This window comes from Schistocerca americana, chromosome 3 (assembly GCF_021461395.2).
Source record: "Schistocerca americana isolate TAMUIC-IGC-003095 chromosome 3, iqSchAmer2.1, whole genome shotgun sequence".
In the NCBI taxonomy this organism is placed as follows: Eukaryota; Metazoa; Arthropoda; class Insecta; order Orthoptera; family Acrididae; genus Schistocerca; species Schistocerca americana.
This window is the reverse complement of record NC_060121.1, coordinates 259,108,800-259,180,888: the sequence shown is the minus strand read 5'-3', so window position 1 is coordinate 259,180,888 and position 72,089 is coordinate 259,108,800. Positions and strand designations below refer to the sequence as shown.

Sequence of the window (72,089 nt, the reverse complement as noted above, 5' to 3'; positions counted from 1 at the left end):
GCGCCAGAAGTGTGGCAGTGAACAGCCGACCGTTGTGTGATTGAGCTCCGAGGCAAACAATTTTGGCGGGAAACGGAAACTCTTGCCAAATGGACAGATGTTCGAAGTTGACAGGTATAGACCAATGTTTGTAATTCACCAAAAACATTAAAAATTAATTCTATAGCTCTCCTCATCACAGCTATCATTATTTTATTCTAGGTATTCAGAATATTCATATCAGAATTATCGAAGAGTAACTGTTAAAGTACATTGCCATGTGAAGTGAAAATAACTTAGTGCTAATTCTGAACAAGGGCCCAGTGGAAGTGCATTCTCAAGTAAAAAGAAATTTAAGAAAACAAGTTGTATATGCCAACAAGAAAAAAAATCTGGATTTTCTCCAGATTTCCTGGTTAAAAATATCGTTTCTTGGGGTGAAAATATACATTTTCCCGGGAGCAAAATATACTCTGTCCCAGATGAAAGTACATTTTTTTCCATGTTAAGTAGCAATATACAATTACATACTGTAATATGTATCAGTTCTTTAAATGGTGAAGATTTTAGGTACCGGCATAGAACTTCCTGGCACTGTAGGAAACGAAACCCAGCAGCAAACAAAGTGTTTTGGAAAGATCTTTGATGCATGGCGACATGTGCACTGCTTTTGTTTGTATTACAAAAGGATAAACACTCTATACAGCACAGTAGTTTCCGAAGCACTGAAATCGAGACTGCACTGCAGGATGCACTTTCGTCAGCGAATTATAGCGCATGTCAAGTGATCTCTCCAGCCAATGACAGCAGATATTCAGGTGTAGGTCACATGATGTAGTCAGTCAGTAGCAACCTCATTGTTAAGAAGTGCAAACACACAAATAGGAAAAGTTAATGATTCAAATTAATATACATACAGCACAGTTAAAAGAAAGACTAAGCTATCATGTATAACACTGCTCGTCAAAATGTTTTGCTGTTTTTTTTTCCAAGGATGTGGTTCAGCAGGAGTGTAAGTGCACAGTTTGAACTGCAGCAGCTGAATGTTTCTGACAAGCACTGAACATTTCATAGGTTACTGGCTGAATGGGTGTTCCATTGAGCACTTCAACTTTTCCTTAGAAACGCCAATTACGAGTGACATTGCTCAAGAACTCGCGTCACACCTCTGTGAAACATAATTATACTTTTTCCATTGTTATTGCATAAACTGTAATCTATGAAAGAACTAAAATAAATATGAAAAACTAAGCCTGAGGCTCGGTCTTTTTTTTAGCGTGTATTACCCTTTAAAACACATAAATCACAAATGCGCCAGTAACATTTTAAATAATTCCATAAATGGCTGGTTTTCTAGGCCCACAATTTTTCTAAGTGGCTCGTCCTCAAAGTGTTAAATTTTGAACAAGAGTCTATGCTCAGTCATTCAGGAAATTCGTCGCACATTCTCACACTTAACATAATTCATCTTGCAAAACAGGAAATTTGCTTCTCCAACCACCATTCACAATATTTTCCTGTGAGCTGTTAGAAATGTAAAAAGTTGTGATATCATGCGCATCGAAAGCAATTTGTTGTTCCAAAGTATTTCACACACTACGTTTACATTGGATACATCTTCCAAAAGACGAAAACCGAATTTCAGAAACAGTTTTTCGCTGTCGAGTTTAAATGTTAAGGTCTGAAGTGGATTTGCTAGCCCAGTTAAACATGGCGCCTGAAAAACAGCTGTTACAGTTTATGACTTAGTCAGCACAATTGCTATTTCTCTCCAACCAGACGAGGTGTAAACAGCTTCAGTCTAGTATTTCTACCTATTCTTCACTGTACAAAACCATTCCGTGCACGTTAGTCAAGAATTGTTAAAAACAAATTAAACCTGACAGCTAAAGCACGTTTCAAAACCGCCTGTGTTTGCACGGGAGCGAAAACCGAGAGCGGAATTGGAAAATCGGTAAAGAGAAACGGATTTCCAGAATTGATTTTGAAGCAGTTATATGTCCATCCAGAAGTGGTAGTGGGAATCAGCTTATGAAATCCAGTTTTGGGAGCTCCATGTAAACAAGGCGGCAGTCTTCGTTACAGGTGAGCCAAATTATTATTTCGAAATATTTGTTAGTATGATTATAGCTATTTTTTTTATACCAGTTACTTTAAAAGTTATAGCTGTTAGTTTTTGTTATGCCAATATTCGCTAGACGGGGGTACAGTTAAATAACTACTTTAAGTAGGTGGAATCCATCAGTTTAGTTTATCAATATAATTAAAACTGCGAGTATTGTGAACTGGCAGGAACATTGTCTAAATTGTCCCATGACCTTAGCTAATTGACTGTCCATTACATTTCACTTGATCTGAAGGATGATCGGTGTTTCATGTGATATGCATAGAACTATAGATTATTGGACACTATTAGAAATTAATTCTCGATTCTGGTACAGAAATCATCTGAAATATTGCCATAGACTATTAAAGCTGAAGTGATAAAGATGTGCTTTTGCAAGTATGAACTTACATGCAAGCTGAAACTTTATTTCTGTTGCTGTTCAATTAGTGCAATAAGTGTAGGGCCATGAAATACAACACAAAAATAAACTTATCTTGATAGTTTCATTTACTCTAGTGTGAGATATTCCATATGAAAACTGACAGCACAGTAATAAAGTTTTATGTTATATTCGAAAAACTGCTTGATTTATGTAAAATTTCTTCAACTACCAACAGGGTCTTAATTTTTTAGTATGAGAATAGCTAATTACATTTCCCGAAACCTTCAGAGTGCTGTGTGTTTCTTAGATTTAGTATTATTTATAACACATCTTTAAAATGGACTAGAAAGTATGAAATTTCTCCTAGTCTCATACAGATTCCTAACACCACAGAGACAGTACTGAAAATTTATTTTTGTGGATTGTTAATAGATTTGACAATATCTATAAAAATAAAAATGTGTGGTACATGTAATAGATATTTGATGCAAGAATAATTGATTTAAGTGAGTAACAATTTTATTGCACAGTAAATGATGTCAGCTGTTGTGTGATTTTTCTCAATAACAGCTACTCTCTATGCTCCTTACTGTCATCTATTGCATGTGACCTATATTTTTCGTTTTAAATTTTGCAAGTATTGTCATATCTCTTAAGAATTCATGAACGAAGATTTTCAGGGCTATCAGTATGAGGTCAATAATCTGTATGGGGCTAGGGGAAATTATTTTATACTTTTTAGTCCATTGGACAAACGTGTCATATTAACAAGTGTTTCATTTAAATAATTATTTTCTGCTTTCTAGTCTTGTGTGTGTGACATTTTTCAGGCGATTTCGAACATTTTGATGACATTATGACAGTGATCTTTGGCAAGTTTCTAATTTATTCAGTTTCTCTTCAACTGAGTCATCCAGTATATTGCTACCTAATACATATATATCATATCACAAAAATACCATGAAGGTGAAAATCAGAGAGGTTTGAGGCCACACAGAGGCTTACCAGCAATCTTTACTGATGTGAAATGTTCACGACTGGAAAATGAAGAGGGGGAATAGAACTGGTATGCAAACTACCCTCTGCTACACACCATACAAGAAAGCGAATTAATACTGCAGTGTCATCCGCATTCAATCCATGTCAAAAGTTTCAATTCTCCAGCTCCTCTGGAAGTTAGTTTAACATGAGTGTGTAATGGACATCATGAACCCATTTACATGGTCTCCCAAAACTCGATTTCGTAAATCGATTTCCCAATATTGCTTCTTGAAAACCACTTCTAGTTGCTGGTTTTCCAATTCCACAACCGATTTTCGCTCCTGTGTAAATGCAACCAGTTTTGAAATGTGCTTGGGCTGTAAGGTTCCAGCTATTTAAAAAAATTTCGACTAATATGAATGGAATGTTTTTTGTACAGTGGAGGATAACTGGAAATATTAGACTGAAGCTGTTTACATCTCCTCTAATTGAAGGGAAATTGTGGTTGTGCAGACTAAATCAGAGACTGTAATAGCTGTTATCCATGCATCATTTTTAATTGGGCTAGCAAATCTGCTTCAGACATTAACATGCAAACACGACAGAGAAAAACTATTTTTGGAATTCGGTTTCTGTCTTTCAGAACACGTGTCACACATAAATGTAGTGACTGAAAAACAAAATACTTTTCCACGACATATAGACAAGTAAGAGAGTTAATATTGGATTGTCATCTGCTTCTCAGTATGTTGAAAGTTTCAAGTTTCTAGCCCATCAGCAACTTAATTTAAAATCAATTTGTACTAAAAATCAGAGATGGAAAAACGAATTACCCTCTGCCACACACAATACAAGAGAAAGAATTAATATTGCATTATCATTCGCTTCAAAACCATGTTGAACTCTTTAGGTCTCTAGCTCACCTGGAAGTTAGTTTAAAATCAACGGGTACTGAACATCAGACAGACAGAAAAGCAAAGTACCCTCCGGCACACGAGAAAAGAAAGTGAATTAATATTGCATTGTCATCTGCATCTACCCTGTGTTGAAAGTTTGAGGCCGAGCCACACTTTATCGACAGTCTCTTCCCTGGACAACACATGACAACGTAACCACACTGATTGGCAGGGCAGCATCTCATGTCCTAAATTCTTCCTACCAATAATTATTTAATGTTCACATTTCTTCCCCCTTTAAAAAAGATTTTGACTGGAACAGCTGGAAATAGTGGTCATACATGTGTGCATTTTGAGTGTATGAACATGTATGCATGCTTTGTTTCCTTCTGAAGAAGATTTTGGCTGAAAACTTACGTGAACATTCTTTTTGTTGCGCCTGCCAGTTGCTCAGCATGTGTGTAGCAACATATCCTTTTCACAGTACTGTTATTGTCTCATGAAGTTTGTTGTAAATAATCCACTCCATTTCAACAGAAACAATGACATACATATTTACAATATCAGAAGGAAAAATTACATTCATTACTCCACACTGAGGTTGTCCAAAGCACAATCAGAGGTACACAATCCTGCAACCAAAATGTTTATCACTTACCTATTGACATAAAATGCATGACAGACAGCAAAGTAATACTTGAAACTAACCTGAAAACATTTCTCTTTGACAATTCCCTCTATTCCACAGAAGATTATCTCCTATTACAGTAATATGTAAATGGTGATGGGTAGGACTTTCTGACAAACAACTGTCTTTAATTAAAAAACGAAAAAACTAATAAATGATCACATTGGGGCATATTTGATTGATGAAGCATGATTGAAAGTAAGGGGGGAAACGCAATGGAAATAAATGAAAGGTGCAGAAAAGCAGGGCAGTTCTTCAAATGCATTAGGGGGCTTATTTGGAGCAAGGAGGTGCCACAGAAATCCAAGGGAATTATATACCGAACCTACTTTGTCCCCATATTGGCATACAGAAGTGAGACATGGGTAATGCACAAAAGTGACAAAAGTAGAATACAAGCTAGTGAAATGAAGTTCCAGAGGAGCAGGTTGAGTGTAACAAGACGAGACAGACTGCGAAATGTGTATGTGAGGGAAAGACTAAAGGAGGAACCAGTACAGGACAGGATAGAAAAATCAAGACTGCAGTGGTATGGACACATGAAGAGAATGGATGAGGGAAGAATTCCAAAGAGGATGTTTGATCTGCAACTGGAGGGGAAGAGGCCCAGGGGAAGACCAAGAGATAGATGGGTGAAGGGAGTGAAGGAATGTGTGACGAGAAGAGGAGAGAACTGGACGAAGGTGGAAGATGGCGAACGGTGGAAAGACAGAACACGATGGAGAGGCTTGTGTTCCCGACAGACCCAACCAGTGGCTGGAAACTGTCCAAGATGATGATGATGATTGGGGCATATTTACAGAAAAATGATGTAAGTATATAATGATTAACTTCACATCATTACGAATTATGGCGAAAACCGTAGTGGAATATGAAACTAACTAAGTAAGTAACTAACTAGTCATATATCAGAAAGCATGGTATAAGCTTTTATACTTTGAAAACCTCAAAATGAATTTCAAAAGTAAAAGCAAGCAGATGATCAAAGTAGGAGTACTTTCCAGTTATGCATGTTTGGCTATTCCTGAAACTGAAACAGTTATTGGAAAGAAGTAATCCAGGAAAAGAAGCAAATAGGAAAGGTAGACCTACATCTTAAGCAGTTAGCCTATCATTACAAAAGAAAATTACTTGCAAATACGTTAAAGCCAAATATCCATTTTATGTGGTCTTAAGCGGTTGACACCATTGGCTTAATCACATTTGTAACATTCCACAATGCTGGAAGAAGAAATTATAACGTTTATTTTGCCTCGTAAATTGTTATTATTGGCCATACACTCAATGATGCATCATAGGTAAGATTTCAAAGTGAAAAGATGGGTAAACTACAGTGATACAAATGCACTGATAATCTGATAAAAGAAGACCTCTACTCTGCATGGAGGTATACCTCTACACAGTTCTATTTCTTTGGCGTTTCAGTAATTTCAAACAAAAGATGTTACACTAACAGGGCCCAATGTTTCATATAACTAGAACAAATACACATTTAGGAACAGAAAAACATTCGAAATTGAATTCCATACACTATGTTATTCATGTAAGCACTATAATTTGTAGTATTCAAAACAGCTGTCACGTGCACACAACAGAAATAATGAACAAGAAGCAATTGCAAACAGTAGTCTACTATTGTTTTGGGCTATTTAATATGGCGGCAGGTCCCACCCACTCTGGCTTCAAAACAACTTAAAACACATCATGTCGAAACATTCTGTAATGCATATCATTCCTCTGTTGTTGATCACGTGAACCCCCAAGTTCATTTCCTCCCAATACATGGCCATGTGCACATCTCCATACTTCTACACCTACATACTGCACACAATCGTGAGGTTGACAGAGGGTAAGTTCCAGTGTACCAATTATTAGGGTTTCTTCCCATTGCATTCACAAATGGATCATGGGAAAAATGATTGTTTAAATGCCTCTGTGCACGCAGTAATTATTTTAATCATATCCTCACAAACCCTATGTGAGCGAAATGTAGGGGATTGTAGTATATTCCTAGAGTCCAAATACTGTTTGAATCAATTTTTGAGTAGCTTTTATCAGTAGATCCTGACCAATAGATGGAATTTCAATATGAAGCAGAGAGGCAACAGCCTCAATTGTATGACATGAATGTACTACATTACTTGTCTTCTACTACATTTATGAAGTGGATTTTTATACATAGTATTACGTAGTATTTTACAATGGAATGGATTGCAATATGGCTGCAACTTGAAGTTAAAGTACTGTGGGTAGAGCCAGGTTGATTAGCAGGTGAAATTTATTTGTATGTTGTCAGACATTTGTAGTGTTTCATAAAGAAATGGACTGAAACTTTCAGACCCTGCAAGTTGTTTGTTTAAATATGTGTTTGTGGCAGGCTTATTTATTGTTATGTAGCTCTCAGGACTGGTCAATATTTATGTGGTTTCAGTGGCTAGCCCCAGTACGAATATGGCACTTGACATATTAAAAGCCAAATACAATATGTATAGAAAACCTATAAATCTTGAATAGAAGGGTACTGAGGGAGATATGACTATTGCACAAAAATTGGCGCTGGACTAACTAATTTTACGCGGGATGTGTGAGCAGCTCGCAACACTGTGTTCCTTTTAGCAATTCTGCGCGCAATTTGACGTAACAAATGAAAAAAAAACTGATGCTTCTACTGTTTAAAATATAAATGCAGATTTCTCTCTCTTGACATTCTTGTATAGTGTGTGAAATTCCTCTTCGGTAGCAAGTAATGTCTTTTCCCGATCTACACCATTTTTTGTGTTGTTTTGCAGTTCTGTCTTGTTTCTCTGACATACAAGCTATCCTTGCAAGCTGTAAACCAATTAAGTCCAATAAATGTCATTTTCGTACAATGTATGTGCACTTCGCGCTTAAAGACAGTTGAAAATCATTTTGTTAAGATCACAATTTTAGCAAAAAAACAATTGAGTTGAGGTCAAGTGACTTGATGTGCCATGACATGGCGGGCAGTGTGAATACACCTTGACGTGACTGTGGCGCGACCGCCAGTGTGAATTGACCTTGTTGCAGTAACTGTTACTTCTCAGTAACCGTTTATTTCTATCAGCTGAGTTATTTTTTGACATAACGTAGTCTTCGTCCTAAAGCCTTTGTCACATTTTGCTATCAGCAGACGCTAATGTGTGCAATGTGTTTTGTTTTAAATGGCGCATTTTACTTGCAACTTAATTTTTATTATGGCGTTATTCTCTGGTTTGTGTTTTTTGCTGCAGTTTTACTCTGCAGTAGTAGGCGAAAATAAATTTTTTTTGTTACCTTAGCCTATCAGTTCGTACCTATCCAAGCAACAAAAATGTAAATGAAAACGAAAACAAAAATTTCCGGGATTCTAAACAGTTTTCCGGAGAAAAAATATTCGTTTTTTTTTTTTTTTTCAGGGCATGTGCGCCTTGAAAAAGCAGGCTGGAATGGCCTTTACACACAGCAACGCATGTGGGTAAGACTGCGACAGCGTAGATTGGCGGACGGTATTGCAATGTGTGGAGACTATTCATATGATGCTGATTCATTAAGCCATACCACAACGTCAATTGCACAGCACCGTTGTCACTCAATTTCTGCTGTTGAAACATTTGCTCAAAAGTATGCGGGAAGCATCAACCCCTTTGTATCCCACACACAACTTTACCTCATCAGATTCCAGTGTATCACAGCAACAGGGTATTTACTTCCACCTTTTGTTGACAATTTCTTTGCTGCAGTCGCCAAATTTTGCAGGCGATAAACTACCACCATACACTCTCACTACTCTGGCCATCGCATGTATCAATAGTAGATTAAAAAATTAGGATCCTACGCACATAAACATAACCTAAAATCTTCTCGTCTTTCTGCACTCAAAATCAGCTTCGCAATTCCTATGGATCTCAAATGTGTGTGTGTTATAAAACTGGTATACAACCGAAAATAATTACCATGTTCTGCATCCTTCTGCCCACTAGGATCTCTATTCAACCCTTGACTGGGTATAACCACAACTCCTTGGTTCCACGAATTCAAAGGGGTCCCAGAAATTTTTTGTGGTCTACAGATGTTTGACAACTTGCAGTGTAGGTACAGTTTTATTGGCATCTTGTACAACCTGTAAGCCTTTGCCCCTAAAAGCACTACTCTACAAAGCTCAACTCACTTGTCATTAATATTAGAATAGTTCACTTGTTGTCACTACAAATGCTCATATAAACTCAAGGTCAGGTGATGAAAGTAGCACTTTACTATGGCTATATACAGATGAATCACTTTTCGATTACAAATAATAAACTAATCAAAAAGAATTCCTCCAATTCATTCCTATATCCTTGAAGTTGAAATTTTAGAAACTAGCTCAGTATTCTCAAAGCAGCAACTGTAGCTACTTACACAATAATTTGAATCATGGTTCACAAGGGACTAATGAATTCAATATCATACATCACACAAGGAACCATTAGCACTTAACACTGGGATTTTGTCCCAAACCCAAGATGTAAGTTATTCAGTGTTTCAAACTTCTCACAGTTAGTTACAAATACAACAGAGTCCAGTGTCATAAAACATTTTCTGCCATTTTCAGTTAAGTCAATGGAGTCAACAGATGAAACAATGGAAAACTATTCTGCACTACTCAAGACCATGCATTCACTGCTTTCTGGTTGTTTTAGCACATTTACTGATCTTCAGTTCAGCAACATGCTACAACAAACTAGTTTGTCGACACAGTAACAAATCACCAGAAAAGGGTGTACATTTATACCAACAGTACCAGCTTCCTGTTAGTTTTTTTTTTTTCTGACTGGAAGCAAAGTAAAGGAGAATATAGCATGTGGCAAACATCCAATGCCCCCAACTTACCATTCGAAAAGTAATAAAAGTAAACAACATAAAAGTCTTGAGAATAATAACACCAATAATAAAAATATGGTAAAAATTAATTAAGTGCTGTACATTTCATCATTTGGCTGAAATTATAAAAAGTTGGCTGTTCAGCCCACACAAGAACCACAATAGTAACTCAACAGATTTCCTCAAGACTGCGGTACTGAATTTCGTTCTGGTCCTTTTCAGTTGCATTAGAGAATATGTAGAACAACTGACTTTACATATACCGCTTCAAGAGTAATATTTGGCCCTATGGCATAAGTGCAATTCACATGGGCAAACGAGCATATCACGGAGCTAATGAAACATTGAAGCTGGAAACATTCTCTCAATGCTGCAGTAGCAGCTAAGGCAGAAAGAGTTCCACATCATGCACAAAATGAGAGAAATTACTGTAATTTATTGGTAAAATGAACTTCCAGTCAAAAAATTAAATTTTCTCATTGTCACTTATTATGCAAGAATTGTAGAGTATTTCATAAGAATTACAAGAAAATGTCTATTGAATTTGGAAGGATAATTCAGCTCCAGTCCTGAAGGTAAGTAGATGGTCAAGACTTGCCAACAAATTTGGTGATATTTCCAAGTCTCAGCTTTTTCAGCAGCAGAAATATATTTTTGTATGGCTCTCAAAATCTGTCTAGCGCTGCTACCCACAACTTGCCACAACTCTGGTCTATCAGACCTGAGGGGAGAAGTCATTCAAAGCACATACACAATACATCAAGTTTTACATCAATTCTACCTAATAATTATATGAATATATAAACACTACATCTAAGTAAAATATCTTGCAATTCATGTAACTGTGTTGTGTGCTTTAATTAAGTGCAACTGTACATTGAAGATATAATTGTGTCATGTAGAATTTTTGGAACTGTCATTCCTATTGTAAGGATATTTTAGCCAGATTTCTAGGATTGGAGAACGTCAATGGCAGCCAGCACATCTGCTTATCCCAGTTGTTTTGCTAAGAAGCGCATTATGTGAGGTTGAGCCAGTGCCCTGCAGAAGGAACCTAAAAAACTGCATTGTACTATTGGGAAAATTCATTGAGTATGAGCTGACAGTAATAAGTAAACACCAATGTGTCTGGTGCCATAGACACGTTGACACAAGGACTGTTGAGGAAACAAATCTGCTGCCATTTTACTGCAGCAGAAGGAAGTCCCTCATTGTAGCAGAAGTGGATAAAATTTTAATCTGACGAACAGGTTTTTGAGGCAATACAATTATCTGCTATAAGTTTCCTCATTTTAGAAAAGACAAACTGAACTGTAATTCACTGAGTGGCTTAATTTATCATTTGGGACAATATAAGTGATTTATAAACATTAGTTCTGATTGAAAATAGACAATCAGTGTGCAACCCCTGTTCATTCAAATAGTTGCTGGTCATCAAAATAAAGAACAATGAAAGAAATATATCAATGAACTGATTAGTCAACTAAATGTAACACACATAACTTTAATATTGACTTATTTTAGTTGATAACACAGGATACAATCTACTTTGTAAAACAGATTTAACATTTTACCACAACAATGAATTCTGTCACATTTTAATTACATTTACAATACAGCAATTGAGATTTAAATCCATTGCATCAAACTGTTCAATCTGAGACTAACTTCAAGAGAAGTCCTTTGAAATGCACCGTGCACCGTGTTTTGCTAACAGCAGCAATAGATTTAAATACGAGTGTCAATAATTGTGCCAAATCATTATTTATGAATTAAAACTGCATAAATAAACCAGTTTATATTAAAAACATAATTGTGATGTGAAGCTTGTGTGTACACAGGTTGTGCTGAATAGTCTTAATTTACTGATGTAGGAAGTGGGGAGAGTTTGGAAAAGTTGCCTAGAACCCTGGTTCATGGGAGATTTACCAGATGGAATGAGAAGGAAAGACTCTCCCTTTCTCATCTCACTCAGTAAGTCTCCCCCGACTCGCTGTTCTGGGAAACTTTTCCGTAAGTCTCCCCATTTCCTAAACCATGCCAATCTTTTTGTTCAACCCTATTCCTTTTCCTTCAACAGTCCTGCCAGAAGAACCACTGGCTCTGGAAGCTAGTGTATTTCCGAATCATTTGTGTCCTCTCCTGCCACCACTTTGTGAGATTTCTTATTTATCCAATTATATGATCTTTATAATACTAACTGATATGTATTAAAATGTGAATCCCAGCAACTATTAAGGTATTTAAATTCAATCTCATTTTGGTTAAAGGAACATGGGAAACATTAAAAATACACTATTGGCTTACCTGAGGTCAAAGAATTTTTTCGATGTTAAGTGACAAACATGTAAACTGCATACTTTTGAAGATTAATTAAACTTTTTGCTTCTGTTACTGCATTATTTGTAATGTATGAAATAACTAAAATAAATATGTAAAACAAACCCTGACGCTTGATCTTCTTCAGCGTGCATTAGCATTTAGGATATATGAAACACAAATGCGCCAGTAAAATTTTAAATAATGGTGTAAAAAGCTGGTCTTCTGGGCCTAAAATTTTTCTAAGTGACAGCCTCAATGCAATGAGAGTCAAAACTATGATTTAAGAAAGTCATTGCACATTCCCACAGTTAGCATAATTCATTATGCATAAAAGGAAAATTACTTTGGAAGTAACACTTCTCAAATCACCATTCACAATATTTTCCCCGGACCTGTTAGAAACGTAAATGGTTGTGACATCACATTCATTTAAAGCAGTTTGTAGTTATTAAGTATTGCAGAGTCAATCTCAAAGCCTTTGACGCATTTTGCTCTCGGCAAACACTTGTGTGTGCACTGTGCCTTGTCGTAAATAGTGCATTTTATTTGCAATTGAAGTTTTATTCTCTCATTTACTTGTTATTGCTGCATTATTATTCTGCAGTACCAAATTAAAGTAAAATTCTTTTGCTAGAATATCAGTTCTTACCAGCCAAAATGACAATTACACTGAAAACAAACAATTAAAACTTCCTGGAATTCAAAGGATTCCCCAGGTTCTTCCCAGATGAAAAAATTCCCATATTCCCCCTAGATTTCCCACAGAATATACACCCTGCATACTGGCAGTCAACAATCTACCGCACAAATTCAATCTAGGTTTGGCTCTCCTCCCTACCTCTTAAGTTACCACACCGTGTATTAAGCTATACAATCTGGTCTTGAGAAATACCAAATAACAGGTAGTTTTAACCCACATGTAGCTTTTAGTAACTATTAACAGTTCATGTACCGTAAAACATTTGTTGAGAACATTCAAGGGATAGCATTTTTTTCACACAACTTTTTTGTGTTCAACTATTACTTCCAAGCACATAAGTTATTCCAACTATTTCAATAGCATGAGCATGATTGGTTTTACAATTTATACAATATGTTCCTTACTACTACTTTTTCTTTTAAGATTTTTAATGTGACACAATAACAATGACAGTTTAAAAGAAATGTGTAGATTCATACATTCTGAGTACCAACAAACCCATCTTTGATCTTCATCTCTGTGGCCATTTCTTTTCTTAAGAGACAGATTCCACATACAGCTATTCTATGATTGTTTTTAACTATGACAAATGCACATACCTGCATATTGCATAAGTAACAGAACACTAATACACCACTGCCGGTCAAATTTAAGATTGTGACTTGCCAGGAGGGACTACCAATTACTCGAACAGGCAACACATTGGCAGCAGTACTGTTAACACCCCTACTGCAACAAGCAGAGTGATGGATGTTTGACTGCCAGGCCTGGCCACAGCATCAGACATGAGGCTCTGCTGTGGCCAATCGTGAGCACATGAAGTTGGGCCTAAGGCTTTGAGGGGGCCACCAGCAGCCTTGTGGTAATAAGTTAGAAATACTATTGCATCCCAAGATCAATTTTCATTTGTATTACACAATCATGTTGCAAAGCTTGTTTGAAGACCATAGGGCAAGCAAATATGGTACACAAACTACTTAATGATTTTCCAAATATCTCTCTCATACTTTGAATGATTGCATAAATTTGCAATTTGTGTATAGCTTTTTTTTCAATAACTGAACTCCCAAAAAATGGTAAATTGCACGTCTTGTTAGTGAAACTCCTGAAAATACACTTTATCAAATAACCACAGTGTGGTTTCTAATGACTTAGCTATGATCTACTCTCGTATGCACTGAAATTCCTAAACCAGTGACAGTGGAGGACTAGACATCTTAACATGATCCAGTTTTGTGTGTGAAGCAGTCACTGTGGTAAGATAGCAAGGTCTCCCTCTACTACTGTGAATTCTCAAAAATAGGATCCAGAAAGCAAATAAAGGAAAACTGGGGAAAGAGACCAGACAGCGACGTCATCAGTCTTATCGGATTAGGGAAGGATGGGGAAGGAAGTCGGCTGTGCCCTTTCAAAGGAACCATCCCGGCATTTGCCTTGAGCGATTTAGGGAAATCACGGAAAACCTAAATCAGGATGGCCGGACGCGGGATTGAACCGTCATCCTCCCGAATGCGAGTCCAGTGTCTAACCACTGCGCCACCTCGCTCCGTAAAACTGTGTAAGTACAACTGGCAAATACTACCCCATCAACGCTACAACCTCCAAGCTTGAAATTCATAACAAGCACTGTAGGATATGCACAAATTTTCATTCTTTCCTGTAACATTAAGTATTGTTTATCTTCTGTAGAATTCCCAAGAACAAAATGAAGATGCAAACTTGGTGATGTCTTTGATTAGCACTGTTTTTATGTTTGGTTACCACCCTCACATACAATACACACTGACCAAAATGACACTATCCCATAAAGTGTTCAACTTCTGCAATTACACAATTTAAATAATGAAGACATCCATAAAAAATGTGACAGACAGGCCTAAATCAATGTCTACAGTAACTATTTCTAGCACCTGGTGAGGCAGTTCTGTTCATTAAATACGATAGTTTATTTTATCAATATAATAGAAGGAAACATTCCACGTGGGAAAAATTATATATAAAAACAAAGATGAGGTGACTTACCGAACAAAAGCGCTGGCAGGTCGATAGACACAAACAAACACAAACATACACACAAAATTCAAGCTTTCGCAACAAACTGTTGCCTCATCAGGAAAGAGGGAAGGAGAGGGGAAGACGAAAGGAAGTGGGTTTTAAAGGAGAGGGTAAGGAGTCATTCCAATCCCGGGAGCGGAAAGACTTACCTTAGGGGGAAAAAAGGACAGGTATACACTCGCACACACGCACATATCCATCCACACATACAGACACAAGCAGACATATTTCAATATGTCTGCTTGTGTCTGTATGTGTGGATGGATATGTGCGTGTGTGCGAGTGTATACCTGTCCTTTTTTCCCCCTAAGGTAAGTCTTTCCGCTCCCGGGATTGGAATGACTCCTTACCCTCTCCTTTAAAACCCACTTCCTTTCTTCCCCTCTCCTTCCCTCTTTCCTGATGAGGCAACAGTTTGTTGCGAAAGCTTGAATTTTGTGTGTATGTTTGTGTTTGTTTGTGTCTATCGACCTGCCAGCGCTTTTGTTCGGTAAGTCACCTCATCTTTGTTTTTATATATAATTTTTCCCACGTGGAATGTTTCCTTCCATTATATTGATATCATTAATTTTAAAAAGTTACTTACATTGCATCAAGAAGAGTAATACAATGGGTCATAATTTGAAATATTTATCTAAAGCACAAATTAGTGAAAACAACTTATTCTGGTTACCTGTGTAGTTTACACTGTTTCGTATTACGAGAGCACACAACATAATAGTTTAGCATTTATGAATTAGCATTAACATCAGTTTCATGCGATACTAACTATTAAATGGGGCTTAATAGTCTCGTATTAAACATTCACATTTATAGACACCATGACGCAAGATATTACTACCATTCACGATATATTTGTGATCCTGCAATTTTATAATATTCATTCTAATTGACAATAGCACCCATGTAACTAGATTCATCTCAATGATATAAAAACATACCAATTTAAAAAATTAATAAAAGGTATGGAATGTAGTAACATCTAAAAATTCAGCAATGTTGCTCTCTTTAAAAACTGTTGGCTTTCCATTAACTGCAAAGACAAAATAACTCTGTTCTTGTAATTTCCACCATCCGTTGATACAATATCTGCAACTATTTTGCTAACAAATTAAAAGAAACACACCAAACTTTCCTTCATTATGCTCACCTACTATTACTCTATAAAAAAAACATACCGCCGCAGCTTTAACATTATGGCTGTGTGAAGGCAAAGTATTCACGAAGTAATACAGAGAAACATGAACGGGAACTATCATAAAAGATAAAGGTTGCTCATGAAACTGCCATCTTAACATGATTCAGAAGTAGCTGAAAAGTATAAAAACACAGAAACTGTAGGCAGATCTTTTTTAATTCCAATACAAAACTTCCATAATGAAAAATGTGCTGTTATTGCAAATAATAATAACATTATTGACTATCAAAACTTAGGAATTTCATTCACTATGCAAAACTGTACATTAAACAATTATGATAAACAATACCAAATAGTAGTAGTAGTGGTGGTGGTGGTGGTGGTGGTGGTGACAAGGAGAGTGTGGTAATGTAGGTGGTTGTGGTGGTGATCATTATCATGGAGATGGATATGATGATGATGATGATGATGATGATGATGATGACTGGAGGATCAGCATAATAGGCAGGTATGTCACGTAGCAGTCCCAAAGAAGCACTGACCAATAGCTATGCGTACTACATTTAAATACCTTTCTTAGTACTACTATGAAATTGGTTGGCAACTTCTTATAAAGTTTTAATGGCCAGTAAAACTAGAAATAAATTTGAAAGCTTAACATCACCATCTAAATAACAATCAATAGTTCAAGATACATCATGACAATCATATAAATTTTGTTTACATTCAGTACTAATTAATAACAATTAAGGAGAAAGATAGATTTCAGAAATTTAAAAATGTATTAGACAACATCTGCTTTTTTCCCACTGGAAACACTGGCAGCTGATGTAATCCAGGCGTTGTCAGTGCTTCGATGAACTGATGTACATACAACTTTGTCAGTCATCAGTGGCCATACCTAAAAAACAAAATCCCTTATTCAAAACTCTGTACTCACACTGTAAAATTGTTTACTATTAATCAACTCAAAAATTAGCATAACATTGGGAAACAAAACCCTAGAAACACAAACTTATCTTTAAATAATCCTGTTCAAGTTATATTTCAACAGGTGGTAACTTCTACAAGTACCATACTGATCATCCAGAATTAATCAACATACTGAGAAGTTTTTAACAACAGTCCAAGAGAAAAGTAGGATCAAGAATCAGGTAACATTGCCTATTCAACAATGGAAAATCCAGGAGACTGCCGTCATGTGTATGTGAGTTGTCATACACAAGTGTGTGTGTGTGTGTGTGTGTGCGCGCGCGCGCGCAAGCCCGTGCGTGCTACCTCCAATGAAGCCCTTGTTGGTTGAAGGATTTTAAGGCTTTTTCTGACAGTCTTTTTGATCTGCTTATCAGTGACAGCTTCTCCACTATACATTGTGTAGCAACTATACTTTCCGTAATACTGTAACACTGCCTATTTTTTAACAAACCATTTTGCAGGGGCTGCATAGAGATACTTCCTGGAAAAGGAGCTATCACAAAGAACTCACATGCTGATAAATGTGGAAATTTGTTCAACTTTTAGCTCCTGTACTTCGTAACTGAGAGGTGGGATGAAATGTAAAATACATCTAACATTCCTTTAAGTGATGGTTTGGTTGTGTTAAACATTGCTGAACGCAGGGGCCCACAAATTGCACGTAATGGTATTTCTATTGTTTAATACAGATAGAAGTTGCATTAACTGAATAAAGTAAATTATATACTAAATCATTCCAAAAACAACTCTCACAGAACACACACACAAAAAAAATGGACAAAGCCATCTTAAAAGTTCATTTTTTGTGCTAGCAGGAGGAATGGTGAAATACATTGAGAAACCAGAGGTGAGATTTCTGAAAATTCAATTCATCATTATTAAAACATTGCATTTTAACTAATAAATGTCTGCATTAAATCTCTGCATGCTCTTCATTGAAGTCATACATAAGTGAAGACCATCCTAGTACTTGCCAAAAGTGAGAGACATGGGAGAACAATACTGATGGAGCACACAGGCAGCTGGCAGTAGTGTGACGACTCTACAATGAGTGGGGATGAGATGGAATCAGGACAACAGTATGGCAAGAAGAGTATGCAGGGCCCTTCCAGAAGGGCTAAACGACAAGAACTTTTTCTAACGAACAGACAACAGTTGAAATCAGGGCAGGTGTTAACGTCAGAGTCACCATGTCTGTTGGCAACAGGTTACTGAAAGATGAGTTGAGACCTCTATAATCCGATATAAATTACTTTCCAGTTGACATCTGTCACATGCAGCTGCTGGCTACCACTTGATTACAGGTGGCACACGAATATGGCAGGTCACTTCAGAAGTGCTGTTACAAGTAACACAGAGCAATGTTGGAAGCAGCCCCCGTGAGGTATGATAGGAACAAGAGATGCTCTGTCTATAGTGACTAAGTGACCAATGACTGAACTGTTGTAGAAAACATTTTATAGCTCTGAATTTAAACTCTTGTCAAAACATAACCACAACCTCGTGATGCACAATGTATTTGAGAAAGTGGTGGTCAAAAACCTGTGGCAGAACTAAAATCACTATTGTTTTGTTGTCAGTGATTAAAGCTAACCTCTATGATTGAATTGAAGACACAAGAATTCAAATCCTAGTGTTAAAAGCAAATTGTAATTTCTCACTATCACTGGTTACCTGAAACAACCCCACACTGGCTACACAAGCTGCTGCATTACCAAATATGAGCAGTCCTCATTGACACTTTGTAGCACATTATAGGCAACACAGGCAGATTCAAAATGAAAAAAGATTTAAGAAGAAAAATAAGAGCAAATGACATCAATATGAGAACAAAAATAACATAGCAAAGTATTACAAATAAAAAAATTACATTTACACCAATGAAATGAATAAAAATAGTAATCAAATTCTTGAAGAGATCCAAACATATAAAATTCTGAACTTCAGGTTTATAAGCTACCCACTGTGCTACGCCCTACAGTGCGTATTAGGCTGTTATATTTATCAATCTGATGCCCCGCCTTCCAATGATGAGCTACAACCTTAAAGAAATTGGCTTAATGCAATGTCATGTGAAGCTTATCTAATGTAAGCCAATTTCTGCGATAGTAATATCCGCGTATGTCTGCTCCCTGCCGCCGTTTGATTAGCAGCTGCCGCAGCAAGTCGTATATTCTTAGCTCACTTATTTGTTACATAGTTTAATTCTTAATTTCTTTGCGTGTTTTTGGTACTTGCATTGTTTAATTCACAAATTTCGGGCGTATTATAGTATTTGAGAGTTGTAGCATTGCGTTTTAGTACCTGAATAGTGTAAAATCGCGTAGTCTCCTTCCGCCGCCGAGCAGTGTGTCAGCAGTGCCCAAGTAGCAGCATTACTGCATTTACTAGGCAATCTTGTACTTTAATAACTGTTTAACTTTTGTGTCGAATTGTTTGTGCTCTCCATAGGTTAGTTCAGGCGTTCTTTGCACAACAGTTTTTAGCATGGATAGGGACTGCAACTGCTGTGTTCGGATGCAGGCTGAGTTGGCATCCCTTCGCTCCCAGCTTCAGGCAGTGTTGGCTTCGGTCACACAGCTTGAGGCTGTTGCCAATGGGCATCACTGTGGGGGTCCGGATGGGGGTTTGTCGGGGACGGCCAGCTTGTCCCACGCATCCCCCGATCGGACTACGACTGTGGCTGCCCGGGATACTGCCCACATTGAGGCTGACCCCTCACTTGTGTGGGAGGTCGTCTCGAGGTGTGGCAGGGGGCGAAAGACATTCCGGAGGGCTGAACGGAAGGCCTCTCCAGTTTGTCTGACGAACCGGTTTCAGGCTCTGTCTCAGGCTGATACTGATCTTCGGCCGGACATGGCTGCTTGTCCTGTTCCAGAGGTTGCCCCTCAGTCTGCAAGATCCGGGCGGTCACAGAGGGTGGGCTTACTGGTAGTTGGGAGCTCCAACGTCAGGCGCGTAATGGGGCCCCTTAGGGATATGGCAGTAAGAGAGGGGAAGAAAACCAATGTGCACTCCGTATGCATACCGGGGGGAGTCATTCCAGATGTGGAAAGGGTCCTTCCGGATGCCATGAAGGGTACAGGGTGCAACCATCTGCAGGTGGTCGCTCATGTCGGCACCAATGATGTGTGTCGCTATGGATCGGAGGAAATTCTCTCTGGCTTCCGGCGGCTATCTGATTTGGTGAAGACTGCCAGTCTCGCTAGCGGGATGAAATCAGAGCTCACCATCTGCAGCATCGCCAACAGGACTGACTGTGGACCTTTGGCACAGAGCCGAGTGGAGGGTCTGAATCAGAGGCTGAGACGGTCCTGCGACCATGTGGGCTGCAGATTCCTCGACTTGCGCTGTAGGGTGATGGGGTTTCGGGTTCCGCTGGATAGGTCAGGAGTCCACTACACGCAGCAAGCGGCTACACGGGTAGCAGGGGTTGTGTGGCATGGACTGGGCGGTTTTTTAGGTTAGATGGCATCGGACAAGTACAGAAAGAGCAGCAGCCTCAAAGGGTGCGGGGCAAAGTCAGGACATGCGGGGACCAAGCAGCAATCGGTATTGTAATTGTAAACTGTCGAAGCTGCATTGGTAAAGTAATGGAACTTCAAGCACTGATAGAAAGCACCGAAGCTGAAATCGTTGTAAGTACAGAAAGCTGGCTGAAGCCAGACAAATTCTGCCGAAATTTTTACAAAGGCACAGACGGTGTTTAGAAAGGATAGATTGCATGCAACCGCTGGTGGCGTGTTTGTCGCTGTTAGTTGTAGTTTATCCTGTAGTGAAGTAGAAGTGGATAGTTCCTGTGAATTATTATGGGTGGAGGTTACACTCAACAACCGAGCTAGGTTAATAATTGGCTCCTTTTACCGACCTCCCGACTAAGCAGCATTAGTGGCTGAACAACTGAGAGAAAACTTGAAATACATTTCACATAAATTTTCTAAACATGTTATAGTCTTAGGTGGAGATTTCAATTTACCAGATATAGACTGGGACACTCAGATGTTTAGGACGGGTGGTAGGGACAGAGCATCGAGTGACATTATACTGAGTGCACTATCCGAAAATTACCTCGAGCAATTAAACAGAGAACTGACTCTTGGAGATAACATCTTGGACCTACTGATAACAAACAGATCCGAACTTTTCGACTCTGTAAGTGCAGAACAGGGAATCAGTTATCATAAGGCCGTTGCAGCATCCCTGAATATGGAAGTTAATAGGAATATAAAAAAAGGGAGGAAGGTGTATCTGTTTAGCAAGAGTAATAGAAGACAGATTTCAGACTACCTAACAGATCAAAATGAAAATTTCTGTTCCGACATTGACAATGTTGAGTGTTTATGGAAAAAGTTCAAGGCAATCGTAAAATGCGTTTTAGACAGGTACGTGCTGAGTAAAACTGTGAGGGACGGGAAAAAGCCACCGTGGTTCAACAACAAAGTTAGGAAACTACTGCGAAAGCAAAGAGAGCTTCACTCCAAGTTTAAACGCAGCCAAAACCTCTCAGACAAACAGAAGCTAAACGATGTCAAAGTTAGCGTAAGGAGGGCTATGCGTGAAGTGTTCAGTGAATTCGAAAGTAAAATTCTATGTACCGACTTGACAGGAAATCCTAGGAAGTTCTGGTCTTACGTTAAATCAGTAAGTGGCTCGAAACAGCATATCCAGACACTCCGGGATGATGATGGCATTGAAACAGAGGATGACACGCATAAAGCTGAAATATTAAACACCTTTTTCCAAAGCTGTTTCACAGAGGAAGACTGCACTGCAGTTCCTTCTCTAAATCCTCGCACAAACGACAAAATGGCTGACATCGAAATAAGCGTCCAAGGAATAGAAAAGCAACTGGAATCACTCGACAGAGGAAAGTCCACTGGACCTGATGGGATATCAATTCGATTCTACACGGAGTACGCGAAAGAACTTGCCCCCCTTCTAACAGCCGTGTACCACATGTCTCTAGAGGAATGGAAGGTTCCAAATGATTGGAAAAGAGCACAGGTAGTCCCAGTTTTCAAGAAGGGTCGTCGAGCAGATGCGCAAAACTATAGACCTATATCTCTGACATCGATCTGTTGTAGAATTTTAGAACATGTTCTTTGCTCGCGTATCATGTCGTTTTTGAAACCCAGAATGTACTCTGTAGGAGTCAACATGGATTCCGGAAACAGCGATCGTGTGAGACCCAACTCGCTTTATTTGTTCATGAGACCGAGAAAATATTAGATACAGGCTCCCAGATGGATGCTATTTTCCTTGAGTTCCGGAAGGTTTTTGATACGGTTCCGCACTGTCGCCTGATAAAGTAAGAGCCTACGGAATATCAGACCAGCTGTGTGGCTGGATTGAAGAGTTTTTAGCAAACAGAACACAGCATGTTGTTATCAATGGAGAGACGTCTACAGACGTTAAAGTAACCTCTGGCGTGCCACAGGGGAGTGTTATGGGACCATTGCTTTTTCACAATATACATATATATATGACCTAGTAGATAGTGTCGGAAGTTCCAAGCGGCTTTTCGCGGCTGATGCTGTAGTATACAGAGAAGTTGCAGCATTAGAAAATTGCAGCGAAATGCAGGAAGATCTGCAGCAGATATGCACTTGGTGCAGGGAGTGGCAACTGACCCTTAACATAGACAAATGTAATGTATTGGGAATACACAGAAAGAAGGATCCTTTACTGTATGATTATATGATAGTGAAACAAACACTTGTAGCAGCTACTTCTGTAAAACATGTGGGAGTATGCGTACAGAACGATTTGAAGTGGAATGATCATATAAAATTAATTGTGGGTAAGGTGGATACCAGGTTGAGATTCATTGGGAGAGTCCTTAGAAAATGTAGTCGATCAACGAAGGAGGTGGCTTACAAAACACTCGTTCAACCTATACTTGAGTATTGCTCATGAGTGTGGGATCCGTACCAGATCGGGTTGACGGAGGAGATAGAGAAGATCCAAAGAAGAGCGGCGCATTTCGTCACAGGATTATTTGGTAACTGTGATAGCGTTATGGAGATGTTTAGCAAACTCCAGTGGCAGACTCTGCAGGAGGGGCGCTCTGCATCGCGGTGTAGCTTGCTCACAAGGTTTCGAGAGGGTGCGTTTCTGGATGAGGTATCGAATATATTGCTTCCCCCTACTTATATCTCCCGAGGAGATCACTAATGTAAAATCAGAGAGATTCGGGTGCGCACGGAGGCTTTCCGACAGTCGTTCTTCCCGCGAACCATACGCAACTGGAACAGAAAAGGGAGGTAATGACAGTGGCACGTAAAGTGCCCTCCGCCACACACCTTTGGGTGGCTTGCGGAGTATAAATGTAGATGTAGATGTATGTGACACTGACTTGCGTCTTATGCAGAAGGATCCAGTAGTGTTTGGTTAGTGCTGTGTATGAAATGTGTGTCTGAGCATCTCATGCGCACTTGTGCATGTGACAAAATAAAGGGCCAGATTCAGAATTTGGGATCGAAACACATCAAGTAAGATAGAATGATTTTCTCATTTTGAGAAGGCACCAGGAGTGAGAGATCTGTTTAATTTGCTAAGAGCATTCTAAAGCCAAGATCATGTAAGTATTTCTTTATTTAAAACAACCAGCTATGACAGACTTATTGTATCTTCATGTTTTAAAAAATCTTTTTGTTATGAAACATGATCATTTTAAATTGGACCTCACGCCAAGTTGTCGTAGATAAAAAACCAGCACATTATAGGAGGTTTGTCATAGTTAAAGTATAAAAAAATACGTCTTGCAAATGGCCATATCCATATTGACACTGCTCACAGATGATTGTTACGTCACAGTACGAAGTAGTGTTACGTCACAGTACGAAGTAGCATAACTGCTTACAAAGCTGTCTAGCTTACGAGGACTGTTCAAAACATTCCGTGTCATTCAATATTTTGCATCAATGGCATTTTGGAGCGAAATGTGGTTGGCTTCCCTGCACATTTAATGCGCAACTGCCAGAAGTTTCACTGTTTTATGTCTTAGTTATTGTTCAGTGCTGTACTGAATATAACATCGTGTCGCACAGTTTGCGAATTTCAACATGGTAGAGTTAGGGGAGCAATCAATCTGCATTAAATTTTGTGTGAAACTCAAGAAAACCTTTACAGAGACACACCAAATAATACAGGAAGCCTATGGTGATGAGTGCTTAAACCGCGCACTGTGTTGTAAGTTGTTCACATGTTTTAAAAATGGCCAGACAGAAGTTAAAAATGACCCTTTTCAGGACGCCCGTCAACATCTACCGATGATGCTCATGTCAGGAACATCACCATAGCTGAGTGTCCCAAACAAAGATAGACTGCCTGAGAGATTGCAGAAGAACGTAATGTATCAGTTCGCTCATGTCGAAGCATCTTTGAATGCATCATGTTGCTGCCAAGTTCATCCCAAAGCTCACAAATCAAGCCCATAAAGACCTTTGCTTCGCAATCGAAGCACTTTTGGATTGCGCAAATGAAAATGAGATGTTCCTTATGAGAACCATAACTGGTGACGAGATATGGGTCTAAGGTTATCATGTTGAGACAAAGGTTCAATCATGTGTCAGGAAAGGTTCTCCAAGACCAGAAAAAGCTTTCAGGTCACGTCAAATGTCAAAGCTGTGCTGATGGTTTTCTTTGACTTCGAACAAATAGTTCATGAATTCGTGCCACAGGGACAAACTGCTAACCGATGTTACTATTGGGATGTGCAGCAATGCCTGTGAGAAAGTGAGAGAAGGAAACGGTCTAAAATGTGGCAAGACAATTCGTGGCTTTTGCATCATGATAACACACCTGCACATTCGTCCCTGTTGGTGCGTGACTACTGCACAAAAAACAAAATCACTGTGCTGTGTCATCCTCTGTACTCTCCAGACCTGGCCCCTGTAGACTTTATTTTCAAAGTTGAAAATCCCTTTGAAAGGATAAAGATTTGCAACGTTGGATGAGATAAAATTCAAAGACAGTGCTTCGAGCAATCCAGCAAGAAGGGTACCACGACTGCTTACGGAAGTGGAAATGGCACTGGAAGCAGTGTACCAAATGTGGAGTAGAGAATTTTGAAGGAGTCTATGCACAGAAAAATTTTGTGGACAAAGTTCTGGAATTTTTTGAACATAACTTGTATGTAAACATACGTGTTACTGTGTTTTTGTGACATAAGAATCTCTCATATATATATATATATAAAAAGAAAGATGATGAAACTTACCAAACAAAAGCGCTGGCAGGTCGATAGACACACAAACAAACACAAACATACACACAAAATTCTGGTTTTCGCAACCAATGGTTGCCTCGTCAGGAAAGAGGGAAGGAGAAGGAAAGACAAAAGGATATGGGTTTTAAGGGAGAGGGTAAGGAGTCATTCCAATCCCGGGAGCGGAAAGACTTACCTTAGGGGGAAAAAAGGACAGGTATACACTCGCACACACACACATATCCATCCACACATACACAAGCAGACATTTGTAAAGGCCCTTTACAAATGTCTGCTTGTGTATGTGTGGATGGATATGTGTGTGTGTGCGAGTGTATACCTGTCCTTTTTTCCCCCTAAGGTAAGTCTTTCCGCTCCCGGGATTGGAATGACTCCTTACCCTCTCCCTTAAAACCCATATCCTTTTGTCTTTCCTTCTCCTTCCCTCTTTCCTGACGAGGCAACCATTGGTTGCGAAAGCTAGAATTTTGTGTGTATGTTTGTGTTTGTTTGTGTGTCTATCGACCTGCCAGCGCTTTTGTTTGGTAAGTTTCATCATCTTTCTTTTTAGATATATTTTTCCCACGTGGAATGTTTCCCTCTATTATATATATATATATATATATATATATATATATATATATATATATATATATATATATATATATATATATATATATATATATATAAAATTTAAATATTTTTGTTGTGACAAACCTTTCCTCATGTGCTGGTTTTTACCCACATGACAACTTTGTTTGAGATCCACCTTAAAATGAACACATTTTATAAGAGAAAGATTTTTTAAGACCTGAAGATGACACCAGAGTCTATCAAAACCGGTTCTTTTGGATACAGAAATATTTATGCAATCTTGGCTTTAGAATGCTTTTACAAAGTAAGAAAGCAGGACATTCAATGGGAAGTGGACTGACCAATTGTTGTGGCAGTTTGGCAATGGTGAATGGTTTGGGTAAGACGCTGAGCACTTCAATTGGAGGAAACCAGCTCTAACGCAAGAAGCGTCAACTATCAAGTAATCTAAGTCTGACTATAGTAGCCATGTGCCCTTACTACTGACACAGTATCATACACAACAAAAACTTTCACGGTGTAGAGCCTTAGTCAACTGGGACATTGAGTGTGGGTCGTCAATGATTCTCACTATTGTTTTTGGGGGCGAGACTGTTTGTGTTGTACATGATCTGGTGAAAGATCAAATCAAACATGGAGTCTGAGGACCCATACCTCTCCCAACTCCATGAGTCAAGCACTTTTTATCTGTTGCCTTTTTCTCGGCATATATCATGTCATCTGCAACTGTATGAGAGGCTGTTAATAAACAAACACAAGAATGTGAACTTATGTATGTCAGTTTTATACAGGGAGTATCAAAGATAATCATCCTATTTGGCACATCTATATTTCTGAAACTGATACACACATACAATGAATTTTGGTTTTTGATGAACGGGAAACTCAATTTCCCCCCCCCCCCCCCCCAATATCATTTCATAGGTGTTCAAAATGTCCCCCTCGAGATGCACGGCATGTCAATGAGGTATTTAAATTGTTCCGAAATTGCAGTGAGCATGTCTTCAGTTATAGTTTCCACAGCTGCTGTTATGCAACGTCTCAGTTCGTTTATTATCTACAGGTTACTCACATTCATTGGGTGGCTTGCGGCTACTTTTGTACACAGAAAAACTTAACTTTCGCACCTCATTTATAATCCAAAAACTTACGCCATCTTGCTGTTCACTTTTGTCACAAGAAATGTATCGATGTTGTGAGAAGGTTATGAAAACTGTAGCGGAAGTTCTGACTACTTCTGTTCCTTATTTATGTCTCTGTGTGCGATAGCTGAGTGGTTCTTTTGTGTGAGAGTATTTTCTCCCCTGTCAGTTGTCTTACAGTGGTAAAGAATATTGCAGCGAAGTGTTGTGTTTCGGTTTATTAAGAGGTGCAAAAGTTATGTTTTTCTGAGCATAAAAGTAGCTGCAAGCTGTCCAATGAATGTGAGTACATAAACTATGTAACAACCAGTACCCATCCGAACTGTATCCACAACACTACCACATTCCCAACCATATGACGCTTACATATGTAAGCTTACATTTTTGTATTTGTTTACTAACAGCACATACAGTTGCAGATGACGTGACGTATACTGAGAAAAAAGTCAACAGAGCAAACCCAGAAAATATGCCAGAAACAGCGGCAACAATAATAAAACCATGTTGTGATGCATAGTAAATATGGTATCGTGAAAGTATTCACAGAAAACAATATTTAAAATCAAACAGTATATTTGTATAATGTTTTACAACGTTTTATAACTATGATATTTCTGCATGTTTTAGAATCAAAGAACCTACTGATGATCAAGATATTTGTCACTGAAACTAGTTTGGGGATAAATAAATAACAAAAGTGTTTTGCATCAAGGCGAACCCATAATTCCCATATTGTTATTTCAGTACTGATATGTTAATTGTTGAGGAGAGGGTGAATCCTTGGTAGTATGTTTTAAGTATGGTAAACCATATTGTCGTGTCCTTTATGACCGGATTACATACACATTATTCCAGCACGATAATGCAGTTCACACTACAAAAGCCTTGAGGAATTTAAATTTATGGATCCTTGACTGGCTCGCCCACTCTGGGATGTGATGGGCAGAAGTATACTTTCACACAAGCACCCAGCCAGCAATGAACAGAAGTGTGTTTTCGTGCCCTTAAGGTCATAGCTCATACCAATGAGATAGTGATCATAGATTCCTAATGGAACAGTAGTTTTATCATTTAATACCCTTTATGTTCTGGACATCTCCACAATGTTTGATAAATATTGGACTGATGCTTCATGGTGAAATACGTTCAGATTTCTCGTAGTGTATAAATCTGGAAGACCATATAAGCATATGAAGCACCATTCTCCCAAGTTACTTCTAATATCTTACTTCTGTTCCGCCTTATCTGGACCCTCAAAAGAATCTAGTACATTTAAATGACTACATTAGACGAGTCACATAGGAAAAAACCACATAATAAGAGATGAAGGAAATTTAAAACTCAAGTGGAAGTTGAAACTGAGTACAAGAGAAGAAGAAAACGATTGATCAGGTACCAGTTGCTGAAGGAAGTAAGAAAAACTAATATTGATCAATGAGTTTAACCGTAGGCACCCAAACAACTCTACAATCCATTCACTACATGTTTTATTTTTGAAAATTTTGCTAATGTTCTTATCTGGCAAAAATAACCAGTAATAGGTCACTGTCATCTGAAGGCAACATTCCTTTGATAACTTGACATCAATATGCAGCAAATGACTTCAGACAGAGTGTTTTCCAGGAAGTGAACTAGTGTGGTAACAAAATCAACCATGTTAACACCATTTCAGGCAACTCCTGTCGCATCTTACAAGTAAACATCAACTTGACCTTTTGCTTTAAGGAGAAAAGGGAAAAACTCACATCCAAGAGATCAACCCCCACATTGGATCCTATGCGAAGAATTGGGTCATAATTCTGATAGTACGCAATTATTACCCCCTGACAGTACAGTTTTTAAACTTGCACGAACCAGTTGTTTGTTAGGGTGGACTGTTCTGAACTTTATTTTCTTATGTTCTAAAATAAATGTCATGTAAGTCTTCAATGCAAAAATTCTTACAAATTATATTTCAAACCAGATGTTACATTTTCTCCTGGCAAGCAACATACCACTAGTCACATTTTTCTTCCCTTTTTAATTAATAGTCTGTACTGAACTCAAAATGTGTACACAGTTGGTTTAGTAGTCTTTCTGAAATTTTCCACCTTGCTGAAAATCTCCCCGCAGATGGTTATTTCAACTTGCAAAGGCAATGAAAATTAATACATGAATTTTGTTGCAGAAAATGGAATAGAGGCAAGCTTTTCAGGTTGTAAAAATTCTTTAAGAATGAAGTACTCAGGTAGCAGCTGTGACTGATGATGAACAACTGAATAATGTTTGGAAGGGAACTGTCATCTGAAGACACACCTTCCATAAACATTTTGTTCCAAAGGGTTATTTTATATTTTCTAGAGACTAGCATTTTAGTGAATTTCTCACATACTTCTGGCTGGTAAATGAATTTCACCGAGTTTCTCACAAATTTCCACCATGAACTACAGGCCGACATTCATTTATCGACCAAGACCCCACTGGGAAAATCTGTGAGAAATTTACTAAAACACTGCTGTCACCTAGAAAAGATAAAATAACCTTTGGAACAAAACAGTTTATGGAAGGTATACCTTCAGATGGCACTAAATATTACCAATAAACACAATGTGACAAAGTCAATGAGAACCAAATGTACCCATAGAATGCCCATTTTGTTAAGCCCAAACCAGTGTGAGTAATTTCATTCAAGTCATCCACAGCATTCACATGTCAATGACGTGTGTGAATTGCTAATATTCTTCAACTGACAAGCTTCCCTTTAAACCATGCTTTGAGCAGCAAAACTTTTACTGTGACACGTCCATAATGAGTGCATACCTTATTCCTGTGCCATACTGGACTTTTGCTTCTGAAGACTTGCAATATAAAGAAGAGCTGAAACACCCAATATTGTCACAAACAACCTGATGCAGTTCGTCTTAAGTCACAGCATTTAAGTTTCCACGAATTACTCATATTACTTCTCTGAGCAGACTGTTTCAAATGAACACATTTTTCTAAATTGAGCCAATAATGTCTTAAAACTAAAATCTACAACCTACCGATTTTTTTGTACCATTAGTTCTGCAGTCAAACATTTCAAATACACAACACTTTCCTCCTAATTACATTCCTGTTTACTCTAACATTAATCGTGTGCAGTAGTATGCTTATGAAAGTTGTTATTCAGTAACCAGTTTATTCATGAATTGGTATAGAAGAGTTAGCAAATTTTTCCAATTTTAAATGGTTCATGTATTTTGATATCTTAAGTACACATGTTTGATTAGATCAATTTTATTGTTATGTTATGTTATGTTTCATACTAGCAGGCTTCATATGTATACAAATTCTACTGAAATTAATAATATTTGGAATTTACTTAAATTTTCTTTCCTCATGACGCATTAAATGTATGAATTGCACGGAAAAAAAAGTTTGGATATATGCAATGGATGTCCTGAAACTACTGTTAAAGATGTTGAAATTGCCTAATGTATACCTGTCTGATCAAAATTATATAACTAACACCGTGAGTGAAGAACACCACTCGCTATATAGAAGTAGTGCTACGGCCTAAATGAGGCAAGTAGTCTCACTTAACACTCACAAATCTCTCCCCAAACAGACTACACTCAATCCTGCTGAAGCACAGGGTTAGGAGACAGTAACTGGATATGTCAATGTCAGAGAGGGTGGGGGTGAGGTCTTTGTGACAGGGTGGGGGAGCAAAAGCAAGTTTGATGGCTGATCTAAAGTTACTGGTGTACTGTTTTAGCCTATCCACTGCAATTTTCGAGTAAGTAGCTGTCTTTGCTCATACTGTTTTTAATCTCCTTTCCATAAATTTCCATTAATTCAAGCTGTCAGCTTCCGAATATTCTCTAAGTGTTCATGGAAACACATATAGCAACTAAAAAGCCATTCTACGGTATTCTATTCATTTGCACCTGACACTCTTGCAATTGTCTGCATTATTTTATTTTTATGCTAATCATCCAACCAGAATACCCGAAGTCTTTGTAACTCTTCCTTTCCCACTTTCCACAATCTTATAAAATTCTGTCTTTACCACCAGAATGTACAAAATTTTCCCTTGCAATTTCAAACAAATGTGAAGTGCTGTACAAAGTGCAATCATGCAAAAATGCTTTTACAGTTTTCTACAACTGCCAACACAGTAATTAACAAATGTGCTGAAATATCCTTGATAAGCAATGTACATGAAAGCCAAGTGCTAATGTTGTACACCAACCAGGCAAACAACAAACAGATGATATGCTTAACCCTGTCTCAAGCGAATGAACTATTAGTAGGAGTTATATCTTTGTCACAATAAATTACCGATTTTCTCCCTTCTGTAACAGAAATATGCCTCGCTGTTTTCAGTGCTGAACAAACACTATCTTAAAAATAAAAGGATGTGCCTGTATCAAAGACGTCCAGCAAAAATCATAAAAAATCTCCTAACAGTGTAATACAGTGTGTGAGCCTACTTACTTCTGGAATTCCCACTCTCTGTTATCCAGTGGGCAGACCTGCCTTGTCTTGAGCCAGCGTGAGATACAGTGGAAATGGAATGCATGCTGCAGACAGATTAATAGCTTTAAATTGTATCGATCTGCAGTGCATCACAAACTAAAAAAAAATCTAAAAAAATACAACACATAATACAATTAAATATACACATAAATAAGAAGCATAAAAACTTTTCTTGAAATATAAAACCAGAATGTATACAAACTGTGAAATCATTTTAAATTAAAGAGAATTTCCTCTTAATACAAAACAAACTGAATGAACTTAATGAAAATATTCCAGCTGCTATGTAAGTTGCAGGCAGAGCTGAGAGAGACACTTTCGCATAATATCTATCACATGGATCACCCAAAATATACAGTACACCTTCCACAATACAAATTTTTGTAATGAGTTAAGACAAATGTCAAACCACTAAAACTATTAAATTTCACTCAATTTCTGGGATAAGCGATCATGCAAAAAAATTAAGACTGTCACTGTAAATGTTTTTCTTTTATTAAGAGCATCTGAACTGTAAAAAACTAATATTTCTGAGAAATTTAAACTATAAATATGATTAGAGAGCAGACCATTTCACTACACCTTCTCAAATCATTAATGGAGGGAGAGTCAAACTTTCCCATATAACCTTGAAGGAAACCACAACGGGCACTTAAGAACTAAAAAGTGACACACTGAGCAAGTCAAAAACCCACGTTTGCATGTCACAGATTAGCAAATACCAAAGTGTCTAAATAGTGAAATAGTGCTGGTACCCGATGCCTTCTTTGCACATACAGTTCAATGAATATAACAGGATCAATGAGACTTAATTGACTTGTCTCAAACGAACTCTATCAAATGATATTTAATAAAACTGGTCCTATAAAAAAATATTATGGAACGATGAACTCATCATATGTTTTAACAGAGCTGCAATCATAACATTTAAAATGAAACATACCCTATTACTGAATTACATATTTCAGTATCAAAGCTACAGAGGTTACGTTAAATTACAGGTAAATGACATATTAAGGACTTTCTGTGCACTGCTTTTGCACTATATTAAAGTGAAACATAATTTGTAAGACTACAGTGAATTTAAAAACATGTAGATTACATTATGGCAACCAAACATGGTAGTGAGCAATGTCTAACAGTGCACTTTAAGTGAATTTTATAATATTACATTTAACTGTGAAAATATGTATGGGCATCCATCCTGGGTAACTTCTGCAATCAAGCACAAACAAGTTTAGGCCAACATCTTATCCTGGTATCTCCTCTTCCTTGCACGAATTGTTAGTGCCTCTTACTCATTTTAAATAAAAAACACAACAACCGAGGAAAATAACTGATACACAGATGAAAATGTAACATGCAAAATTAGCAACAGAACACAACCAAGGACATGCAGTGTTCATCCTACGTGTACTACATCAAGCAATTATTTTTTTCCCCTAAAGTAGTTTTATCAGCAAGCTGCCAGCTATTTCCTTACAGCAACAGCAGGGGTCACAAATAAATGTAGAATGTGATTAATGATTTACTTAATGAGTTAAGAAATTCTCTTCCGAGTCAAAAATGTTCTTTTGCTTAAATAAGTACATTATGCAAACCCAGCAATATTATCCAACTTCCTACATAAAAACAATGTAACATACAAGCAATCTATCCTAATAAATTAGGCCCGTAATTGTCAACTCAGTTGAGTTTCAGTGAAATTAGCACTGGATTGAAGGTATGTAGAGCAGTAGTGAATAAGCTATGTTCATTTACAACATAATCTTAGACATAAAAACCTATGTTAATAATTTTAAGAAGTTACTTTGCATGCACTTCTTTTTTCTTTTTTGCTTAGCATTTTCTTTGATATGTTACAATAATAGCAGTACAACAGGTAATTCATCAAACAAAGTCATAGTGCTTAAAACATCAACATTATCCTCACATTAAAACTCCTCAACACCTCCCATTTTCAACCAGGCAAAGAACACATTCTATTTACATCCTTCACAGCCGCAACACAATTTAAGGCATTTACAAAGATACGCCTGTTGGCCATTATGTAGCACCATTTTTTGAAGCAAATATGTTCGGCAAGGCTTTATGTTTTGTCCATAACTAGCCCAACAACTTTTCTTTGACACTCCAGTCACCTGGAGAGGGATTCTGCCACGTGCAAGACACCGTTTTGCAGTTGTCTTTTGACCCAGACATGTTTCAGCACTTTTTATGCTTTTTTCAGTGGGTATGAAGTTAAAATCCCATGAGTTGTTAGACTGAATCACATTTCTTCGAACTATCGACTATGCTGGGATCTTCTTCAGGATCTTGTTGGGTCCCTATTGACTGAGCATTATCAGAGACCAGTGTTGGCTTCCCTTATAATGGGGAGCATTCCCGTGCTTGTGCTGGAGCAGTGGGATTATCGGTTAAAAAACCTTGTGGCTATCACTGGCGAACTATCGTCATTGAAGGGTAAGATAAGTATTCCCACACTAATCTTTTAGGAGGAGGGGTTATTGGCCAAAACTCTTGTGGCTACCATTGGCAGACGAACATCACTGGTTAGAAACAACACTTATGCTGGAGAAGAGTCAGTAGTTATTGCAGTTGTATACAAATGTAAGTACTTTGTGCCAAACGTTCATACAATCCACATGAGACATTGACATGTAACAATTTCCACAAATAAACCCACTGAGGATACCACAAAAGTGCTTAATCCTGTCTCAGCAAAAACAAAACTTCAAAACAGTGTCTTGCATAAGGCAGAATTCCTCTCAAATTTTTCTTATCAAGCACAGAAGTAAGAACTGCAACACTCACAAGATGATTACCCAATCACCTGATTTATCTATCTTTCTTTTTGGGGGTTTTGGAGGGTGGGTGGGTGGGGAGGGGGGTTGATTGTTCTCTAATAAATATACCCCCCTTTCACAAAAATTTGTTTTCCCAGTCTGTATTCTCAGACAACCTGATCACTTGCTAGCCCACATATATATTTCTGAAAGTATGGCAACATTAATTTAAGAGGTTACATATTTAAAGGATATTTTTAAAAATTTTAAAAAATATCCTTGGAGCAGTGTACATTTAACCTCACAAATGCTCAAGAAAATGACCTATCCCAGTTCTGTGTGTGTGTCAAACTTACTAGCATGTCGAACTACATTGGCAGTCCTATTGGTCATCAGACAAGGCGGCAGCTCCCCCAGGATAAAGTGTCATTTGACTACGGGTGTTTTTGTGTTACACCATGAAGTCACAGTCAGCATCTGAACTTATTTATTGCCAGCACTCAAAATCCTGTAAGGAAGTCATTTGAGACAGATCAAAAGCTCAGTCTTCACAAGGATGTGGGGGATTTAATCATCACAGCTTTGCTAAATGAAGTACCCCTGTATTAACCTAGACTTATTCTGGGAAAATATGTATCTCATAAATTGTAAATTCACACAGAGGTATCAGTAGACTTCTGGTGATTAGGAATTATTGTTTTCATTACAACCCTATTCTCTATTATTATTTATATTATTATTATCATCTTTCCTTTCTCAGACCTTAGGTCTGGTTCGGAATGAAAGTGACGCGGACCTTGATCAAGCGTCACTTCCTTTTAACTGTACGGTATATGTTACATTGCGTTTATTATTATTATTATTATTATTATTATTGTCATCCTTCACCCATGCACACTTCAGCCACATTTTTTAGTTGCATAGTGTGCAGAGGCAAAAAGAAATTGAAAAGTGGGAACCCACCACCACAGCAGTGCTTCACCTGCAGCTTCACAATACCTAATTCCGAATGCTATTGTCACTATTACACGGACAATTTTGATCCCTTAATTACTGCTTGGAATTACTTTCTTCCACATCACACAGTTCTTGGTACCCCTAGAATCACCCACATGTAGCAGCACTGATGCTGCTCTGTTCATTCAATGCAAATCTACTGTAATTGCAGAACACACATGACCAGGCATTGATGCAGTCACAAAGTACAATAGCAGTCCCATTCTGAGAAACATTCTTTATAGTCAATACTGGAAAAGCTATTACATCACCTCAAACAATTTATCTGGCTGATGTGTAAGTATTGAGTACACCTCAATGACATTTTAGAGAATCAGGTCAAATACAGACTGAATATTATTCCGTATGGAATAACATCAAAGTAAAGCTTTTAGTGGAGCAGAAACTAAAGTTAGGTTAAACAAGAGTGAACATCACAAGAAATTGTTTAACAGAAAAAGGGAAGAGGAGGCAGCTGGTGATAAAAACATATACAAGAGAGGAGGAAAATAAATCTTTGATGCGAGTAAGGAGGAAAATGGGGCGAGTAGTAAGTGATAGGGGGGCCAATTACATTTGTGAGGGTTTAAGAACCAAATTAATAGTGGGGACCAGGAAATATTGTAGACCCATTAACTAAGAACCAGAACTACTTACTGGAACTGCCAAAGCAAACAGTGTTTATGTGACCATTCATTGTAAATGTAGGCAAACAGTGAGGCCTGTGGCCATTAATAAGCTTAGTTAAAGCTAGATTGAATTTGGAAAAACTTTATGTAATGTTCGGTCTATGTGGACTAACACAGGATGCTCTCTCCTACTGATGAATACTTTGCTACTGATCAGACAGTACAAAGCTCAACTGCTTATCTTTCTCTGTGTATCTGCCCTGATCCCACATCTCATCTATTCAATTATTATCAACATTCAGATACATATATTCAAAACTGGGAAAGACCCCTCTGAACATTAAAGCAAATTTCAAGTCCCCCCCCCCCCCCCCCCCAAAAAAAGAAAAAAAAAGCTGTGGAGAAGACTTTAGATGGGAGGAAACATTTGACAGCAGTACAGCCAACAACAACACATGCTGCAACTCGCCATCAGTATTATTATTTTGCCTCAGGCACTGAAAAACATTCAGTCAGTATAGGACTCTAGCTAGAGCCCTCACATTGCAGTCTCTTCCCCATACCTACCTTCAGATCATGAAATCTGAAGTTTAAGAGGTTGTTCTAGATGCTCTGCCACCTGCCAGATGCAAACATTCCACAGAAATGGACCATGTATCAAGGCAAATTTAATACTTTGTCTATTCTTAGTGGACCCAGGAAAAGTCTCCTGTTAGAAGATTCACAGTTTAGTCTGTTAATCTCAGGCACCCCTTTGGTTGGTTGGTTGGCTGGTTGGTTTAAATGGAGGGGGGCGGAGGAGGAGGAGGATATTAGTGTTTAACGCCCCGTCGACAACGAGGTCATTAGAGACGGAGCGCAAGCTCGGGTGAGGGAAGGATGGGGAAGGAAATCGGCCATGCCCTTTCAAAGGAACCATCCCGGCATTTGCCTGAAGCGATTTAGAGAAGTCACGGAAAACCTAAATCAGGATGGCCGGAGACGGGATTGAACCATCGTCCTCCCGAATGCGAGTCCAGTGTGCTAGCCACTGCGCCACCTCGCTCGGTTTTAAATGGAGGGGGGGAGGGACCAAACTGGAAGGTCATTGGTCCCTTGTTCCCATTAGAACAATTACCCACGGGAAAGAAAGAAACAAAGAAGACGTACAGCACAAAAACAGGAGAAAGGAAGAACAAGAAGAACAACATAAAGACAACAAACACTACAATGGACAAAACAGGACAAGAAAACCACAGAGAGATGTAAGAAACAGGGAGAGGAGGTTAAAAACAAGAAAGCAGATTACCATGGCTGGCTGACCATGAGAATGAAAAAGTAGAAGCCAGCCATTCTGCAACACATTGAAACCTTCGCCCTAAAAGCCCTAGGGTGGAGGACACAAAGGGACAAAGGACATGCGCTTAAACTCAGATCAAATTACAAAACTCACCCTCACACACAAAACGTAAAACACGCTGTCATAGGTCAACTACTGTTGAGGCATTGTCCCCCAACACCAGTGGTAGGGTGCTGGGAAAGTTAAAAGCCTGCTGCAGTAGAGTAGCTAAAAGTGGGCAGTCCAGCCAGAGGTGGATGATTATCATTTGGGAGCCACAGTGACACTGAGGTGGGTCCTAGCGACAGAGGAGGCAACTATGTGTTAGCCATGTGGAGTCGACAAAGGACAACTGATTCCCTGCGAGAAGCCTAGAAGGAAGACTTCCACACATTCGCAGTCTCCTTAATGACACACAGTTTGTTGTGCATACTGTTATGCCACTCCGTCTCCCAAATCCGAAAAACTTTGCGGCGTAAGACAGAATGCAGGTCAGTTTCCGAGATGCCCATCTCCAGGAGTGGTTTCCGCACAGCCTCTTAGCAAGTTCCTTGCCTGAGATTCCAATGTGTCCTGCGGTTTACACAAACACCACTGAATGACTGGACCGTTATAGGGCAGAGATGGACTCCTGGATGTTCGCTACCAAGGGATGGCAAGGGTAGCACTGGTCGATAGCTTGTAAGCTGCTCAGGGAGTCAGAACAGAGAAAAAACGACTCACCTGAACAGGAACGGATGTAATGAAGTGCATGAGATATAGCCACAAGCTCTGCAGTGAATAAACTGCAGCCAGCGAGCAAGGAATGCTGTTCAATGTGGCCTCTGTGGACAAAGGCAAAGCCAACATTTACCATTAGCCATCGAGCCGTCTGTGTAAATAACTTCAGAGCCCTGGAACACGTCAAGAATCGAGAGGAAGTGACAGCAGAGTGGAGCAGGGTTAACGGAGTCCTTTGGGCCACGCAAAAGGTTCAGACAAAGCTTCATCCGAGGTGTACATCATGGAGATGTACATGAATGGACCTCAAGCAGAGATGGTAAAGGGAACGACTCCCGTTCGGAGAGAAGGGAACGACTCCCGTTCGGAGAGAAGGGAACGACTCCCGTTCGGAGAGAAGGGAACGACTCCCGTTCGGAGAGAAGGGAACGACTCCCGTTCGGAGAGAAGGGAACGACTCCCGTTCGGAGAGAAGGGAACGACTCCCGTTCGGAGAGAAGGGAACGACTCCCGTTCGGAGAGAAGGGAACGACTCCCGTTCGGAGAGAAGGGAACGACTCCCGTTCGGAGAGAAGGGAACGACTCCCGTTCGGAGAGAAGGGAACGACTCCCGTTCGGAGAGAAGGGAACGACTCCCGTTCGGAGAGAAGGGAACGCATGCGAACCGCAATCGTTAGCCCAGACCTGGCCCGCCAATGTGGGAGATACACTGCCGCAGGCGGGAAAAAGGAGCGGTAATTTGGATGCTCGGGGGAACTATGAGTATGTGCAACATAACTGGCAAGCAGATGTGCACATCGGATCCACAATGGAGGGACTCCGGCCTCCTCCAGGACACGAGTCACCGGACTTGTTCTAAAAGCTCCAATTGCTAGACGAATGCCACAGTGGTGCACTAGATCAAGTAAACGCAAAGGTGCCGCCAAGCCATAAACCCCTTTGGCTGGTTTCAAAGCTGCTAATATTGTGGAATGGGACAAAATTTCATTTCAAATGTTTTCACGTGAGATGCTCCTTTGCAGCACTAATTCATATGGGTATGAATGAGGGACACAGGTGGACATGGCGTAAGAGGTCTATTTGTGAACTAGGTTCTGAGGGAAGTAATGCCAGTCTGAATTTTTTTCTTAGTATTACAGATGCATAGTCTTAAGTGGCTAGAATATATACAATAAGTATTTTAGTATAGAAAGAATGGGTGCTGTGGAAGAGGTTATACTTTTTTTGATTGATGAAAGAGGACTAAGTGAAACATGTACACAAGTAGTAGTTAAACGACTGGAGGATTTAGTGCAGAATGTCTTAGCCTAGGCTCCATACCATGAAGATACCATCAATGAAACTCAACGATGTCTGTAAATAGTTCCTCCTACAGATTGAATTCATCTAAACAGCTAACAAAATGTACTGAGATCATCTCTGTTGATTAACTGGTCAACAGAAAAGAAGAGGGGGCGGGCAAAGAATGCATCAACAGAATCAGATGTGCTTATCTCACTGCAACAGGCACATCTTCAGATCTCACTTGTAATAATTAAGAAAAGAGATGTCTCCTTTTAGATTACTCTAGTACAACAACAAAGGAAGGAAGATTGTTGTTTAGCAACCTGTTAAAGTTATCAGAAATCAGGTGCTAAGGTAGAAATTTAATATATCATGTCAGAGTCCACTTAAATTGCTGTTTTACCCACATTTAGTTAACAGCCTATACTGAAAGTATCTGTGACCCTTTACATACTTCCAATATTCCATAAAAGAGCCATTCAGTTCTTCATGTAACACGACAAAAACACTTCAAAATATTTGGTTCATTTGAAGATTTCATCTTTCAGAGTCCTTAAAGTATGACGACTGAGTAAGCCAAGAGGCATAGGAATTATATTATCTTGACATTTAGAGAACCATCCCTCTTCATGTGTTTGTGTAAATTGATAAACCGGGAAAATTAGCAATAAAGGTGCTTGTTTTCCAGAAAAGTGAGTCAACCCTATTCTGCAACACCTATTAAAAGAAGGTGCCATTTCCACTTATATGCAATGGAATTATCACAGCAAAAGTGGAAAATGCCACCTTCTTTTAATAAACTAATGGCTGTGGTAGCCACTATGATGAAACTGTATCAACAAACTATGTTAGCCTGTATGCACTCAGCTAAAAATAAAGAATTATAACCACTCTGTACTTGCACGATTTCTGTACACACAAAACACTAGTGTCATGATAGCTCAGTGGGGGAAGACTCCTCAGGCAAGTCAAACACAATAAACATCATAGCAACAATCTCTAAACAACCAATTTGCTATACTAGGTCACATCAATATACCATAAAAATGTAGCACTATTTTTTTTACATATTGCTAATCGTGATACATTATTGGCACTCACAAAAAGTGTGGGTCTGGGAAAAATGCATGCACTCTACCTTCTGATTTGCAAGAATTTACACTAGTATTTTAATTCCACCTGCTAGAACTCAACACTATTTCTTGCCGAGTGTTTGCAACTTCATGCCCTGCAGGAAATTGAGTGGTGAATGTTTGACATGAAAGCTTTACAGATTACTGGTGTAAAAATCAAGAATGCTTGTTCTGCAGTTTTAAGATATTTAAAAAACAGTACCTTCTGTACACCGTGAGTTGCACTAGAAATGTATTGTTTGCCAAAACCGGTTTTCAGGATGATACCCCATCGTCAGTAGCATACCATACAAAGGAACAAACAACTATAAACACAGATTTATACAAAAATGGTAACTGTACATATAGTAGCAGTAATACACATCTATTTACATTACATACTTCCATAGCAATGACATTTAAGCGAGTTAATGCAATAAGATCTGAAATCTAACCTGTAACATTGTACACGGTTTGCCATGTATGTTACTGCTGTCAAATCTTAGTCCGTGACCATTCTTGGTAAAAACAGATTTCAGATCCTATCACATTAACTCACTCATATGTCATTACAATAAAAATACACAATATATGTACATACGAGTGTTTGTTCCTTTGTATCAGATGCCACAGACAATGAGTTATAAATCTGAAAGTCAGTTTTGGCAAATAAAACATTTTTAGAGCTGCTCATGGCATATAGAAGACATCTTTAATAAATTATTAGTGTTGGATACACTGGAGTTCTAGTAATATTAAATTATTTATGGGATAATGATTTCTTAGTAACCTACTGGGTTAGTCTCAGTACACATACGGTAGATGCAATAAATCTAAAGATCCAAAGAGCAATTATCTGTTATACTTCGTAAAAGGGAAACTTTTTGGCAGCTAGGGACAGCCTCTCCCATCATTGTTAAACTGGGCCTGTAAGTATGCAAATTCCAGTATACATGAATTATGTTGTTCTTAAATTACAATACCTTTAGGAGTCTAAAATATTTATAAGAAGGATCAGAGATGAATATTACCACTAGCTGTTTCCAAGACAATTACCAGTAGTCCTACCATAACTGTTCAGGCAATGAGCTTGGATATACCATTTTTCCTACGTAACTGTTATCACTCTCCTGACAAAGTGTCAGAAGCTAACAAGAAAAGTGTAAAAGCTAAATAATAAAGTCTACTTTGATCCTGCAAAAGTGTTCAATAACAAATGTTAAGAAGGGGCATGAGTGTTTAATGGAACTAAACAGCTCTTGTTGCCACAGCCATATTACACATGAATATTGATAACAAGTAAAACCATTCCCTTCCATACTCAACTATGCTCACACATCAAGACCTTTGCTATTCTGGCCAAAGTATATTCTTAGGACAGCAGTTAATACAACTTACAGTAGACAGTGTTTCGGGTTTTCTGAAGAATTGAAGATGCAAATATCATTTAGGCTACACACTGAACTGTAGGTACAACTCCACTATTTTCTGTTTTGAAGAACACAAAGGAATGCGACAAACATAGCTAATAAATTGCTGTGGTGGCCAAATTAAAAGTTCGCAAAGGCTCAACTAGTTTTCTATATTTTATCTCAATCTGAAGCTTCATTGTAACTTTCTACTATAAATGAACTGACGCAACACTTAAGTACCAGGTCTCTAGTGAGCCAGTGACTGAAGGGTAGAACATGGAGAAGCTCAATCCTAAATGTCACTATTCAGTGTCTTATGGAGTGATATTAAGCCTATCCGACAGAAAGCTGCAGTTGCTGTTTCTGGTGGGTAGGCTGCCTAAATACTTTGTTGGTTCCCTAAATGTTAAGAGATACAGAAAACTTATTTGAAATCAACAGTTAAATGGGGATATGATGGTGACATGAATCAGTGTCTGTGTTGAATTATGGTACATGCCCCAGGTACAAATAGAAAGAATTCAGTACTTTAGTGCAATGAATAATTCAACCAATCATTTTTTAATTGTTATCTGAGAGGGTGTGGTGGAAACCATGTCATACCAACAAAAAAGCTCTTCGCTATATAGGAAGCTATCAAATGTCCAGTCCCAAATAGAGGGTATCACATTACCAAAGCATATCACACAAAGGAAATCCTACACATGGCAGAACCCATTTTTAATGACGGCGATCTGTGAATACAACATGTCAACTGAACCTACGAACACCAGATGTTCACTTAGTCCTGTAACAATAATGAGTGGCATTTGATGCCATACACATGCAGCCAGAAGGAAGTATTTCTTCTGACTTCTAATTAGTTTCTGAAATGTTAAGTTGTGGTGACAGTCTGACCTACAGTGCACCCAAATCTAGGTAAGCCTAAAAGATGATACTTTGCTTGAGTTGACAAATCGGTATATCGTCCTTCAATCCAATGAAAGAAATGATTATCTAATATTTAACACTGGCAAAAAGTCATTTCTCATAAGTTGCAGTACATACGGTTCTCTTCTGGTATTTTCAAAAATTATGTAGCCTACAGCATGTGTACACATCATGCAGCAATATTTATCATTTTTCTGAATTTACCTAGTAATTTCAGACTTTATGAAGAGAAGTGTATAATGAAGAGGACAGACTGAACTTAAATACCTAAGTTATAATTGGACCAATGATTGAAGTCTCACAAGTGGTCATAATTACATAGGGGCCTATATTGGTTCACTTGTGGCAGCATGGTCTGCCGATGTTGCAAACGACTGTTGAATGCTCAGAGTTAAGTGACGTTCATACTGAAGGAAACATTCTGATATGAAATGTTCATTGTAAGAGGATAATGTAAAGAGTAAACAAGGATACATACAAGAACCTTCAAACATACAGCAGGAACAGCATTAATTATTTACTTCAAGCACAGCCACTGTCAACATCACATGATGCAGCCGCTGCTGTTGGCCAAATTTTACCCATATATGAAATGCTGAGTGCATAATGGTAATGTATAACCTTGACCTCAAGCTATTTACACCTTAATGTCACGACGACTCCCATTTTTTGAGGGTCAGCTCTGTCAAACTATTTGTCATCTAATTCGTTCTACATACATCACGATATTTCATAACAAATATTCACAGTGACCACAATCTATACAAATACTGGTATTTGTTTATACGAAAACAATGATACTTACAGAATGTATTAAATCGAATACAGCTTACTGTCTTCACCAAATATTTAAATTTCTGATAACTAACAAAATTCAAAATCAACATCACAACGACAATAGAAAGGGAGCAGAGCTCATAATTTGGGCACAACTTTTCTATCATCTTAAAAATCACAATGATTGTCAACCATCGGCACGAGGCAGAATCTGATCAATGCTCATTTCCTAATTGCTGCACCATACATTAGAAGTCTAGAAGAACAACGCAAAAAATAAAACTTTTCTAAATTTGCACTTGCCGGTAGCTTCTTTGACATATAAACAAACATTCTTGCGCATGTGCGTTCTCTTTCCAAGGCCGCAAGAAAGAGAGACAAGAAAAGGATAATGTTTACTCTGCAACAAGCGATTTATTATAATACACAAACCACAACAAATGGACAGGGCGATGTTTACACCTGTACTCACATTACAGACTCCCCATGCTACTGTGCACTCTTCGCTGGTGGCTGACGCCTGATTAGCCTGGCACTCGATACACAAATCCATTATATGGTTCCGGCAAATTGCACAGTTATCGACGACGATATCTATAAGGAAAGTAACAGTTAGTAGGAGGCCATTTCGTGTAAAACAATTATAACCTTTATTGTCACCGTTTACACATACCCCATGCCCAGAGCGCGACAGCATTCCACTGAAAAATAGTTATGGCATTTTAAAATACGGAATTGATTCCACACACCAGACAAAATAGGATCTGGAATGATTCCTAAATTAAATACCTTCTTTACTTCAAAACGTTTCTTTTCTCCCTTTGTGCTGCTGGATGCTGCGAAATCTACCTCCTCATCGTCAACATCCATAGCTGAAGCCATTCCAACTTTAAAAACCCGTGTAACTTCTGCTTTACAAATACGCAACAAACATTCACTCCTGCAAGCAAATTTCCCTTCTACTGAATTTCGCCAAAGACTTTACGTTAATGGTGATGATTTTGTGAATTACTTCATGTGTTTGTATCTCTGATTCCCAAAGAGCGCTAAGGATTTTCATTGCATATCAGTTTTCAGAAACAGGTTCTAATTTGTTGCTGAATGTTATGAATTGCAAATTCCCCATAACAAGAATATTATTTTCACAATGTATGTTTTCACTCTATAATTTTTTTTTCCCTTCCCTTTTGTACTGATTCGCAAGCAGTCGGTATTAAGATCCAGTCACTATTGACGAAACGTCAAAATATTCCACGATGTATTGTAAATGGCGTCATTCACACAAGCCATCGACGGAACGGAACGGGATGGGACAGGAAGACAAGGTCAGGTTTCTCGGTTAGAAAGCTCTGACTTGGTGGGCAGAACGCTGTTGTAGTCTGCGAAAATAGGAACACTGACCGTTCCGTTGGGTTGCGTCAAGTCACGCAAAGTCTAAACATTTCACAAAGCATTTCAAGTGGTGGGATTCACATAGATAGTCGACGACTCATGTCGCATCAATAGTTCTCTGGCAGAAAGTTTTGACAATCTTGTCATCTGCTAACAATAGAAGTTAACTTATTTTCCTTGCCTCACATGTATGATAGTAATGGATTTTTGTTTTTGCATCTTCTTGATTTCATTTTTGTTATTGCGCTTTCTTTTCGTGGCAAACTGCAAATGTTCCGTGACGACATGGATATTTTTTCTATTGAGTGTTCTTCCGAAAGTAAAGAAAGATGTCTTTTTTCCATTGAGTGTTCTTCCGAAAGTAAAGTAAGATGTCTGTAAGCGAGAAGTTATTTGGGTTTTACAATAATAGGACAGAGTTGATGTGCACACTGTATACAGAGTGAAGAAAAAAATGCCGTGCTTGGAGGCCGGCATGCGACTCCTTAGCCAGATTCAAGACAAACATTAATATAGCAAAATCAGATCAGATACATTTCGAAAACGCAGATATGAAAACAAGGAGCTGGAAACACTATCACGTTCTACAGCACATCAGAACTGCAGAGTAAGGTGTATCATCCCACACGACCATACCAGCTATTGTAGTTCACTCAGTTGACTGCTCAGACATCAGACTCACGTCCACCATGGGGCTATGATTCGAATCCTCATCAGGTTCCATATTAATTTTTTAGATGTGTGTTCCATAGGTCTCGTCATTTATAAGTGGGAAAACATGTTGTCACATGACAATAGCTAATCACATGGCAGTGGGAGCCATTAAACTGCATACAAGCGCATACTAATCGTGCAGTGGACAACCACAACCGGTCCTGTCAAGTTAATGTATAACGACTTTCTGTCAGAGAACACAAACGATGAATACCTCGATATGCGGTGCTTTTGGTGCTGCGTGTGTCTGATAACCAAGCTACTGTGGTGTTTAAAGCTTTCCCGGCGTACTGATTGTTCCATCCGGCAGTTCTCCCGTGTTTTTATGGAACAACCAAGCTACTGCTGCCACTGATGTATATTCTGTGGTTTACTGTAAAAGGCGCTGTCCAAATAAAAATGTTTTTGTCGCCTGAGACAATGTCTTTGGGAAATAGGTAATTTTCGTCTACACATAAGGACAAATGTCATCCAAGGACTAGACATACTCCACAGAGGAAGTAATGCCTGCACCCAATCACCAGTCATCTCAGTGAAGTACCCATGAGATTGAAAGGCAGTTCAAGATATCTCAAAGACTGCCTGTTGAAGTGTGTAAGTAGGCTGTTTATGCGTTTGTATGTTGGCAGCGCTATGTTGCGCTCTGTATTAATAACTCTGACAGCGCTGTGCGCACTCTGTAACAGACTCTGTGGCTGGTCAGACTAGCAGTTGGAGGTGAACAGGCAGCAGTGATGGAAGTTGGGAGTGAGTAGTCAGCGGTGATGGAGGTTAGAGGTTTGAAGTGTCAGTGCGAGCGGATGATCTGGACGTGTGTCCTTCATGGAAATGTAATTTGTCGATAATTATATAATTTTTAAAACTGGATGTCACACACGATTATATAATTTTTGAACTGGTTGTCACATTATTAAGGTAAATACATTGTTTGCTCTGCAACAAAATCTTTCCTTTGCTAACCACATGCCTATTAGTAGTTAGAGCCTTCAGTAGTTAGAATCTTTTATTTAGCTGGCAGTGTTAGTGCTTGCGCCATTGCTGTAGTTCTTGTGATGAAGATTTTTGTGAGGTAAGAGACTTATGATATGTATGGGTTATTGTTAGGATTTCTTCTATTTCAGGGCCATTCTTTTGTATTAATTATTGGAAATCAGGTTATCAAATTTAAAGCAGTCAGGTCGCGTTATCCTTGAATATTGTGGGTAATTAATGAAAAGGAAAAGTTTGAGTTCTGTTCCTCAGGGAAAATTCTGTAGGTCAGTGTTGAAATGATAAAATAGCAAACAGACAGTATAGTCAATTTCTCTCAGCAGTTTAATAGTATTAAGCACTCAGCAGTTTAAATAAAATCTTTAGTCAGAAATTTTATCGTCTCAGTTATTTCAGTCCACGTAAAATCATTAAAAAGAAGTTTCAAGTGTTGCACAATGAAGATTAGCATCCATATCATTTCACATTAACTTAACACCAGCAGTCAGAATACCAAATTCGATGAGTACAGTTTTGTGAATGGTTTTTGCACCTATTGGAAGACAATGAACATTTTACATATAACGTGGTATGGGCTGATGAATATAGCTTCATTCGTGAAGTTATTGTCAACCTCCACAACAGCCACTATTGGTTTGAATACAATCCACAAGTCACCCCTTAACATGGCTTCCAGGAACACTTTGGCATAAACCAGTGTTCTGAAATCATGAGAGGAGGGCTTATGGACCCTTACCTATTGCTGAATAAGCAGAATGTGTCCCTGTCCTATACGTGTCTTTGCAACACTTGCCTGACTCATTATAAAACGTTCCACTTGGTATCTGGCAACAGTTATGGTTTCAGCATGATGGTACACAGTCAGACTTCGGAATGAATTATTTAAATGAAGAATTTCCAGGGAAATTAACTGATCATGAAGATCCAATATTTTGGTCTCCACATTCCACAGACCTTAATCCACTAGATTTTTATTTGTGGGGACACATAAAGGAACAAGTATATAGTACTCCACCCATGCATGTACACAACACAGTGGCTGAAGTGCATGCTGTACAACAATGGTGGATGCAGTTGTGTTGCATAGGGTCAAGCAAAGTACGATACAGTGATTGGCGAAGTGTCTGCAAATGCTGGATGGTCGCTTTGAAGATCTCTAAAGTGAACGTTTCTTGTAAGTGTACATACCAGCTCTATGAAGATAAGCCTGGATGTCAAACGTGCATAATGGAATTATTGTGCATAGCATGATGTGCAATCTAGTGTAGCCTACCTGTTGTGCTTTTTGTACCTCATTGGATACAGATGATGTTACTGTATCCACCATCATTTTTTTTAGTGGCCTCATTTGCTTCGTGGATGAAACAAAGTGAGCGTTTACATCTGTGAGAAGTTCATGTTATGTCTTAATGTTTAAATGGAGATAACAGTAAGAGAAGGAAATACATAAGATGCAACATTGTCGAGGCGTTAATTGGATACAATTTGACACTTTAACTTACAAAAAAGTTTGATGTGAATGTGAGTCGAACATTCCTCACGACATTGCCTGGTCTCACTTTTTTATCTCATTTTATTCGTTATTGTGCTGGCCGGAGTGGCCGTGCGGTTCTGGGTGCTACAGTCTGGAGCCGAGCGACCGCTACGGTCGCAGGTTCGAATCCTGCCTCGGGCATGGATGTGTGTGATGTCCTTAGGTTAGTTAGGTTTAATTAGTTCTAAGTTCTAGGCGACTGATGACCTCAAAAGTTAAGTCGCATAGTGCTCAGAGCCATTTGAACCATTTCGTTATTGTTCGTTGCATTTGTTTGGGGAGACGTGGGACAGCTTCAGCACAGTGTTCATGGCACTTGTTCTTTGCCACGCTGCGTGCAGTTAAAGCGTTGCGAGAGCCTCGTTTTTTAAATCGCATTTCTATTAAGGGGCTCCGGAACGCCCTATACTTTCAATGTTAAAATAACGCTTATAAATTACATCTTTCCTCACAAAGTATTTGAGGTAGGAAGTTGAACTTTTTACAGATTATTTATTGGAATATGGGCTACAACTTAACACAGGGATTTTACAAAATTTTAGTTCAGTTATTAAAGATGATTTTTTTTCAATTGTAATGAAAATTCACAACATTTTTTTGCAATTTTTTATTTATATATTCAAAAATATACAGTTTTTTGGAAAAAGGCTGTGTTAAATTATGCAGAAGGTACTGTGTAACATTTACTGAAAGTTTGAAACAAATATGTTTGGAAGATCCTTAAAAAACATGTAATTAGTATGAGAAAATAAAAGTTTTGGGAATCGAGCGACAAAGATTGGATTAACTTTTTAATGCATTCCAGGTCCATAGGATGGATTATCTCCATCCTCTGCAAACTCCTCCTCCAGCTTCCTCTTGTTCCTCCTCCTGTTTACTCTTGTTTGTATTTCTAGACTCTTTACAGCCTTGTCTGCAGCCCGAAGGCGTTCCTTGTCTAAAGCAAGCATCGCTCGTTGTTGCGTTCGTAGATTTTGCTATCATTTTCTTCAGCTGCAGTTACTGCAACACTGTTCCAAAAGGTGGTCATGTATGAACACTTATCACATTTCAGTTGTATTTCACTAGCAAGTCCTACATGCTTTATTATAGAGAGTTCCAGACCAACTTCACTACAATGAATACATCTTACACAGTTTGAAAAAATTCCTTTGAGAACCGACATATCAAATATTTCATTCACATCCGATTCGCCCATGAAACATTCATAGTTTTCACTCATTGAACCAAGCTTCTTCTGTGAAGTATTTTCTTTCCCACTTTGACTGCTATGGGCAGGTGTACTTGAGAGGTTAGGTTCACTCACTTGGTTATCGTCTTTATTGTTTACAATAATAACACATACCTTTGGCTTTCCAACATTTCTCCTTTTCTTAAAAGCCTTCAGAGGATTTCTAATAACTTTACTTTTACTCGTTATTATACTTCAACAAAACAGAGACTCAAGAAACAGAATTAATTACGAATATTTTCGAGATAACGACAGAGTAAATAAACATGAAACAATCGACAATCACACCAGTGATATATATTGAACCATCACAGGTTAGCCACAACACATACTTTATCTCACATCACTAAAATGTACCTGATGAACACGGACGTTAATAATAACACCATTTGACAGCAGTTTAACAGCGCCACAGTGGCTCACGCCCATGTAGAACACATTTCAAAAAAAATTTAAAAATAGTTGTAGTCTTCAGAATTGAATAAATAATATATCTATTAAAAGGTAATAGTCTGCAGATTCAGAAAACGCAAAAAAGTAAAAATTGAACTTTTCATGATTTTGAGCCTTTCCGGAGCCCCTTAAACCTATTGGTGGGACTAGGTTTTGATACCTGCACTTTTGTTTTAAACTGAGAGGAGGAATCACATGCTGACCCCCAAGTGCAGCATTTTTTCTTCACCCTGCATAGAAAATAAGTTAAACTAATGAAATACTTTGCATTAACTAACATTATAAGTGAAAAAGTCAGCTCTAATGAAGGAGAAAAATATAGCTGTTTATCACATTATTAGTTACGCAATTAAAAATATAATGGATAAAGTAAACAGGATCTATTTATTGCTGATGTTGTTTGATGCATTTGTAGGTATATATTTTTGCTAGCAAATAAATATCTATGTTTTGAAATGTTGTTTCACTTCTGGGCGCTTCAAAACACAAAACTGATCAGGAAGATATGGTACAATACTTGCGTTGTCCATTAATAAACTTTATCGTTGTAAACTCCTCAGTATGAGGCTTCTATAATCCGACTTTTACTATTTTCCACTAGATAACTTTGCAAAATTTGGCTTTATTTGTAACCAGAGTAATCCGATTCATGAAAAAAGCACGATAGTTTATTGGTTATTATTTTAATAAACTTATGATCAACCAAAAACTTTATTGCATATTCGATTGCTGGGTGTATTGGATCGTAATATACTTGTGTGTAGCTTGCAAAAGAGTTTTTGTTTTCAATGTGAATTAACTGGTACACACAACTGTAATTGAGGTAATTTCTCTTAAGAACATTAGTCACTGAGATCTTTTCCACTCTTCGAAATGTTTTCTGTAGAGAAGGGTGCTCCAAGACATATGAAGATGGATACTTAACTAAATTTTACAGACCATATGTTTTATGTGTAAATGTTCTGCCACTGACCACCTGAAGTTACAGTATTTAAATGAAAATTACTGTCATTGTCAAGTGATAATTCATGTAAAGTCTTAGTGCATTATACTCAGAGGTAATATTGTTTCTGGAGACAATTGCTAAATGCTAATAGTTGCAATTTCATAATTCTTAATGCACATCATACACCACACCCCTTTCTTTTGAATTCTGACAACTTGGCGAATGTTGGTTCAGTTTGCTCCACTCGGGTCGTGATGTTGCGTCTCTACAATACTTTATCTGTTTGGGTAGCTGTAAGGCGAAATAATTAAAATATACATTTGGGTTTTGGTCGTGTTAGTTGATTCACCTTAGTTCGGTATCCCCCCCGTACAATTTCAATTGTATCCTGTATCATGTGTCATAATTTTCTGTTAAAGGATTACTTCTTTTCTTGACAAATGTGGCTTGTATGTAATTCAGGTCGCAGTGTAGAATTTTGTGGACCACCTATGCTATGCCACGTATGAGTGGACTTCTGCAAAGCGTCTCCTCTGCTGCAGGAAATTGCTGATAGTTTCCGACTAACGACTTTACCAAATTATAAATTGATGACTGAACATGTATTTTCATTTTCAACCATCCATTTCCAGATATTTATTGCATAACTGCAGTCCATTCATATGATGGTAATACATTCTTTCTCTAGGAGAACTCAAACAAGAGTGCCGCCGATCTATCAGTATTATGAAAGTCTTTCTGACATTACTGTCAAAAAACACCATTCGTTTTTCTCCTAAGAGATTTCATAATCCCGTTTATTCTGTGCATGTCTTCTGGGTCCATGGACTGCATACCAGGCGCCCAGCAAGTAGTCAGCATTCTCCTAGCTTGCAGGCACTGTGGCTGCATCTTCCTCATATGCCTTCTCTGTAGGAACAGATAAGGTAGGCACAGTATGTCCATCGATATTTGACCCCTTACTATACTTAAGCATTGCGAACATCTTTAGCTGACGTGACAATTCTTTGTATAGTGGAATAGGACTCGACCCACAACATCATGTTACACTGCAACTGCCCAGAAGTGAAATAACATTTCAATACATACACTCTTATTTTCCAACGAAAATATACTCATACAAATACATCAAAACAATATTTATAATGGAATACACAAAATCTGTTTATCTTATTCCTTGTTATCTCATAGCCTCACTTTCACCATGTGGTACTGAACGAAAGTCTTCCTTGTGGAGGATGTAAAAAATAATATGGACTTTAAGCCGTACGAGTTTCTTGATGTCAATTCCTGTTATTTCACGTATAGGAAGAATTGCCATGGGAAGTTGGTCTCATACAGGACGAGTTAGATGATGTTTAAATGGAGCTATGCGAATTCTGTGACGTTGCTCCCCGCTGTTTCATATTAAGGAGGCAATGCTGTGCAAGGAACAGAAAATAAATTCTGCAATATTTCGGCAATGTGCTGCGAAACGTTGAAACAATAAGAGGGAAGGAAACTCTTTACATCACATGCAGATCTTCGGAGATGTCACACTGGATTTCGTCACTGAAGCCAATGTGTTTCATATTACAGCTCACATCCTATGAATATACGTCGTTTCTAAGTAACATAACATTGATGATTTATCGAAAAAGTGCTGTTATTGGTATAATTTGTTGTAATAAGATGATGGGAAATACCGTATTGGTGCTAAAAGAAATTTTTATTTAGCTGCTTACATATTGTTTGCCATTTTAAGGCAACGACTGAATTCAGCAAAAGGACGTTCTTGGTAGGATTTGCTATAAATAAATGTCAGTTAACAATGTAAGTTTAACATAGTGTAGTGGATAGAACCACTTAGTTATGAATTAATGTATAGCTGGTAGTTGAACTTGTGTTTTGCTGTGCCCAATATCTTTTACTCACTTTCGCGTTTTCTATAAGGCTGTGGGACTTTATTACTAATTTGATAGAAATATCTTCTGCTGTATTTAGTGTTGCATCAATATACATTTGCCCTGTAGCAGGAGTGAGTTCGTACTATTGTGTGATCTTTTATAAGATAATATCCTTACTGACTAGACTGAAACTTTCCTATTTATCTTATAACGTATTCATGGATACTCAAAGTTTTTATTTGTGTATGCTACAGGTACAACAACACTACTGGCATACGAGCAAGGGAGATAATGTGCGTTTTATTAAAGCTAACATAGGAATTCTATGTGCGTCCATATTCATAAGCAAACTGTGTAGTTTGTGAGCCAAATATAGCTGACAACTTCACTGGAGAATGCTGCAGTCGAAAATCACTTAAATTAGCACATTCCATGTAACACTGGCGCTCTCTCTTGTGTGGTTGGATTTCCTGCACTTGTACACGTCAATTTCAGCTTTCTTCTCCCAAGTGAGGATGATTTAACACTAAGTTCACAACACATGAGGCAAATGTGAAGTCATTTTGACGTCACGAGCTGTATCAAAGACGGTAAGAGCTGCCTATCGATTTTCATGGTTGTTTGGCTCACAACACATGGGGTGAACCTGATGTTCCCCTGTCAGGGTGAACTGGAGGTTATGCAGGCTACCTCATAACTACCTTTTAAAGTTCTGCTTCATGTAAACAGGACTGGGGATAACAGATAATTAAAACTGTTGCAAGAATAATTCACAAACTTACTGAAAATGTTGAATTATCTGTTTTTCCTAACAAGCTTCCACCAGTCCTGAAGGTGAGACATTTGGCTGATTTAGAAGTAAACACACTGTTTCGAATCCAGTAGTGTACACGCTCAACAGGGAGTGTCAAGCAACATGCATTTCTTTTCTCTGAAAATTAGTTTCAGGGGTTAGTCTATAATCAGAAAGGATGAGTAGCCATTCTAGCAGATAAATTAAAGCAGTAGTTCAGTATGTCTTTAGTTGATACAGTCACTGCAATTCTGGAAACTACTGCTGCCTTTTCTTTCTTTGAAAGTGAGACTCATCCACCTTAATGCTCATTATTTACAAGTGCATTACGAAAAGTACTGTACTATAAGCTCAACCAGTGGTGTATAAGTGTGCTGGTTGTGTGAAGTATGGTCTACTTTCTGCAGAAAATTACAATTCATTGCAAGAAAAACAACCTACTTCTTTTGCACTTGAAAGTAACTGAACATCAAGGAAAAACAGCAGCAGGAATATTCATGCACTAGTAACAGAACACATTTCATCTATATATGTACTTTAATTGAAGACATTCTACCTTGGAAGAGATGTCTCCTAAATTTGCTAGCTTCTAAATTTTCTTATATGGTTGAGACTAAAATATCTTTTAATTTTTTTTAATGTGTGAGCTTATTCTCTGCATTGTATTCAGAGTGGTAGCTTGTTTTGCCACATGACTGACATGTTTTGAATACTGGTATTTACATACATTTATATGTTTTATTATGTTCCTGGCAGAGATTTCTCTTTTATGTTCATAACATCGAATACTACTGAACATACTTCTACAAAATTAATAAGAATGTCCCAGCACGTTTTAGAAATATGATGGTGAACTTCAAATTTTTGAAAAAGTGGGACTCAAAACAGCTGTTTTAGGTTTCTGTCTGCTACATCACTATGTTAGACAAGGCAACTAATGTTGACATGCTCTGGGATGTGATAGCCAACATCACGAGGCTCAGAATCGTCAGCACTCAGGAGAAGTTGGTTAATGTGATTTTGCGTTCTCGGCACTCTCAAGCAGCAGGTGTTGTCTTTATTTGGCTCACAAACCATACAGTTTGTTCATGGAAATGGATGCTCATAAAATTCGAGTATTAGCTCTAACAATATGTACATTTCATCCCTTGTCCATATGCTAGTAATGTTGTTCTGTGTGTGGTATACATAATAGAAACTTCAATATTCATGAACATGTATCCAGACGAAAAGGGAAGATACATGTGCAGTCAGTAAAAACAACAGCTTATAAAAGTGCATAGCATCGTACAAACTCACTCCTGACAGAATGAACTTGCATTTACATCATCAAATATTACAGAAATTATTTCTGTTAATTTCTTAAGAAATTCCCACAAGCTTTTAGGAAGTGTGAAGATGAAAAAAAATGCATATAGCAGAACACAAACCTTCTACCCATTCTTCCATAATGTGGCACTCCTACTAACTACACTATGCTGAAGCTCCAGTATTTTATGTTATGGTCTTCTAAAAGCTTTAATCGTTGATATGTTATTAACTGACATTTAATTATAACAAATTCTAACAAGAAGTACACGTTTTCCATGAATCTTCAACTTGTCTCCTTACTTTCGTAACATGTCTGTTACAACGCAAAAATATGACGTTTCCTATTATTTCATTTCAACAGATCGTACCAATAACTACACTTTTTCTAGATATTCTATTTACTGGTTCTTAGAAACAGCATATATGTGTAGGGTGTTAAGTGTAACATAAAACCCAACGAATATGGTGCAGTGTCCCACCTGTCCTGATGTCAACTACAACTGCCTGCAGCAAACTGGTCAATAGATAAGGACTTTTGTACAGTTACTGGTGTGACTGCATGATGCCACACTGTAGGTGCAAATCGAATTGTAACTAGGACTCAGGTAAATCCGAAGTAATATTCATATAAATGAAATTTTCTTCTATTTCAATACAGTTCTTCAACAGCAGACCATATTCGCTATCAAGGAGTAGACACTTGCATTGTTTGAATGTATAATGTTGAGAAAATTTTGTGATATTGTGAAAGAAAAGAAGACTCCATATATCGACATTCAAACAACACGATAATCTCTGTTGTCAATGTCCTCTTTGACATACTTTTATAATAAAATATTTAACCATAATCCTTTTTGTAATATGTAAGTAATATGTAAGCCTTTGAATAACTCACTTCAAGTCATATCATTAGCCACACTTCGTTATCAGAATTTAAATGTCAGTGTTCACATCTTCTATAAACTGCAGTCAGAGACAACAGCCTTACTGACAAGCAGAATAATGAATGACAATCTATCTCTGTGATACTAATTATAACTGGCCTGCAAGACACCAGGAACCAATGAACACCACAACAAGGGTTAAATTACACTTACAGCAGTGGCAATGTAGTGTGCTTATGTTGGCAACAACTGATGAATGCTGGGAATTATGTGAAATTCATTTTAAGCAAACATGTTATGAAATGCATGCCTTATGAACATCATTAATTTACTAAGTTAACAAAGGTACAAACAACACTGTATCAGCCATAGAGCAGGAACAACATTAATTATTTGCTTCATCACTATACCACTACAATATGCCACCACTTCCGAAAGTAAAATTTTACTCACAATTAGATCATATGAGATCTTTAACAGAGCCATTAATCGTACTTTTCAGTTCACTCGGCATAATTCATTTGTTTTGAATTTACAAATGTAGCTCATTGATTCCCATTTAACTATCAAATCACTATTATGCTAATTAAATGATCATTATCTGTTTACAAAGTGTCCTCATAATTCCATATGCACTGATTACCAAGCTGCAGATTAATCAATCAAAGTCTTCTCATTATTAACTGTCAAAGACATTACTACACTTTCAAACTTATGAAATGATTAAGAACATTTACTGCCATTTAAACTTCAATTTCAACTTCTGTTTACTTCATATGACCTATAAGAATCTCCACTTAATGTTGCTTGGCTAATCTTTCTTGAACTCTGAAGTATCAAAATTAAAACATTGTACTCAATAATTCTCACAAATTAGATGTCTTAACATATCTTCTGAGTATTTCTTACGTACAGTTAATCAATAACAGACACATACCTCCTAGAACACAACTTTTAATGTGCACAGACGTCAGATACAATAGTGAATAGTATTCATCATTACATTCATCAGCAAGACATTTTGATAATTAAAATTCAGAGTCAAAGATATCTTCCAGGTCGTCTGCTGCCTGCTAGGCATTGGTTGGACTTCAGTACCACCCTGTACACCACCTTCCATGCCATCAGAACAACACTGGAACACTCTGCTGAACTCTCTAGTGGATCATGAAACAAACAAAAACATTTTTAGTACATCAATTCATATAAAATCTATAATACAAAATTATAACATCTATTTATATGTGTGTAGCGCAGCTCAGTAAAACCTATCAGTGCTTGGCAAGATTTATCATGAACACTACAATGCATTTCTGCTGAATATGACGAATACAATATGGGGTCTCAAAAGTTCTGCTTGTGATGTAGGGACTGTCCTTGGTTCTTATTGCTTCCATTTTATACAGTACATTGTCAAAATATCGCAGAATTTATTTTGTGTTTCATGTCATAAAATGTTAGGAAGAGATGTCTTAAAAATTGTAGATTACCGCATAAACATTAGTCCCATGTGACAATACCTTAATTTTAATTCTGTGAATGAGACAGAAAAGAGAAAAAACATATAACCCTATGCCAGATGTTGGAAATTATAATGTATCATTTAAGTGTATGATGCTTTTCATCCTAATGAATTCTAAAGTATCCCAAATGAGAAAGAACACTAAATAAGAATTTTAACTTTTGCTTTTATAAAATATAAAATTTGCTGTGCCTTGCATATAAACATTCCATGTCAAAGAATAAATGTTGTGAAACAATGCATTATGCTGTAGGTGATTGCACATTAAAGACATGTTATTACATGAAGTTTTATGAACTCTGTATTTTGTTATATGAGTTTTTCCGTGTTTGCTAGTGAAGCTACTACACATAAGTTATTTATGAATAATAAACAAAAGTTATTTTATCGACAAGGTGATAAATGCATCAACTGTAATGTATAAAAGTTCATTATTTTATAATCTAGGTGATATGGTCAAGAAAGAAGAGGTACAACATCATGCCTATAAAAAGGTGTTGGAAAAATTTTTCCCAGGTGCGAATGTAAAAACACTGTGCAAGAGCTTAGTGAGAAAATATAAGTAACTTTACACAGCTTTAATGAAATATGTAGAATCCATAGTCATTGTAATGATTTTTTAAATATATGTCTAACTTACTGAGGTCTAGTATGAAATGCAAGAAGGTAGGTTTCTGAATTTTGCCGGAAATGTAATATGATGGGCGTCACAAGAAGGAGACGACTAGTCATGTACTTTTCATGACTTAGCATCTTCATTGGGTTTTGAGGGCCACTAGATTTTATTCAATCATTCATACAATGATTTCCATAAATTCCATCATAGAGGAGAGCCTTCAGGGATGTGGAACAAGTCATGTAATAGATTTACTTGCAGGAGTAGCCAGTGATGGATACTTTTGTGAAGTATACTATAACCAAGAACTACAACTATTACAATATACTCATAAATACATATGTGGAAGACACATTATAAAAAATGTAAACTGATAACACAGATCTTAATATACAGAACTTTCTGTCTGATGCTGAAACACTTAGCACTAGTACAATATATTCCACCAAAATACCCATCAATTCAAAATAATACTTATGTAAATTTAGTCAAAAATGTTAAAAACCAGAGAAATGTACAAAGAGTGGCTTATAACTAAGTTTAATTGGCAAAGACTCCACAGAATTAAGCAAATATCGATCTGTAGGGACAGGAGTCAATACAGAGATTATAAATATATAGAAGGGTGTGTTTAGAGAATCCAATATATTGAATTGTCTGAAAAATTATGGCATGAAGTTTAAAGGGGTACTGCACATTTGACCTGAACTGTTCTTTCCTCTAATGTGAAGATTTATGATGCTGCCATGTTGCCCCGGAGTACCTTCTAAGCCAAAAAAAAAAACATGCACCAAAAAGAAATTATGTGAATACCACTGAAACCGATAGTTGTTATTTACATGTACAGACAAACAAATGATTACAATTTCAGGAAAACTGAATGACTTCTCGAAGAGAAAGTATGCCACAAATTGAGCGAGTCAGTAAAGTGTTGGTCCACCTCTCGCTCTTATGCAAGCAGTTGTTCGGCTTGACATTGATTCACAGAGTTGTTGGAGGTTTCCCTGGGGGATATTGTGCGAAATTCTGCCCAATTGCCATGTTACATACTCAAAACCGCGAGCTGGTAGGAGCATCCTGTCCATTATGCTCCAAAAGTTCTCTATTGGGGAGGGATCTAGCGACCTTACTGGCCAAGACAGGATTTGTCAAGCACAAAGACATGCAGTAAAAACCCTCGCCGTGTGTGGGAGGGCACTACCCTGCTGAAATATAAGCCTAGGATGACTTTCCATGATGGTAAGGGTGCCATGAGTGACAACCAAAGGGGTCATGCTATGAACAGAAAAGGCACCCCAGATCATAATATCTGATTGTCAAGTTGATATCAGGTTGATATCCCACCACTTACCAGAGCGTCTCCAGTCATGTCTTCACTTGTCATCTGGAGCTGGGATCTGACTGACTGGCGTATAAATGCGTTCAGTAATGAGTTCCACTTTTGACTGTGTCCCAGTGACCAGCAAAGAGGTATCTGGAGATGCTCCAGACATTGGTAGGATACCATTCTCACTATCACTTGTCATTTGGGCCAACAACCAGAAGTGATGGTCTGGGGTGCCATTTCTTTTCGTAGAAGGATCCCTTGGTTGTTACCAACAGCACCCTTGCAACACAGCAATACACTAACAATATACTATTCTTTGTTTTGTTGCACTTCATGGCAAGTCACACTGGTCTTACACTTCAGCAAGACAGCTCCTAGTCGCACATGCCTAGAGTTTCTGCTGCTCATCTTCATACTTGCTGGACCCTGCCTTGGCCATCAAGGTCGCCAGATCTCTCCCCAACTGAGAACATTTGGAGCATTATGCGAGGGCCCTTCAACCAGCTCGGGATTTTGACGATCTATCACACCAATTAGGCAGGATTTTGCTCCATATCCCTCTGGAGAGCAGCCAACAACTCTATCAATCAATGCCAAGCCGAATAACGGCTTGAATAAGGACCTGAAGTGCACCAACACATTATTGACTCGCTCAAAGTTGTCAAGCTGTTTCTCTTGAAGAAATCATTCAATTTTTCTGAAATTATAATTATTTGTTCGTCGGTACATATACACCACACCTCCCAACTTCTATCCCATTCAAATAAATCCTTTGTGGTGCGTCATTTCTATTTATCCCAGAGTGCATTATATCATAACACACTGTCGAATGAAAATATCCAAAATTTACTGATCTTGATGTACTGCAGTCACTAAAACAGAAAGTCGCCCTTTGTACAATTGTTTGTGGTGATAGCCATTTCGATATCTGGAGAACATGATGTTCTTAGTTCAGCCTACTGTCTACATGAACAACAAAATCAATCAATGCCAAGTTAAATAACTACATGGACAAGAACCTGCTGTTGACCGACACATCATTGACTTGTTGAGTTTGTGAAGCCGTTTCTGTTGTAGGAATCATCCAATTTTTCTGAAGCTGTACTCATCTACCAACTTCCATTCCATTCGGATAATTCCTTTGTGGTGCGTCGTTTCTTTTTGTGTATGAATTATATTATAATATACTGTCGAATGGAAATATCCGAAATATGCTGATCTTGATATACTGCAGTCACCAAAACAGGAGTCACCCTTTGTACAGTTGTTGATGATGATAACCGCTTTAGCATCTGGAGAACATGATGTTCCTGCTGTCTACATGAATGTCAAAAAACTTTATGAGGTTGCTTGCTTTATTACAACAACTATTTCTTCTGGATCCTGTTGGTTTCTGTGGACAATATAACAGTACCACTATAGATGTATATCAATGGAAAAGTTTTTTGTTAATATTGAAATTGGCATAGTATGCAAATTTCAATGCGTTATATTTTCGTTTGTAATTGCAGAAAGCCAACTCTTGGCACTGAAGGGTGTGGAATAGTGATTGGCTTTGCCAAACGCTGTTGACAACAAACAACATTTATTAGCTTCGCTGCATATTGCTTTGTGGCTTAGTGAGACAAACACATCTCTCTGCATTAACACTGGCTGGCAGAGATGTATGGGCGGCAGCATCTGATCGGAATGCTGTAGTGGCGATTGGTGATGATGCAAGGCCCGTGGACAGCTGGCAGCCTACTAAATCATGGCTGTGATGTTAGAGACATACTGCTTCTTTTCGCGATCAAGGGGGCTCCCTGGATGGTCCCCCTCTGTCCCGCGCATGTTCACCATGGCAAGGGTCAGACGACAGCTGGCGTTGTGGCATTGAGTCCTCCTTGGAACTCACTGCTTGTGTTAGCAGGTGACAGCAGCTGCCTGGCAGCCCTGGGGCACTGTCCACCACAAGGAAATTACCGCTGAAGGTGGCGAGTGCAGCTCAGAGTCAAACCCATGGCTGCTGCTGGCGATACTCCATTGTCCTTTGGCATGGCGCAGTCCCTGTGCCTTGACGATGCTGCGGAACTCGGCGGTGATATGGCGAAGACGACTGGATGACGAGTCAATGACGAATCTGCCACGCCTCAAGACTCGAATCGTCCGTGGATCTCAATTGTAGAAGTTCTATTATTTCACAAATTTCTCCTTGAACGATTGTGTTACAGATGGATCACTCCAAATATTACATAAGATACAGAAAGGAAAAGTCATGCATGTAATGGAAGGTATTGAAATCTACATACATCATCTAAAAGATTAGTCAGACAAAGTTTTAAATGAGCAAAAAATCGCTATACTCCAATAAATATGACTGTAATGCAAAACATCAAGCAACCCTAAAGCAATTTTTAATAGATTCTCGTGGTTCTCAGTATTTTCTCATTAGAATACTGTGATAAATGTGATATGTTATATCTTTGTTCAAAAATGTTCAAAAATTATGTGCTCCTACAATAACAGGACAAATATTTACAAGTTATTTTAAAGAAATGACTTACAGTCATATTTACACCAATGATGAATGATAATTAAATATAACTGAGAATAAAAGCAATTGCAGGTTAAGTAGCAAAATTCTGTAAAATAATGATAATCTTCCTAGTGTTAAGTACATTATATATAAGAGCTTTTCAACAACTTCTCAGAAGTAACATGCTCCTAAAATAGCTTTAACACCTCGAACTAATTTATAAGCATGATATGATGTCATACGAGAAACGGTGTATATGATATAATCTGTTACCAAAACATCACACATGAGGTAAGTTATAATGCGCCTAGTATATCTACAGATATGACTTGTTCCTACATAAAATCACAAGCATCACTAACGTATCCCATGTATGAAACTTCTGTTTTAGATACTTAAAAATGGCCTAAGGCTGAAATTGTACAATAGTACAGGAAATAAAGAAAATTGCAGCTGAAGGCTTCAAGAACTCATTCATTGCAGCTGGAGATCCTATTGCATTGATAACTATACTGGTGATTTTTGAAAATCTGTCATTTAGAGACGTGAAAATAGCGCGATCAAATTGTGAATGGTACCAATTATGCAATAATTCAACACAAATAACAGCAATGATCAACACTAAAACATCACTGGTGTTATTGCAATTGTAGAAGTATACAATATGTCAGTGACTGCCCAAGATCAGTGAAAATGTACAATACAGAGAATACCATGCAATGCATAAACTGTTAGTAATCTACATTCAGAAATTTAACATATGCTAGCACTGCTGTCCAATGAGGTGTGGACGCATGTACTGAGTAACAACCTTATGTGTATTATTGAAATTTTTTGTGAAGCTTTATATAGTTTTCCCAACAGTCCATTTTGGAAGAATTCATTCCCCTATATTAATTCAAATTAAAAATAAAACTAAAGTACCATCTCTCTGCAACCTGTGCTTCCTTGCATCCAGTCTCCAACATGTTGAATAAAATATCCAGCCACGATTACTAAAACAGCTTGAATTATTTACATGCCCAGTAATCTAGATAAAGGGGCAGTCGACTCATACCTCAAGGAGGGGCTAGAAACATTGACCTATTGGTGTGAACATGTAGAAGTACTATGGCTCAAGTTTAAATGGATGGTTGACTGTGCAAAGGATGCATATGAATCTATTAGAACAGTACGTGGTAAAGAATGTCAAAAAGAAATAGCGACTACTGTATAATAGGTGAAAAAGCATAAGCCTATATCTAGAGGGTAATTGATCGACACAGAGTCACAATTTCATTTACTTACAGTTAAACTATGTACTTGACTGCCACTGATATTATTAGTTCACTCTGTATATAATTGCGATATAGGGTATTATACAGAACATGAGTAGCATTTTTTAACTGCTCTACTGATGTTATCATGAAATACTGCTACAGGTAAAGTTTCCCAAGGAGACTTTGCAAGGTACACAGACAGATTTCACGCAAAAAGTTACTGACTCATTGTATAGCGTTTACTATGTGGTATATTTGCAGGAGTATTGAAGTTTTTATAAAATGTGTGTTTGATTATCAGCTGCTTTTATCTTAAACCCAAGTATCAATCAGTTTCAGTCTTGAACGATCTTCACAGATAAGGGCTAAAATGGTTTAAGCCATCACATTACATTTGTTGTTACTTAAATAATGTGTAGAGCACGTCACTATTATCAATATACGACACACAACTCATAGAAGCAAACATATGAATACTAAATGTACACAGAGCAGTACTGAAGAGAAGACCAGAACTATAAGTATTACATTGCACAAAATATTGAAGAGTTGGTAAATATTTTGTTCCGTGGCATAGAGACTGTGCGACTGACTCAGGCACCTTGTTGTTATACACATCTGTGAGTTTGTGAAATCTCTGAGGTTTAAACTACTGATATTTAGGGTATGAGATAGCTGTTAGGTGTTAACATTCCAAATTACATGAGTGAGCGCTGTAGAAGCGTCATCGCAGATTGCTTAGTGTCTTCCAGAGGAGTAGGCAGAGCCAGCCAGCAGTCACAGTATCATCTGACATCACTGGACTTCATGTCAGTTTGAGGTGTGGCAAGGAGTAGGTCACTGGATGGGACACAGAGCAGTGCAGCCAGTTATGGACGCTGTGGCATCTCGTCAGTTTACTACTACTTGAACATAGAATGCCAACATTTTTGCTTGAACAAATAAATGTTCCTGTCCTGTCCTACTACATACACACAGCAGCGATGGAACTATGGGGTGGAAGAATTGTTTAAAGCTCGGTTCATGGTCTGCAGTTACACAGTGGGTGGTGCTGTGAAGGCCATTCTAGCGTGATTGTTTAAACAAATGAAGTGCTGATCCAATAGTTCCTATCCTATCCCATGATGACAACTGTTTAAACAGTGCAAGCAGGCTGGCAACTGGTTAGGGGCTAATTATTCAAACATTAAATATGAGGATGGCACAAAAGGACGTAAGCCATTTTTAGGACAAGTGATTTTTTTTCTAATTTTCCTATGTTTTACACGTAGGGCAAGTGACCTAGATTGCTACATGGGTTTTTTGAACCTCCCTCTGTTTTAATATTAAGGTAACTGGACTTGTGGGGTATTTTGAATTTTCTACAATATTTTGAATTTCTGTCATTTTAAATGTAGAACAATTGGCATAAGGAAGCCATCTTGGGTTGTGACATTAGAGGAATTGTAGGGTAGTGGGTCGGGGGGGGGGGGAAGGGAACTGGCATTGTTGGATGACAATATCAGAAATCTGTAACAATGCAGACTGCTCTCGTCTCCCCAATTCGCGACTGCTGGTGCAGTTGTGAGGGGGTGCAACAGACCTGTTCACAATACAGTGACCTTTATTTTTGTATTCAAATGTGGTCGACCGGAACCTTGGTGACCACTATGCCTGCCTTATGCTTCCAAGCAGTCCAACATTGGGTCACATTCACGTCCGAATGCCCCACAAATTTGAATACTACACGATTTGACCAGGTGGCCAAAAGGAGCCCACAATGGGGTCTCTTTCAAGCTCGGTCAGGTACTGATGAAACTGTGTCTCTTGTTTTTCACAGTGATGACTCAACATCTGACAATCTTCATCCACTAAACATGAATGACACTAATACAATCTGGTGCCTGTTCCACTTTTCAAAGAGAATCAATTACAGCTCTAATCTTTTATATACTCGCTAGTGGTGTCTACATGTATGCATAAAGTGACACTGACACCCAACCATGTCTGCTGGATGCTTCTTCACTTTTTTGTTAGATAGTAGACATTTCTCAGCATTGTTTTCTGAAGTGGTGCTTGTGTCTCATTGTTTCATTAACCCACAAATACTGCCCAGATATTTTTCTTTCTTAATTTTGCTCTTCTGTCCTTGTTTGAGGCATAGGCATAAGGGACTGTAACCGATGACAATTACCTGACAAGAATGTGAAATTCCTGATATCCTGATGGGCAAAATAAGACTCTGTTATATGTGTCTTGTTTTTCTTTGATAAAACATTGTGTAATACAAGGCACACATGACAGATGCTTGTCCACAGATTCTAGATTCACAGTCATTGTTTACATAACACATACAATTTCGATGTGAGAATGACACCATAAGCATTTTCACAAGTCTCCTCACTTGAGATGGCCTGTAATTGAGAATTCTTTCACGTTTGTAATAGTTTTCAGTGATAATTGTTTCATTACAAGTCAGTTTAGTACAAATGCACTGTCCTCAAAAACACATATGGCGTATTCTTATTGCTGTTTAGCGGTGAAGATGGAAATGCCAAGTTCTCTGCTCCTGATACCATGTACAAGTTTCTTACAAAAATTGGTCTTGTTCAGTAGATACCACATGTTATTAACGGCGGAATATGTCAACCAGAAGTGCTGTTGGCTAGGAAATAAACAGTAAAATATTTCTGACACAGACGAATGCGAATTTTTTGTTGCTCATTTCATCCACAGTACTTTAATTTGTCGTCTTAGGTTCTTTCCAAAACACACACTCAATAATCGAATATTGCAGCGTATATTTGTATTACATTCACAAGAAAGTCACAGAATCCTCATTAAGACTTCCCCAGGTTTACGTTCTTGAAATTCAGAGAATCAGTTCTGTGTTCTCGTCTTGATGGATGTTTCTCACTCAGCAAACGGGGTGCCTCACCTTATCACGCCAATTTTTCCCCATAAATGTACGAGGACTGTAGCAACAACACAATTTCTAACTATGTTAAAATTGCAGCATAGCAGTGAACTAAGTTTTACATCAGGCTGTCGTGAATCGTAGAGTATGTTGGAAATTTCCAGTTACCACGAACCTTGGCATGCATTCAGGAATAGGATAGGATCTTGATATCCAGCTGGATAGGATTAATAGGATAGGCTAAGAAACAGTTGCTGGCTAACAGATTATTAGAGGTCAATGTAGATGCTTGCAATGACAGTCTGGGAGCTTGTGATAATGGACCTGGGATGGGTGTCCATGACAATGGTCCTGGTGTAGGTGCTTGAATCTTAAAAACTCTTCAGAAGACCGTCCAAGCTTGGGCTTATAATCGTTTAAAATTCCTAATAAAAAATAAAACATAACAGATAATCATATTGTGTATGCATAAAAGATGTTTTAGAATGATGTACATGAACTGCCACTTACACAAATACTGACTAGCTGTGGGACACCAGGCCAACATGTCTAAGAGTTGGAATGGAAGAAACATGTGTGGCTGACCAGTATCATCTCATTATCAAATGTTTCTATCACAGACAAAGAATTGCAACAGATAAGTATCACGTAAGAGTAATTTCTAAAGTATGTACATGTACATATAATAAAGGTATGCTACTTACCTAAATACTCATCTATAACAAGCCATGAGTCCCTAGGTGGATATGAAACTGATGAAGTGTAATGTAAAGGATGTGGCAACAGTGCTGGGTTGGGTGCCAGTTCCAGCAGCAGGTCATCATCCAACATTAATGGAAAAAAGAAAAATCAGCAGGTAAGCATTTAGTAGAAGTGTAAATTTGTAGAGGGACATGTGTAAGTTGTCGCTTATGCAGACATTTTCCACAGTCAGATGCTAGTTTGGTGAGTTCTTGGATGAGAACGTACTCATGACATCACCATTACCCAGTATTTCTAGAAAAATTCCCCATTAACATACTCAGAGGTATATGCACACTAAATCGCTTGTATTCGACTGTTGATGCTGTTTTTTTCCACAAACCATCCTGCATTTTCAAATCCATTCAACTCGAATTTCAATTCAGAAACATATTTCTAAGGGTCAACGTAATCTCCAAATTCTTTGTGCAAACAGTTCCAGAGCCATTCTGTTCGTATGTTATTTGCTGAGACAGGAAAGTGGGGGCATTATGTTTAAGATGTGATGTTGTTGCAGCAGCTCCATTTTCCCCCAGATTTTCCCTCCAAACAGAGGAGATTGTTGCCTGGAATTGTTGAAGCTTCGTGTTGTTGAATCACAGTCCTATACTTTGTTGTTAAATGTTGCTGACCCATAAGGCTTGTTGAAGTATTCCCAATATGTAATTCGTGCATCATACTTGAATGAAGTGGTTATATCAAATGATATCATTGCATGGTTCCAAGACTAGTGATTTAAGAAATGGTGTTCTTCCATGTTAGTATGTTGTGTTTCCTCTGTGAGGTGATACACTGATAACTGTATGTATTGCTTTGATATAACATGCCAATATTGCTCTTGTTTAAAATGTAAGTGTAATATGATTTCTTCATCATGAAAGTGGATAAGATATCTATCTCACACTACAATACCCAACTCGAGATGGCCTAAAGTCTTGGAAGTCACTTGAGGCAATATGGTGTTAACTGATGTCAGCAATTTTATGTTGGATCAACTGCAGGGATTGATCTGTAGAATGTGTGAATTAATTTATATCTGAGATACATATTTCTTGCAATATTGTAATTTACAATGATATCAGGACTTGACTGCAAACTTTGTTCCTTTTGGAAACCTGATAGGAGTACTGTAGAACTTTCCAGTTTAAAGTCTGTTGCCTTTTGGTTCTTATTATTTCTTTTTTAAGTGTATTGACATTCGAACACAAGTTGAACCCTTGCACAGACTCTTGTAAATATCTGTTCAAATCAACAATATCGTATGCACTACACAGTATTTCCACAACTCTACCACTTCCTAGAGGCAGTTTGCAGCATGATGTGTTATTAGGAAGCTGTTATACATCTTCAATCCAGTCAATTCAATACTCCAATCTCCTTTCCTTAAATAAATTGGCCGAAAGTAATTCATGTGTAGAACTGACAATCATTCTTTCAAAGTCAGAATGTATGACATCACACCTGAAACTCAATTGGTGAACTGATGTGTGATGATTGTTGTTATATACCATTCTTCTTCTTTGCAGCTATTAGAAGAAACGTAAGGTATAAATGTTTACACAGGTGTGTGCTGAAATTATGATAACCTCAAACACTATAGAGCACATGTTTGCTACTGAATTAGTCGTGTAATTCTTCAGGCAGGTGTAGGTCTCTCAGTGAGTCAAAATACTAGACATTATTTTGATTCTTTTTAACATACGCCACCAATGAGATGCAGATCCTCCTAAAACACCTAAATTTGCAATCTTGCTTTCTTTCAGTTTCCACAAGTTTGCATATACTCTTAGACAATGTATTTCACATAAACACTCTGCAAAATCTTGGACTGCAGAATCTTTTGGCGAGTTTAAGCAGATCAGTATTTGAGAGATATAGCTAGTAGCTTTTTTTAGTAGACAACCCAGTCCGTGTCATTGTGCTTTCAAATACAGTCCTTTTCAAGAAACCACACGTTCCATCATTGTGTTGTGCCTTTTCGACTCATCAAGATATTCATTGTCATGTTTTGTATTTTTCATTGTACTGGCAAAGACAGTTGTCACACTAGCTAAGGACTCAAAAGCTGAAAGTTATATCAGTATGAGAATTATGAATGGTAAAATTCTATCCATTATTGTATGAGGTAATGGTGTAGCATGAAGCACTTTAATCAGTTATCTTAATATTATTATTCTTTTCTGCTTTGAGACACTTTTAGCTGCTGAGAATGATGATAAAGTGCATTTCTTTAACACCATGTGGTTTTCTTCTTCTCCAGTGATGTTAATAACTTATGAGAAATTTAAGTCAGTACCTAATTTATGTTTGACACATATTGTTTTATCAACAGTAAATGCAATGTATGTTGGCCTGTACTGATCTCTCTTCTTGCACATATTCACTTAGCTTTATCAACTAGAATACGATCTGCAGCCTTACGATCTTCATCTGTGATTATGGCATATTTTGACCTTTGCAAACTTCATCCAACAATTAGTTTCTTTATCGCCATATGCCAGTCACTACCACCTTGATGTGCTTCCTACCATGAATTTTATGCTACTTCATGGTTTGAGGTTTATATACCACTTGTTTATCATCTACCCAACTGATCTGCTGTGAAGAGAAACTAAGCCATCAAATTAAGACGTTGTCCCCTCAACATTTGATGTCATATTCCATCAGAAGTACATCTGGTCCAATGCTTCTCTGTAATTTGGCTCTAGCAAGAGAAGCCTGGACTTTGAAACAAACATGGTGTGCGTGTTACTGTTGTCAACTTGCGAAGAGGAGGGAAGTGTAGTTCGATATTTGTGGCCAAAGGGCATAAACCGTGTGAAATTCACAGGGCCATGTGTGGGTCTCTGAAATTGGTATGATTTCATTTGCATGGACCGTATTTCTTGTAGTGGCTGTTGCCATGTACGGTCTTAATCGTTCTAATATTAAGAACTGTTTTTTCAGTATGCATTAGTCATATATAATATTTCAGCAAATATTACTATTTTTGTTGGTAAATATCTTCTTCCATGGTTCAAAAGTTTTAAGAAGATTAGGTTTGGTAAACGAAATATTCTTTCAGAGCCCTTATTCCCAACCTGTACTTGGTCGACCTTATAGGTTTCATAGGCAGCATACTCAGTTCACCCTCCTGACTCTGTATGTTCCATACATCTCAGGATGATATATATATATATATATATATATATATATATATATATATATATATATATATATATATTTAAAAAATCCTGGTAATTCCACGTGTCTTCCTCATTATACAATAGTTTGTTTTATCACTAACCAAAAACCCATACTCTGAGTGATTCCAGCCCTCTCCACATAAATTCTTTGACTATCATGTCAGTTGATGAACACAATTGAAAAGTTCCCCATTAACAACTGCTTCATAATCCTAGAGTATTTTTGACTCAAAAAGCATCTACCACACACAGCAGCCAAAACAGAAAGATTTTCGTATTTGATCCTTGTTTCCCACCACAACAACATCACATATAAACCCAATATTTTATTTACTCTTTCTGGCAGTGGGGTATCTCTGCTTCACAGAATGTTTTTTTCACTACACCAACAATGCTGCACAGTATCTTCTTAATACCTTTCTTTTGAGCTGAACTATTGTTTTTGAAAACATGTATGTTTTCAAAGCGAACTCCGTTTTTTGTGCATTGTCAATGACATATTAACTTTCGTCATGCCACAACTGATGGACCCACAATTACCGATACTACATTGTTGGGCAGGAATGTTCCACTTTATCTCCGTTTTTTCATAGCTTACTAAAAAATCCTTCAGTTACTAACAAATCCTTGTGAGGAGGCTGTTTCATCCATTTGGCCATGGTAATGACCCTGTTTACATTAGCATATAAGGAATGTCAAGGGAGAGAAAAAACTTACACATGAGATGCACTTCTTTGTTTATAAATGCTTACATATAGCTGGATATGCTATCATGCTTAAATAAGGATGTATTTCTAGGCCCACATCAGGTGTGGTGGTCTCATACACATTCCTACATACTGATGTACAACATACATTAAAAGGTTGTGTAATAGATTCTTCCATATGACATAGAGTCTGACATGTAAGCTCTATTAAATTAGGCAATGGATTGTATAAGAACTATACATATATGGTAGCCAGTATATTCCTCTGTCAAGAGAATGTTGTGTGGCATTCTCTCTCTCTCTCTCTCTCTCTCTGTCTCTCTCTCTCTCTCTCTCTCTCTCTCTTTGATTACCAGTGCAGAGAGTGTAAGTGTTTTGGCTGATTGGCTGAAGATGTATGCAATTACTATTGAAGCATCATACAGAAAAATCCACTCATCCAAGGATAATATCACTTCACTGATACAATGTAGAGGATTTTCGGAAACCACCACTATGTTGAACTCACGATCTAACACTGTTGTGGCAATAAATAATTTGCTGTTACTGGCATGTAAACTGCATGATTTGTTGAAAATTGATATTTTCTCCTCTAATAGACCCTGTTGTAGCGGTTTTGTCAGTGGATGCACAATTATAAGACCTGAAATGACAATAACAATAATTACTTAAGTACATACATAATTATTCTTCGCTCTCTCCAGCAATTTAACTGTAGTGTACCTCTACAATATTTAACTCACATTTCTGGGAAGTAGCGTAAAGTTTAAGTTGCTATTTCAGAAAATTTGCACTGCTGTTTTTGTTTACACACATTTGTGTATAAGCCAAATTTGAAGAGTCATATTTTCGTGTTTATCTGTAATTTAACTGACTTATTCTTAATAAACTATTACGTTTACCATGAGTGAAAAGTGCTTGACTTGCTGTAGAATTGTTAGGCTTTGGGCTTTGGTGTCACGGGTCCTGTAGTTTTTTCCATGTGGGTGTCTGTAGTGGCGTGGGAATAGGGGAAGTAAATGAGACTTATCAGTGGTTTTGTAGGATATGTAGTAGAGATAGGAAGATACTAGAACAGGAGGGGAAAATTGCTGCCCTTCAGTCTGAGTTAGACAAGGCCAGGGGAGATCTTGACAGATTAAGGAGGGAGAGGGGTAAAGAGAGGTGGGAAGTGGCAACAGGCAACTGGAGGAACAGGCCTAGAATTTTGTGTGACAGCTTCGTGGTGAATGTGGAAAATAGATTTGACTTGTTGCTTTAGTTAGAAGCTGGTGAGCCTCAAGCAATTGCAGGTCTAGACAGGGCACAACAAACTTTCAGCAGCAAATTGAAAAGTAAGAATGTAGTTATATCAGTAAAGAGAAAGAAAGTGTTGTTGTTAGGTAGTTCCCATGAAAGAGTTGTTGGCCAACATTTGCAGGATGAACTAGGATCAGAAGATCACGTCATCAATTTTTCTAAGCCTAGCGCTGGTCTGGAGCAGGTGACAGAGGATTTAGGATCACTTTGTAAAGATTTCACTAAGGAAAACACTGTGGTTATAGTGGGTGGGCCAGATAATAGTATTGACAGAGATCCTGGGTGCAGTATAGTGCAACCTGGCAAAGATTGCATCAGCATCGAAGCGTACTAGTGTTGAGTTTGTATCTGTTCTTGGTGACCAACATCATTTGAACTCTGCTGTCAAGAGAG

At 38.0% G+C, this 72,089-nt stretch overlaps 1 protein-coding gene across 1 annotated transcript; it reads right to left on the bottom strand.

Annotated features, from left to right (window-relative positions):
- Positions 1-16,305: 16,305 nt before the first annotated feature.
- Positions 16,306-44,494, bottom strand: LOC124607320 (RING-box protein 1A). The gene is made up of 5 exons (XM_047139619.1): positions 44,285-44,494; positions 44,169-44,196; positions 43,968-44,089; positions 31,490-31,575; positions 16,306-17,009 (listed from the first exon to the last, which is right to left on the bottom strand). Exons 1-5 carry the CDS (start codon positions 44,375-44,377, stop codon positions 16,997-16,999), a joined length of 342 nt encoding a protein of 113 aa, XP_046995575.1. The 5' UTR covers positions 44,378-44,494; the 3' UTR covers positions 16,306-16,996.
- Positions 44,495-72,089: the final 27,595 nt, after the last annotated feature.

Excerpts from the sequence above, each read along its gene's own strand:
- LOC124607320 (XM_047139619.1), bottom strand. The coding sequence starts at position 44,377 with ATGGCTTCAGCTATGGATGTTGACGATGAGGAGGTAGATTTCGCAGCA. Across the intron at positions 44,090-44,168 it reads TGTCGCGCTCTGGGCATGGG|ATATCGTCGTCGATAACTGT; the intron begins GTATGTGTAAAC and ends CTTTCCTTATAG. Across the intron at positions 31,576-43,967 it reads TAGCATGGGGAGTCTGTAAT|CATGCATTCCATTTCCACTG; the intron begins GTGAGTACAGGT and ends ATCTGTCTGCAG.